Source organism: Euphorbia lathyris, chromosome 1 (assembly GCF_963576675.1).
Source record: "Euphorbia lathyris chromosome 1, ddEupLath1.1, whole genome shotgun sequence".
Classification (NCBI taxonomy): domain Eukaryota; kingdom Viridiplantae; phylum Streptophyta; class Magnoliopsida; order Malpighiales; family Euphorbiaceae; genus Euphorbia; species Euphorbia lathyris.
In genome coordinates this window covers 104513142-104585230 of record NC_088910.1, presented here as the reverse complement: position 1 = coordinate 104585230, position 72089 = coordinate 104513142, and the positions used below count along the sequence as shown (strand labels likewise).

General features: G+C 34.7%; 3 protein-coding genes across 6 annotated transcripts in view; 1 reads left to right on the top strand and 2 right to left on the bottom strand.

The window, feature by feature from the left end:
• Positions 1–19611: 19611 nt before the first annotated feature.
• Positions 19612–22753, top strand: LOC136209866 (phosphatidylglycerophosphate phosphatase PTPMT2-like). The gene is made up of 6 exons (XM_066001477.1): positions 19612–20385; positions 21171–21293; positions 21577–21670; positions 21764–21846; positions 21930–22019; positions 22171–22753. Exons 1-6 carry the CDS (start codon positions 20161–20163, stop codon positions 22552–22554), a joined length of 999 nt encoding a protein of 332 aa, XP_065857549.1. The 5' UTR covers positions 19612–20160; the 3' UTR covers positions 22555–22753.
• A 718-nt stretch (positions 22754–23471) lies between these two features.
• Positions 23472–29710, bottom strand: LOC136209854 (uncharacterized). 2 transcript variants are annotated; one of them, XM_066001465.1, is made up of 12 exons: positions 29662–29710; positions 27501–27585; positions 26961–27012; positions 26842–26862; positions 26696–26749; positions 25747–25797; positions 25454–25516; positions 24801–24866; positions 24635–24673; positions 24310–24432; positions 24139–24231; positions 23472–23986 (listed from the first exon to the last, which is right to left on the bottom strand). In XM_066001465.1, exons 3-12 carry the CDS (start codon positions 26976–26978, stop codon positions 23639–23641), a joined length of 876 nt encoding a protein of 291 aa, XP_065857537.1. In that variant the 5' UTR covers positions 26979–27012; positions 27501–27585; positions 29662–29710; the 3' UTR covers positions 23472–23638. The 2 variants fall into 2 exon arrangements, with proteins under 2 accessions (XP_065857537.1, XP_065857528.1); XM_066001456.1 differs by lacking the exon at positions 29662–29710 and adding an exon at positions 28251–28591.
• Positions 29711–67436: 37726 nt separating this feature from the next.
• Positions 67437–72089, bottom strand: part of LOC136209836 (deSI-like protein At4g17486) — a 5889-nt gene continuing 1236 nt past the window's right edge. For 2 of the 3 annotated variants that reach the window (XM_066001438.1, XM_066001435.1), the window contains 3 exons: positions 68805–69092; positions 68352–68438; positions 67437–67978 (listed from right to left, as the gene is read on the bottom strand). In XM_066001438.1, the coding sequence (XP_065857510.1) occupies positions 67836–67978; positions 68352–68438; positions 68805–69092 (518 nt within the window). In that variant the 3' untranslated portion in view covers positions 67437–67835. The remainder of the gene's footprint in view (positions 67979–68351; positions 68439–68804; positions 69093–72089) is intronic. The other variant, XM_066001446.1, reaches the window with a different exon arrangement.

The window sequence follows — 72089 nt, the reverse complement described above, 5'->3', positions numbered from 1 at the left end:
ATCCCGAGGGCAATTTTGGGAGGCTTCTTTGGATTCAAAAAGAGGGTTGACGGTTTCCACTTTATTTTCAGCTGGATTTGCAGGTTCTAAGTCCGGCATCTCCAACTCTGATTGATCATCAGTAGGTTCAGGGTCTTGATCCCCATCAACAGGAAGAACCCCAAATCTGGAACCAAAACATACCTCCAAAGGGATGTTTGACTCCACTCTTTTTTTAGAACCAGCCAACTCTTTACTACCATGACCATCTTGGAGCAGGACCTGTTTATTATTAATGTCAGGAGGAAGATTATGGGCAACATGAGCACGAGTCCTTCTTCTTCCAAAACGTTTCGCAACCATCCAGGGCCCGAAACTCCTCTCATCTCCTTGGATGCCCTCTTCCCTGGCAATGACAGTTTCAACAACATTCTCCTTGACCATCCTCTTCTTAGGACAATCTTCATAAGTATGTCCAAATATCCCACATTCGTAGCAGATATTATGGATCCCTTCATACTCAATAAAATAAACCGTATGCTGCAAACAGTATTTAGATAGAAGAGGTTTAGCTAAGTCAATGTCTATACAAACCCTAGCAAACTTGCCTCTTTCAGCTCCAATAGTAGTCTTATCCACATGGTGGACTCTACCCACAAGTCCAGCAATTTTCTTTAGAAAAGTTTCATTATAATACTCAATTGGGAGAGCCGGAAATCCAACTCAAGTCAGAATCCTATTCACTGAACAATCCCTAGGGTTAAAATTCGGGACCCAAGGCCTTAAGGCCAGAACATGATTAGATATAATATATGTACCCCCATTAATCATAGCTTGATAATCTTCAGCCTGTGTAAATTTAATCACATAATAATCATTCTCTAAATCAGTAATACTGACTTTTTCTTTTTTCGCCCATTGAGCACAGATTCTCTGAGCAAAATAATTAAACCTAATTTTTTTCCTAGGACAGTTACAATTAGAGATAACTTCCATTTAGAGCGCAATGACCGTTTATCAGCCGATGTCAAACGAATCACCGGACACAGCGGATCATCTTGTTCCTCATCCTCCACATCTGAATCAGACAGAATTTCTTCTAAGTCCTCTTCCCCCATTTCTTCATGAAGGGATGGGTCTTCCTCCACAACCCCCATTACAGTATCCTTCCAAGACAGTTTTGTAAAACCCTAGCGCAAGGAGGAATTAAATGCCTCCGAAAGAGCAGTCATGGCATCCTCCTGACCGTTCCCCAAAATTTCCGCAACCTTCACCCTCATCTCTGACCTAGGCGGGTCCACCGACACACCACCGGCAAGGTCCACCGGACCAGCCTCACACCCTTCCCCTTCCCTAGATCTAACAGAACCGCCCCCTACCTCAAATCTGCCCAAACCATCAACGCCCATCCGCTCACCAATCTTTGCCGGCAACGTCCCTACCACCATAGGCTCCCCGCCCATCACTCCCTCCCGCCCATCGGAACCAGCCGACGCCGCCGCTAGGTGCGGACCGTCGACCGACCGTGGAGACACAGATCGCCACAGATCCCCATCGCACCTCCCTCTTTCCAGAACCCCCGAACCTTCCTCCTCCCTGGCGCCGCGCGCCCCACCCATCGCTAACCCCGCCCGTGCCGACACCGCCTGCGCCGGCCCTCCACCAGACCGCGACCGGTCCCTGCTCTTCATCCGATCGCAAACCTTCAACCGAAGAAAAATGTATCGACCGAGAGAGAGAGAAGAGAGAGAAAGTCGCGTAAGAAGAATATATTTTTGCGTTGGAGAAATACTTTTAATAGAGGGAGAAAGAGTAAAAACTCTAAATAAATGAGAAACATCAGACCTACCATAATAACAGATCAATCTAAAAATTTAATTAAAAAAAAAAAAAAAAAGTAAAAAATGAGTTTATTTTTCGATTTTAATAGAAAGAAAAACCTAAATGAAAAAAGTTAGAAGGTTTTTTAGTGGCTATGGTTTCGCTGTTCCCTAAATTTGTTGATCTCTATTATAATTGTGCATTTGTATATATGTATAAATTTGTGACGCTTAATTCCATTGATCTGCAAAACAGGAGTGAGATTTCATTGCTTATCTATTTAGAAACCCAAGTTTTGAAACATGTATCCTTGTTCCCCGTTAGAGCTTTACATCACAATTCACATGCATTAGTGAATCATTTTAGGCATTAGACTTCTAAATCCTAATCATTCCAACTTTTATTTTAATAAATTAGAACTCTTATCATTTAAACAGGGCTTATCAAATTAGTTAATAAAAAATAAGGTTTTTATAGTCTTTTTTATATTTATATCACATAAAAAAAATTGATTTCCAACTATTAAATATGTAAATTTCAAATACAAATTAAATGAACAACACTTTGTTACTTGAATTTTATGTTCGAAATTGACTTTTCTAATTAATGTGGTTTGTAAGTTCACTTGTAAATCTCCAGTTGGACAGAAAAATATCAAAAGCGGATCGCTGTCCGACTAACTCGCTCCGATGCCTAAGTCAATTTGAAGTAAGACTTGAGGATGAACACAACAGTAAATCAAAGCTAAGATGTAAGCTTATTGAATGAATCAAGTAGAGTACTTTGAATCTTTCTTACTCTATTTTTATTGTGATCGAGTTGTAGAAGACGACTATCAGTTTAGGAGCCGGACATACTATATATCACTTGTTGATAGGTGAACATGTGATCAAATATTGGGGCTGAAATCCCTTAAGCCCACTATCTCCGTTATTTACGGGATCAGACGTGATTTCTGTAATCGGTGGATCCTTGAAATCCCTTAATCCCTTTAGCTCACTCACACGAGTGTTTTCCATTAATTTGTCAAGTTCTTACAAACGAATGGATGTGACTGTTCTAGAATGAATCAAGATCTAGTTCAACAACAAAAGTTGCCTTGCATGAACTATGAAATCGATGTCATTAGAGAGCAAGATGATTAATATACGTTCTTCAAGGCACTGATATACAAAGATTACAAGTAATCTGAATGGAAAAGTTAAAAAGTAACAGAATTTCTTCTGTCTTTATAGCTGAAAGTATTCTCTAAACTGAAGTGGACTAGGATTGGATGTTTGGACACATTGTAACTGATGCTTTCATATGGTATTAGTAGAGGACATGTGCTTCTTTCAAGTGGAAATGATAGAACACCATAACACATGGTTATGTGTATCATGTATGCCTAGTGATCATGCGATGAAAAAAGTAATATCTTAATTTTTCCTAGTATGAGACTTACATTGTAAAACTTTGCTTTTATATATTTATCCATATGTCCCTTAACTTTTTCTGAAAGTATGACCTTATGTGGCCTATCTTGGAAGAACAATCTGAAGGGCCATGAGATGTAGGATATCGACTAGATAAGCGAGTTCACATTTTGGAATTATATTTTTCACTATGTGGGCATTTATGCATGTTAGGTGAATTACGCAAGTGTACGGTCTCGTTTGTAGTAATAAAAGATATTGATCCACAGAAAATGCAATTTGACTGTCAATGTATATTATTAAAAATCATTGATTTGATGATTGATTTAACTTATATTATCTAATCTAAACTAATCATATGATTTATTTCCATGCATAGCTTGGGTTAGTGATTTTTTAAACTAAGTATGCAATTGTTAATACCTTCAATCTCATGTAGTTGTATCAGATGAAAATACTTAACCCAATCTCTCGATCTAGGATAAAGTTACTTAATGTGTTTTTAGATAAACAACTCTAATTCCTTAACCTATCGCAGTGAATTAGGATTATGAATTAAAAATGGGATAAGTTATAGATGTAACACAATTACCTTTTCATAAACTGAATCACTTCTAGGTTTACAAATCAATAAATATTCTTATGTTTTGCTTGTATGAATTTTTGTTGGGAGAATTCCGCAAGTGCACGGTTTCGCTTGGAGTAATAAAAAGATATCGATCCCACAGAGAACGTCTGATAATTTGATTGAAAATTATTGTTTTGATTAAATTTGTTTTCTCGAGGTTTATAGTAAATCGTTAATGGTTTAAAAGGTTTCTAATTCTAATTTTAGTTATACAGTAAAACCTCTATATAGGAATAACCTGTTTATTAAGATGTAACAATTTATCAATTAATTCAATTTAATAGGCATTGAACTGCAATCAATCTTTCCTACTCGGCCTAAGACTGAAAATCTTAATCAAATTCAGAATCTAAACCGACTATTTGGTACTCCCGCAATGATCAAATATAAACCCGAATTTGCTTAAGTGTTCAACAAAGTTTTCATGGAAAATATCAAGTTCTTTTTATAAATACTTTGCATGAAATACCAATTAGATTTATTTAAAGAATATTGTTGGATCCAACTTTAAATAAACAACAGTAAAAATGGAATTGTATTGAAAAGATATTTTATTAGTTTGAATTGAAACGTCACAAGTTAACAGAGAAGAAGAAGTTTGGGTAGCATTTTAACTAACTGAGTTTCGGGTTGTCAATCCTTTCCTCAACTTTGTAGGGTTGTCAGACCCTGGGGCGCCTCCTACACTGGTTCCTCTCGTTGAATCCTCGGAATAGAACCTACTCTACCAAAGTATAAACTCGATTTGAGTAAACTCTAATGAAAAACTATAAAATCTACATTTTGTATCTATATCTATTTGCACAACTTGTAACTTTATAACAGGTTTGTGTAAGTACAACTAACATGAATTAGAACAACCTTGAATTCTGAATTCCTTCCTCTATTTATAATATCCCAAGAGGTGTGTTTAAAAAAACGTGTCCGTTGGTGAAGAGTCGCCTCTATCCGGATGAAAGGACGCGTCGTTTGGAAAATAAAACATGTAAAATGTGCTGAAATTGCTTGCTGTCCTTGTAGAGATTTTCAAGAATCTCTGCCGTGACACAGGGAAGAAGAAGGAAGGAGGGAAATTTCGCTGCTGCTGCTGCCCTTTAGCGTGTTGCGATCGAGATTTTCATAATCTCGGTCGCGACATAGACTTTTCTCTACTTCTTTTATTGTGTGCTGAAAAATCTCTGACGCGGCTTCTGAATCTCGTACGCATCTTTCACTGAAAACTTGATTTCTTACTCGTTTTTGCTCCATTTTAGCTCCTATTTGGATTTTTCCAAATAATTTACACATTGCACATAAGTAACAAATACCAACGTAAAATCTTAACAAAGTAATATGATTAATATATATCTTACATGAAATTGAATACATTTATGCATGCTAATTTAGGTATATTTTGGGCTTATCAATTTCCCTAGAACAAACATAAAGCAATAATGAAGATCACAATGAACATAGAATAATTTTCATTTTATTGATTAATTTCTAGTGAAAATGTACTGACAATATTGAGCATTTAACTAAGAGTAAAGAATACATGAAAAAGACTGTAGCAAGTATAGGGGTTGTGAATCCTTTTACTGTCTCTGTAAGATTTGTCAAGTCTCAGGATCATCTTCTCTAATGTATCTTCTTCTTTGTATCTCGAGAAAGTTTATCTCTCGATCTCACTTCCTTCAATGCTTCGAGTAAAATCTCTAAGTAAGTTAATTCAATATCTCAAATTCAGTGTTGTAATCTCTGATTCTAAAATATTTATGTATCTCTCTATGTGTAGATTGATGTAAAACTTCCTTTATAAAGATGTGGAATAGTCGTGTCTCTTGGAAGGCATCCCTCCATAAAGATATGATGATCGGATGTGGCTAATGGCGAAGAGAAATATTGATTCGGGTGAAGAGACATGCTTTCTGGGTGAAAATACATGTCTTTTACTGAAATATGGTTTGTCACATCTGTGCCTGGTGAGTTGCGAACGTAACAAAAGCTTTTGTCTTCTTTCATGTAATCTTGCATGTCACGTCCATGACTGGTGTGTTACAGTCGTGACAAGAACTTTTTGTCTTTGGGTGGAAAAATCACGTCACATCCGTGGCTAATTTGTCACGATCGTGACAGGTTTTTTTCCCTGAATCATCTTCTTCAGTTCCTTGCTATTTGTGCTCGTTTATGCTCGTTTTATGCCAAATTTCTCGATTGTGATCTTTCATCTGTATTTAATCTATTTCTGCTTAAATCATAAACAAACAAGTGAAATCATTCCAAAACATTAAATAAAGTAAACTAAATGCATGGATATGAACGTGCAAATGCATGCGAAAATAGGTAAATTTTAGACTTATCAATGTACTTGTGTGTAGTTGTGAAAATAGAAAACGATAGAGATTGAAATTATTACAGTGGATGTGATGTGGAATCTAGAATAAAGAATATACAATCCATGTGTTCAACCAAAATTATTATATACGTCTAACGAATGATAGTACTAAGCTTGATACATATCTATCGAGACGCTACTCCAATGAGCATATAGACTTAGAGCTCTCTTTTGTATATTGGTCACACAAACTATTTGTGAAAACGAAGGGAATGAGAGAAACGAGATGGAATATGTTTCATCATGTGCGAGTGAGAGATGTAGGAATTTTACATGGGTCAAATAATCCACCCATGACGGATATGAAGCGTGTGAGGGTTATAGATTTGGGTTGATCCATCCACTTAAGTATATAAGCATACTGAAGTCTAAACCCCAAACAAGAAGAGATATAGTACATAGAAAAGAACTCAACCTCTCTCCCTTTCTAACTCTCTATGCCTCTGCCGCTCTTGCTCCTCTCTTTGTCCTGTTTGTTCGTTCTTAGTCTGTAGATCTTTATGTTTGCTTCTGTGAATTAAATTTATAATTTATTTGTTGATTTTTAATAGGTATAAATATCTGTGAATTAAATGGAAAGAAAATAAAATTCAGAATGTATATCTATTAGAATAATGAAACGATACGAATAGTTACAATAATAAATGAAGGGATAAGGTCCAAATCCTCTAACGTTTTTAGGAAGTGCAGTTACCCCTAACGTATGAAATGGTGCAATTTTACCCCTAACGTTATCAAGCAATTTTACCCCTATCTCCTTTACACATCTCCATGACGGAAGCCACCCGTACTCCGTCGGATGCGTAGTGACCAACCAATAACTCATCCAGAGTCAGCCCGAACAAGTCCATGACGCATGACTGAAGCTCCAACGGACCCTGATCAGCGATCACCATATCCCCATCTACGGGGATATGCAGAATCTGCCACACGTGCAATACGATGATCTGGTATGGCACCTGAGGATGTCGCTCTCCTGCCCGGTCCAGATAGCAGATGCAATATGTCCCAGGAAGCTCAGGATCACAGAACCATCAACTAGACCCCAGGGGATCGGGGCCTTCACCACCCAATCATCCTCTACAGCACTCCTAGAGCGTTTACTGCGACCTGAAATTATATTACACAAATTACATTTAAATCAGAAGTAAATCACATAATAATAACTAAATTAAACTAATACAAGAATAAATATATAATTTAAATTTAAATTTCTTACCAGATGCCGACCCTACAGCAGAAAAACGCCCGTATCGACCGCTCGTCACTACGACATGCGGTATAAGGACAATATCAGCACTCAGGGGGAGACGTAGAGCCATCTACGTCCATCTCTGAATCATCAGCCTCCTGCTGACGTCCAACACGCTGAGCATGTGCATCGTGTGCCCTCTAGACGTCCCCTATCACTCTCTGCTCGGTCCGGATCCTCCGATCGGAGGCAGTAACAGCACGACTGGATGTATGTCGGTGTGTGATATGAACCTAAAAAGATCATATTTTAAGTACATTAATATTGTGTTCTATTAAATAATCCAAGTATTCATTAATAAATTTAAGTATTCTATCTTCATTACGTGTTTTATTTTACCTTTCAGATACTTAAGATAATTTAGGAGAAAATTCCCCCTGTGATTGCAAATGAGCCAAACTTATGAAGAAAGCTGAAAGTCCAGATTGCGCGAGCTTTTGTATAAGTCGCAGATGCTGCACCAAATAATTTCCTTCCCAGATTCTAAAGATCATATCATTCCAGAAAACTTATCTTTTTCCAAAAATAGCATCTTATCATCCTAAAAGACTTGTCCTTCCAGAAAGGTGTCTTGAAAAGACATGTCCCAATGGAGGGGTGCTTTCATTTCCTTATTTAAAGAAGCCAAATGAAGAATCTGAGATACAGAGATTAGATCTGAAAAATATTACAGAAGAACTAGAGAGCAACACACCATTCTACAAGTGAATTTTGGAAACAGAGATATCAAGGAGAAAGAAGAAGACTACATGTAAAGGATAGAGAGATCATCCTTCTCCCTTTAACTTCATTCATTCTTTCTTGAATCTTTACATTTATGTTTAATGTTATGTTCATATTTATGAATTACAATTTTTCAATCAAATCAATATTTAAGTGTTCTTCAGTATTACATAAATTCCATTACAGAGTTTCCTTATATGGATGTTTTCAATCTTTTCATATATTGATATTCTTAAGTTAGGAAACACATTGAGAGATTGATCCTAACTAAGATTATAAGGGATTGATCATTCAGTATTTGCTAGAGAGATCAGGTTTATTAAATGATTGCCGTATGTTAACTTGTATATTTGTAATTTCATATGACAGTGAAATTAATTCTCTATGTGAGAACTAGGAATGAATGCTTTATATGAAATTATAAAGGACTCTGATTTATATCGAGAGAGTAAATTGGAAACAATAATTAACTTAGCCTGTAATGTTAGAATAAATACTTATAAAAACATACTTTAAGCACATCCATTCCATTTCATTTCTATAAAAATAATTAATTTATCAAAGTTGTTCTTAGTTTACTGTAGTTTAGTTTAGATTTTTAGATCAGATAACTTAACTCCATAAAATTCATATTTACTGTAAACAAAAGAAACAGATTAAGTGATAGTGAGTAATAACTCTGTTCCTCATGGGATCGACATCTTTTATTACTACAAGAAAACCGTGCACTTGCGGAAATTCCTCAATAGTGTCCAGAACCACCGTTAATAATCCCAATCTATAAATTAACAAGGGAAGCAATTAACTACATATCCAATCTCTAATAAGTTTTCTATCTGAAATTTACTTTTTACATGAATAATGACAAATTAACAACATATTATTTCCAAGCTTCAATACCACGTTTTCGAAGTTTTTTACTATTTCAGGTCCGCCTATGGGCGTCCCGACACTAAATTTTTAAAAAATAAAAATACCATAAATTAGCCTGGGCAGGTGATTCACACCAACTGAACCAGGCCAAAACGGGTGCGGCGCACCAGTCAGTCCTAGGGCCGACTGGTGCGCCGCAACCGTTTGCTCTTATGGCCGAACGGTTGTGGCGCACCAGTCAGCCTTAGGGCCAAACGGGTGCAGCCCCTGTTCTCTACCTAGGGAAAATGGGTAAAGATTCCCTTTTCCCTAAGGTATAAATGGGTGCGCCATCCCGTTTCCCCTAAGGAAGAAACGGGTGCGCATCACCGTTCTTCCCTAGGGGCCGAACAGGTGGCGAACCTGTTTCTACCTTAGGGGAAACAAGATCTTCACCTGTTTGCCCTAGGTGCCAAACTGAGTCAAACATCACCTGGCTAGTTCGGAAGCGTGCACAAGCAGTGGTAACAGAGAAACGACGGTCCATGTACTATGGGACTGCCCGGTAGCTGTGAGGGCCTGGAACCAATTTCTCCCAAGAGGCGAGCGAGGATGGTTCTATCGGGACACATTACAACGGTGGATTGACAGAAATGTAAGCAGGACAGATCTTATCAGCGGCAGGTCGTGGAACCATAGCTTTCCAATTATCTGCTGGTGGCTGTGGAGATGGAGGTGCCAGCGAGAAATGGACACGGGACGCGTGAATCCTTCGGATAAACACTACTTCCTCTCATCAAGGATCAAGGAAAGCGAGCAAGCGTTTGCAGCGAGCAGGTTAACAATAGTAAAAGAAAAGGTATCCAGAATCATTCGTTGGTGGCCACCGGAATACGGATGGTACAAACTCAACTATGATGGTGCGTGTAAAGGCAACCCGAGCCTTACCTTGGCCGGTGGCTTGTTACGCAACAGGAAAGGGGATTGGATTAGTGGTTTTGCTGCCCGGATGGGCACTAGCACATCGACGGCGGCAGAACTATGGGGAGCTTATCTGGGACCGGAGCTAGCTTGGAGGAAAGGGATCAGAAACTTAATTATGGAGCTCGACTCCCAGTTTCTGGTTCAGATGTTGCAGCACGGGAATAAACCGCTACTTAGACGGCATGGCTTGCTTCGAAAGTGTTGCGAGATTCTTAAAAGGGATTGGCAAGTGAAGGTGGTTCATTCATACAGAGAACGCAATCGGGCGGCCAATTGGATGGCGAACTTCACAGGACAGTTGTCCCCAGGCTATCACGAGTGTGGTATGCCTCCTGCAGGCATCCAGGAAGTTTTGATTGATGATTCTAGATGAGATGGAATGGCTCGACCAGTATGGTTAGAGATAGGTTAGCGGGAGGAAAATTTCGTTTTGTTTGTGTTGTCCTATTTTTAGTTCCATCTCCGATTCCGGAGATGGAACTCATGTTTTCGTGTATATTTTCGTAAATAAAACTTACCGGAATACCCATCATGCCTTTTTCCATCCCGTGTTTTGGTGACATGATGTTTTTAGTTTGGGTTTTGAAAAAACTAAAAAACTTGAGAGGATTTGAGAGGATTCTATTTTTTGGGTGAAAATACAGTAAAACCTCTGTATAAGAATACTCTATATAGGAATAACTTCTATTTTGTTATAAAAAAAAAACTTGGTCCCAACTTGGTAAATAACCTCTATTATCAAACTCTATTTAATAATAACCTCTCAATTGTTATACAAATAGCACAGTCCTAAATGTATTCTTATATAGAGGTTTTACTGTAATAAGAAGGGTATAATTGTCCAAAGAAGCGGTATTTAGCAGTACACAGGAATAAAGGTAGGAAAATGATATTAGTAGCAAGTATCCTAATGGCTAGCATCCCTAATTTTGCCATCATTTTATTATTGAACAATAGGAGAAGAAGATAGAATTGAATTATGGGTGCCACCCACTTATTTCATCACAATATAATCTATAATTCACTTCGTTGATGGTTTCTCAAGGGAAAGGGCGGCTGCCTGCCTACCTTCGCTTTTCTCACTATAATTAGAATGTTATTTTCTATCTATGATTAATTCTATCTTTTGCAAAAAAAATAAACATTTTGCATTTATTTATTTTTTATTATTTTATCATCAATTTCAATTTTAATAATTTCCCTTTTCTTTTCTTTTTTGCTTTTAAGCACCCACTTTTCCTTTCTGTTGCATGATGTGTTTAGGATGAGAAATATGATAGGGACATGTTTTCTTTTTAATTATTAGAGGCCACACATTAATTTAAGTAATACTTTTCTTTTTTTTCCTTTATATTTATTTTATCATGATGAGGTAGGCTAAGTATTTCTTCCATTTTAGATTTTTTAAGATAAGATTTTTTTTTATTATTATTATTATCCAAATCTGTGGTTGGATAATATATTTAATTGTTATTGTATGCATTTAGAAAATGTTGGTCGTATATGTAAAACTATGGGATTAATAACATAACTAGCTAGTGTTGTTTTAAGTTCCATAGATTTTTAAAAAAAAAACATAAGCTCCATATTAATTTAATTGTAAGTGATTGTTATATTATTCTATGTCAAAACTTACCTCAATGATTTTCAAAGGTTTAAGGCATTATTTGTTCATGGTCTTTTAAAAAAAAATTGGGGTTTCCACCTTGATTTATAATTTGAAAATATTTAGATTGAAATCAATAAAATATTTGTGCAATAATTTACAAAATAAATGGGAAATAAAATCCCTATGTGTAATAATTTGCACACGAATACACATTTTTTGTAATTTTCGTTTTCACTATGTATAATCAAAAATCAATTTTGCAGTTATATATTTCAGATAGTTATATTCAAATCGATTCATAATTTATTGATTTTGATAAGTTTTTTTTTTGATAAAAATTACCAAATCATAGGTTAGAGTGCAAACACCAATATTTTTTATAGGTCAATGTTTTAAACCTTTTCAATAACTATATATTTGAAGGTTTGAATAAACATTTAGTTTGATCATTGATTGGATGAAAATAAATTAATTATTTTGATACTTAATGAGTAGACCCCAATAAAGTTTTGGCTTTAATAATACATCTGGATTGACTTCATTTTACACCTTGCATGATTGAAAAAAAATTCATATGAATTACGAGAGATTCACCTGATCAAAGACAAATCTTAGTATGCGAGGTAGGAAACTGGTAAATGAAAGGCTCATCGAGTCAAGCAAATGAGGAGTTTAAAGGACTCCATAGTTTTAACAATCAATCTATGAAAAAGAAATTCTAAATTAAAACAAAATAAAATGGTGCCTTATATTTTAGATCTGTAGAAAAAAAGAGCCAAATCGGTAAAGGGAACTCAACTCGAGACCATAGAAAATCTCCAGGTCTGGTAGAGGAAGCTCCATTACATGATGATAGAAAATTTAATGAGATTTTAACTATAAAAACGGAAATCTATAAACATAATTAATTATGTACATAAGATAACACTTGAATTTATATCTAAGAGTAATCCTTTAAGGAGTGTAATTAATCCAGAAGTTTTTCTCAATTTAGATCGTGAAAAACGCTCATGAAATGGTAGATGAGAGGATTAACATGATAAGGTTTACCATTCAATTTAATAGTTACAGTTTTGATAGCACCTATGATTGTGCAAAGCTTCTTGGGAAATACTAGTTGCTCATATCCCTATGAAAGATAAAATTAAAAAAGAATTACTAACATATGAGTGTTGGCCATGATGGTATATGTTTTAAAGAGAGAGTTCCATGGTTTTTCATTCTCAACAGAGTAATTAGAAAAGCGAACCATTTTTAATAGTATTAATGAAACTACAAATTCGTATCGGAGAAAGAGTCGCCACTTTTATTGAGATTTCTTGCAGGAAATAAGTAGGTTTGGAAAGTTAGGTATTGGACAAAATTAATATTCTATCCGAACAAAATATTAAACACTCTCAAAATGGCCCAGTGTGTACCCTCCGACCCTTACTTAACATTTCTAAATTTAATAACTCTTTTAAATCTTTTAAATTCGTTTTGAATGCTTGTTTTGTTTCGAAAATCATGTTTTATGTCATATTGCATATTAATACACAAAATAAATAAGCAACAAAATATTACAATCTCAAAAGCAATGGAATGAATATAAATTAAATACAATTAGATCTGAGCATTCGCGAGCCTTCAATCTGCACCAAAACAGTAATCTCCCATATTTTTATCAACACAAATAAAATATTGGAAATAAATACAATAGTTATAGAATCAATTACAGTGTAAAAATGGATTAAGAACTAAATTGAATAAGCTAAAAAATTTATTCTGGGATCAAATTGAAAAAAATAGAAAACTTCAAATTAAGTACTAAAATGGATTAAAAAAAATAAAGTTCCAAATTAGGGACTAAAATGAATAAAATAAAAAGTTCAAAATCAAGGACTAAAATGAAAAAAGTTCCAAATTATGAACTAAAATGAATAAAACAGAAAATTATTAATTAGGGATTAAAATGAATAAAACAGAAAGTTATTAAAAAGTATAAATGAATAAAAACAAAAAGAAAAGTTAATTAATACATGAAATATAAATAAAAACGAGAATAAATTCGAGACTCAATCGAATATTATCGTCTCGATTTTTGGGTAAAACTACACCAATTACGAACTCGCCACAACGAAGTTCGACTAATTATTTGAAAATAAATCGAAAGGACTAAACTGAATTAAATTAAAATTTTGATAACTATCAGTATCCAAACCAATATGAAACTCACAATGCAAACCATTGAAGATTTTGACTTTGGGGGATACTGAATGTGCTGTTTATTAGAATCTACTCTCCTAAGGGCATTTAGAGGTACATAATTGCGATCTACATCTTCTTTAAATTTCATATATTCCTTTTTATCCCTGTCGCTCTTCCCCTCCTTCGGCTTCAGTAGTGGGTTCAAATTGATGGCTATCCCATTTAACAAAATCTCTAGCCCTCCTTATCAAATCTGGAAATAGGGGTGTTCAAAATTGGTTGGGTTTTTATAACCCACCAAATTTTAACTCATCAAACTCATGAAATATAGTGTTAAGTGGGTTACGATGGGTTAGATGGGTTGAATGGATTATAAATCTTATATTTGATGGTTTATCATAACTCATCTCAACAACCCGTCTAATCCACTCAACACATATAATTCTATATATTCTCACTTTGTTTTTTTTATTTATCTCATTTAAATTTTTTTAAAAATGTGATTATTCATAATTTGATATTTTTTAAACTGAAAAAATGAAAATTGTAAATCCGGAAAATTGAGAAAACAATAAAAAAAATTTCTAAAATGGAAAAAAGCATACCTAAATCGGACATGACATCCAAATCAATGGTTAACTGGGCGGATCCACCGATTATGCCGATTCATGTACTCTATTAAAAAAATGCTTAAAATTTTAAATGGATAAAAAAACGACGTTGGCTTAATTAAAGGGAGTTTTGAAAAAAACTAGGAGACTCTTTCGATTACATTGCAACTAAAGACTGCAAATTTTATTAAATCCAATTTCTAACTCTTTTTTTAGGTGCTTCTTTCTCTACTTGAGACATTTAACCACTCAAGTCAACTTTAATTGGTTATATATAACAAACTTAGTTATTAAAATTTTAACAAGTTTTTTGTAGTTATGTTTGTAACGCACTATATATCATAGATATAATTAAAGTTTAGAAGGTTCGATGTAACATTTGAATAACAATCAAACCAGGATATTCACATTTTTAGTAATGTAAGAGTAAAATTGATATTGATTAGAATAGTTAGAGATAAATATGTATTATTTCATATATTAAAATCAAATATATACTTTTCTGTAAACGTTAGGGTCAAGTTTAATCTTTATCCCCATATTTTATTATTATTTTTTATTATTTGAGATTTGTGGTTCGATAAAAGTAAAATAAATAAAAATATAGTTTAAACCACATAATACCAATTTAATTTTTTTTTAGTATTTAACCTACACTATTGTTCCAAAAAAAAACCTACACAATTTGAGATAAAAAAAAATAGAAAAAAAATAGTAAAGAAAACAAAATAAATTTCAACCCACTATAACTCATGCAACCCATATAACTCAACCCACCTAACCCATCTAAAAAAAATTATTCCAACCCACATAACTCATCCAACCCATGAAGTAGTTTCCTTATATGGGTTGGGTAAAAATCTAATTATAACCCAGCCAACCCAAATTTGAACACCCATATCTGGAAATGTATGAGGTCTTCTTGTTATCAACTCTGCCTCAACATTCATATTTTTAATTTGAATTGCCACCCTCTGAAACCTTTCCACCCATTCCTTTAATGATTCCCTCAGATCTTGAACCAGATAGTTCAAATATTGCATTGTTTTACTTTCAGTAATGGAAGTGATGAAGTGATCACAAAACTCCTGAGACATTTGCCTAAAAGACCGAATAAACCCATGTAGCAATTGATCAATACCAGTAAGTGGCCGAATCTTGTAATGTTGTTGCAAATAATCTGCACATGACCGCATCCATGGCCGTAGTGGTTTGTAGAGCTTTTTGAATTTTTTTTACATAAAGAGTGGGATCGGTCATCCCGTTGTAATCTTTCAGTACTGAATACTTAAATCTTCTAGGCATGGGCTGGCTCATGATTTCTGCACTTAAAGGGGTTTCAGTCTTAATAGCCACCGAACCCTTAGCCTGAAAACACTCATCTTTCATAGCCTACCGAAGCTCGTCTTTGATGAGATTTAGCATTTCCTCCTTCAGTGAGAGCTCATTTAGTTTTTGCCTCATAGGCTCTGAATCATAATGATTAGGGGACTTAGATGCACCAGAACTTTTCTTATGAGAATCATGATGTCTAACCAATGATTCGGGAGAATCATGATGATCATATCTTCGTCTCTTCGGGGATCTTGAGTTCACCAGAGAAGGTGAGTGATGATACCTCCGATATTGGGGGCTATCAGACCTTTCCCTAGATCTTCCTCTCCCCTTCTCAGGCTGAGACTCTACTGAACGATCCTTCCTCCTAGGACATGTCTTGGTGGTGTGATGCCTTGTAGGACAGGCAACAGAACTGCCCCCTCCTTATTTCTACCACTTCTCCTTGCTTCCAGTAACTCTAAACGCATTGCTTCCATCTGAGAGACATACTCAACCCTCAACATATTCATAGACCCTTGCATGGAGCCCGTGTTGTATATTAACTATTTTGTAAGATTATCCATGGAACACCGCTATTCTGGCTTCAAAGACCCCAGACAAGCCTCAATTTGCTGATCAAGCACTGGCGTAACAAAAGGAGGAGGAATTGACTAATTACAGGAATCTAACAAGCCACGATTGGTAGTAGCTGAAGAACTAGGAATATCTTCCACTCTTTTGAGTGGAACTAGAGAATGAGCAATTGGTTGAACAATTTATGGAGTAACATGTTGGAGAACAGGTTCAATTGTGGGATGTACCATAAAATGACTGAACGTAAACCATCCTGCTACGAAGTAAGCTTCATTCTCACTGCACCAAAATGTTATCGTACATTTGTGTAATGAGTCTCTGAGACTATAATTCCGATCACATGAAAACACAATAACCATCAGAAAAGGGGCCGGAGGCCGGTAAACCCTCTCCGATGCTAAAGTCAGTTGATAATCGAGAGAATATCAAAGACTAGATGAATGAAATATATCAAAGTGATTAAGAAATTAGATACCTGAATTCTGAGAATAGTTCTAATATTTATAGATAATTAAAGTGGTTTCCTTAGACACGTGGCAGCTTATGATACCTATTTTTGCGTGCATGTTTGTGAAAATGAGGAGCGTGTATTTGGAGTCCAGCGTTTTGATTGGTCCACGTGTCTTTCATAAATGCTCCTCTAGAAGCTGCCTTCGGCAATATGAAGATGGCTGAATCATTGACTAAGGTCAAAGCTTCGGCCAAGACTATCACTCTTCTTTCTCTTGCGTTGATTATGGCCCATCTAAATTCCTTAAATCATAGTGGGCTTTCTTGACATAAGCCCAACTGATTTAATCCCATAACATATAGTAAAAAAGAAAATTGAGAGAGAAAAAAACTTACATTTGGTTGGAAAACCAATCAAAGCTCCTAACGCAAGAAAGAATGTAAAAGTCTGGAAACAGAAACTCATCGCCACAAAACCCCCTTTCCACGCATTTATTGAAGAATAGATGAGAAGTCACTATTAATGAAGAGCATGTACTATATGTGCTCATTGAGAATCACAAATCTTTCCATCTACTTTCTCTTAGGCTAAAAGAGCCCAAATACGCATGTCAATCATCTAGTGAAACTCAACACGATCATAACGAGGCCTACTAAAAGAAGGCTACACACGCCTACTAAACGAAGGTCGCACGCTTACTCAAGGCAGTGATGTCACATGACACAATGATACACCCACTCTAGAAAGTAATGGTACACTTGCAATGCAATGTTCCATACTTCACTCTAAATAGGGCATCTGAAGGACTAAACATCTACGGAATGTTGAATCATTCCTCACGTGACAAGACTTCATATATCGAAGCTCTAAAGAACTTCAGGAGTCAAGGGGGGATATTTGATGTCATATGAAATAACATCGATGCACATGTGTCCTCATCCCACACCACTAAGGATATCTGGATCAAACGAGCCGTCAAATCGAACTAAATAAGAATATTTCCATACTCAGACACATGGACCAATAAGAAGATATCCGGGTCCATCTCGGATTATAACTCGCCAACCTGTTTAGAATTAAGGAAATCCAAAACAGGTATAACATAAATACCTATAATACGTTCAACTATCTTTTGAGGAATATAGGGATAACAACATTTGACAGATCTACCATGGACATCCTATAAATACGACCTAAATACTACAATCAAGGTACATACACACATTCATTCCAATTACTTATTATTCTATCATATACTCTCCTAACTTTGACATCAGAATTAAGTTGCACTGCTTTCTGTCTTACCTCATATACTGAAAAGATTATCTCAGTCATTGAAGTATCACCTTACAGAAGCTATCACGCCAATATATATTTATGGCATAAAGCTCATTCTACCCCTTAAACTATACCCTGAAAATCATTTGGATACCCAATCTCTTCAAATCAGCAATTAGATCCCTAAACTTTACTAAACTCTCCAATTGAACACATGTTAACAAAAGGAAGATAAACTGCAGAAATTCTTAGCACAAACTCTGAAAGCATGCTTATGCCTGGAACTCTTGGAACCTATAGAAAGAAAATAGGCTCGAAATACTTGTCTATATATACTTATTTCTCTACTTTAATCTCATTTTTTATTTTTATTCTTCAGATTCTATGTTATATATGTTTAAGATATGATAATGAATTATCAATCTAAACCCTCTGATATTAAAATTTTCCATTCTTCACTCTGTCAGTTCCATTAAGTTTAGAAGCTCACAATACTTTGAGTCTCACTATCTTTGCATCCTCTACTCATTTTCTCTACATCTCATCAATAATTCTGTGAAACTTCTTACCTTTCTCAATCATTTTCCTCAATTTCCTTGTTTTTGTCATATGTATTCTTTTTTCTCTTGGATTTTGATTCAATTCCAATCCAATACTGGGCTCTCATAGTCCTGAGGGTCATGATCTCGCTGACTCAGATGGAGAGTTATCAATAGGAGGAAGAAGATGAAGAAACCCACCGTAGAGCCAAACGGCCCCTCAATCCACTAATTCAATAACAGATAAAGCTTTAGATGAAATTGATACAAAACTCAAATCTCTGAAACTCAGATCAACACGAGATTAAAAGTGAGAAATTGTCAAACAACCGAAACACCACTAGTAGTTGAATACACTTCAAAAAGCTGTAAAAGTTCCCTCCACTGAAGAGAGACGTTTGCAGGTTTTCAATTTCACATAATAGATTTGCCATTAACGTTAATCACTTAATATGTTAATATGTGTCCAATTGGTGAGTTGAATAAAGTTTAGAAATCTAATTGCTAAATTGGGGATCCAATTGATTTTCAGGGTATAGTTTAAGGGGTGCAATCGACTTTATGCCTATATTTATTAACATTATTTTAATTTTCTACATGTAATTTTATACCATATTTAAATTAAAATTATTTTCATATACTGTACTATGTAACAACTCGTTGGATTTATGTTCTTCCTTAAAATAATGAACCTTTTATAAAAAATAAAAATAAATCAAACAATGAACAAAAATAAAAAGCCTAATTTTATAAAAATAATCAATTACCGTAAGAAGAACAAAAAGCAAAAATATTAGCAGTAGATATGTATCTATAAAGAAAAAAAGACGCAAAAGTTAATCCAACCCGACGGTCATGACATAATGTTGGTAATGTCGGATGAGCCTCGAAGTTTTTACCTAAAATTCCTCAACACCATGACAGGTGGCATCTTCTCATCCAATTTCACACCTCCCTTTCAACCCCTCCACGTCATTTGATCTTTCTCTCCCCTCCCACTCCCCACTTCCTTTAATTTCCTTCCTACTCCCTAACCATTTCTCTCTTCTCTTTCTGTTTCAAAGTTTGTTTCCACAAAGTTCTAAGAGTACAATCAAGGCAATCTCTCATTTCTCACAATTCTTACCACTCAAGATTAAGCTTTTCTTCAATTTTCATTTTGGAATTTCTACAATTACTACCCGATCATCATCCTTTCCTTTTGATTCCGATCGCATCACTGCTTGAATTTTTCCGCCCTTTGATTGATCCTCTGTTCACCATCATACCATGGTGGTATCTTCTCGAAACCACGATTCATTATTTTCTAATTTGATCTCGCGTTTTGACCCAGTTCTTGGTGTTTGTCTTCTCTGTAAAGAAATCCACTCTTTATGCATCATGTCCCTTTAGATATTAGGGTTTCTGTTTTTAGTTGTATGAGATTTCATTTCATCTGTGATCCACAATTTGTGTAAGTGCCAAGCGTACATAATCTGTATATAGTGTTATATTTTGAATTCAGGGTTTCTTATTAGTTTATAGCGGGTTGAGTATTGGGGATACTATGATTATTGAGGAATTGGAGGGAGGTGAGGTGGAGATTGGGGAAGTGGAGAAATCGTGTGTGGAAATTGTTAATAAGAGCAATTGTAAGGGCGATGTTGCGTGGGAAGCGAAGAGGGTCTTGGTTGGAGCTGGTGCTCGTGCTTTGTTTTACCCGACTTTGATTTATAATGTTGTGAGAAATAAGATTGAGTCTGAATTTCGCTGGTGGGACAGGGTCGATCAGGTATACTGCTTCTTGCAAATTTCGTGGTTCTTTTTTCTGACAATTTCATATGATTTTCTGATTTTTGTCTTGGAAATTCGCATACATAGATGATATCATATACGTTATATTCACTGTGACAATCAATTCTGAATACTTTTACTTCTGATGAATTATCATACTTCTATTTGCGGATTTAATACAAATTGCTGAGGTGAATCTTGTTTGACTTTGCGGACTAAATCAGCCTTATTTTGCACAGAGAGAGTTTGTTTAGTTTTGAGATGGTGGTTTAGATCAATCAATTTCGAGTTGATCATCCATCTGGGAGCAAACTCTTCCATTTTGCATGAATAATCTGATCCGCAAGGACCAGGACTGGGAATTGCTTGATCCTCTTTCTCCGAGGAAGGGGCGAAACATAAACAACTTGAATTCAGGACAACTGTTGGAAATTTTAGTGAAAGACTGGATTTGTTATCTCATGTTTGCTTTTCGTGAAAAAATACTCACAAAGTGAAGTGGTGTTTTTCTTCAAAAAACAAGGTCAAGCAAATGATATTGAGCACGTTTCCATCACTTCTCAAGAAAGAAGTCGCTATTTCTTTGCACAATTTTGTATTTCAAATTATCAATAACCAAAATACATAAATTTACTATCTTATATATTTTAAGGTCAAGATTTTAGGATGCTTCTCTCTCTCTCTTGTTTTAGCAGTATATTCAGCCTTGAAAGATTTTATGTGATCACCCTTTTTGCTGGGGCAACCGAACTTCTTACTAATCTTTATAGTGTTATCTTGCAGTTTATACTGTTAGGTGCTGTTCCGTTCCCAACTGATGTTCCTCGTCTGAAGGAGCAAGGAGTTTGTGGAGTGGTCACATTGAATGAGTCATATGAAACCTTGGTTCCAACATCTCTATATCTGGTGAGTTCTCAGGACGAAGATTATAGCTGAAAGTGGGCCCGGTGGAGATAGGCTAAGCATAGACCCTAGCTTGGCCCAATCTCATTTGGTCATGTCAGGTTTATTTGATCTGAGCATACCACTAGCCTAACCCAAGACCACTTTCAATTACAAAGTATTTTTGTTTGTTGTAGTAGAATATTAATGAACCAGTAGATTCCTATACCTGTTTTCCTGAACCAGTAAATTCTATACTGTTTTCCTGCATTCTGATATTTTGCTGTGATTTATTTAATATCCATAGGCTCACGACATTGATCATCTGATTATTCCTACAAGAGACTACTGCTTTGCACCGTCCTTGACTGATATTTCCCTTGCTGTTGATTTCATTCATCGTAAGCTTCCATTACTAGTTATTTTAGTATGGACATCTTGATATGAAACAGATGATACTTTGTTTCTGAGATTTCTCATCTTCTCGATTTCAGAGAATGTATTGAAGGGACAGAGTACATATGTTCACTGTAAGGCTGGTCGGGGGCGAAGCACAACTGTTGTTATATGTTATCTGGCAAGTGCTAAAATGGACTCAAATATTGTTCTAGTCTCTCTCCAATTCTCTAATTCTTCTTTTCAACGATTTTTTTTTTGCAGGTGCAACACAGGCAGATGACACCAGATGCTGCATATTCTTATGTCAGGTCAATCAGGCCAAGGGTACTCCTGGCATCTGCTCAGTATCGGGTAATTCTGGAAGCTTTGAATTTCAGTTGGTTTACTATATACAAGCAATTTAAAAATCACGAAGTTACGGATTTATTTTGAGTTCACCCCAGATGATACAAGGTTGAACTCTCTTTGGGTAGCAATGTTATAGCAGGCTGTTTAATTGCAGGCTGTTCAGGAATACTACAACCTTAAGGTGAGAGGTGTCTGTATCGACACAACTGATCTTGTAACTAGAACCCCAAGGCCAGCACGCTCAAGAGATTTTGTGACCTTCGATGATGGTTCTGTAGTAGTTGTTTCAGAAGCAGATCTTGATGGGTACGATCCCGATCTTGGATCAAGTGTTGCTGGTAGAGAGATATGGGCCGATTTAAGTGTGGCATACCGTGTTCGAGTTGCTGGTCAGGCAGCTCTGGAAAGAATCTCGTGTCTCTGGTTCCGCTGCCAGACTCAGCAAAAGATGTTGGAGGAGCAGTTAAGTACAAGCAGCAGCTGTGCAATCGAGGCAAATCGATTGGGAGGTATCAATGTAGACATCCATGTGTATTGAGAGAAGACTGAAATTTGCATCAAGTGGTTTGGCAAGTAGTTTCCTTTGAAATTTTTTTCTTTTGGTATATAAATGAAAATAAGTTGTTAATTAGGCAGTGCCAAAACTTGTATTTCAAAGCCCTTTTTAAATTGAGGTGTCTTGATGCAGTGTAAGAAAAACGATCCTTTCGCTTAATGAATGTTACATTTCATGAGAATCCTGCTATTGCTTTTTGATGTGGTTTGCCACGTAGCCTGTTATCAGGTTAAAGACAATTTAATCTGCTAACCATCTTCTTCATAACAGGCCATTTGGCTTAAAGTTGAACAGCTTGAGTTGGTGGAGAAAAAAGTTAGATTGATGAATTTATAGGGTTATATGCACTGACAATTACTGAATTTTGGTTAACATTTCACTGAAATGTGACAATTCTCATTGTTAGGATTCCGAACTGGATGACTGCAGAAGAAAAATTAAAGTCACTAAAATGAGGCTGAGGCTTTCAGATTTATTTATATTAGGGATAAGGCGTCAAAATATTCTTAAGAAGTGATTTGACCTCTAACATTTAAAGTCATGTAATTTTATCCCTAAAGTGATTTTACCTTTTTTAATGTAATTTTATCCCTAACTTTGCAATATTTTGTTTCTATTAATATTTTTAAATACAATAAAATATTTGGATTTTTTGTCCAACTTATACAAAATATTAGTATAATTTTTTAATTTTTTTCACTCTACTTGTATTTTGTTATTAATAAATGATAAAATGACGTAAATAACAAAATTCATAATTGAAAAGACAATTTGATAAATTATTTTCAAATTGATATAATTTATCAATGTTAGGAGTAAAATTGCTCTTAATTGCCAATATTAGAAGTAAAATTGTACCATTTTAAAATAGTCATTTAGATGTTCAGACTTGGCAGCAATTTTTGTAACATCAATTTGTATTAGGTGAAAACACCTATGATTAATACCAAATCCTCAATAGACAAAGTTATAACATTTTTTCTATAGAGTTTAATATAACTTGTCTTTAAGACTTTTTACATATCCATAGCCGTAGGGTCGTAAATGCTTGAGCTTTTTGAGATGCTTAATCTGAAATGTTGTCCTCCGGGAGGTCAACTAGTTCTCTGAAAAAGGAAGTGACTGATGATGGCCACTTATAAGATGAATATCCTTCTAATACCCTTTCATTTTCATATTCAGATGCTTCTATCTCTTCTTTCTGCTTGTTTGGACCAATTCTCCGGCTTAATACCACAGTTTTGCTCTCTCTTTTTACTGATACTGATGCTTCATCCACCAAGAAAGGCACTACATGCTTTTTCATATCGCCTCTCGAGATTCCAAGATGGTTGCCTGACACATTTACAAACTGAACTCTTCCTGTTGTGTGTAGTGCCTTCAGCCCGATCCAGTCCTCTGTATACAGCTTAGTCTGCATCCATCATATCGAAATACAAATGAAGAAACATAAGGTAGAGAAGAAGGAAGTTACCAATTTTAGAGACAATATATCAAAACAATTTCTGAAACTCATGATTATGCAAATTCGAATTTAATGAATTAGTTTCGAAGTAAAGACTCTACCTGTTCTACTGATGTGACTGTCTTGAAAGATCCATCAGGATAATAACCGAACCAAGAGGTTTCCTTTGGTATCAAAACGTTGTCATTCTCAAACTGTTGAAAGTTTTAATGAATAATAATTGGTCAGTAATCCAAATTTAGGCCATTGCAATACGGAAATATTATCCTCACCATGATAAGAACCAAATTATGCAAACTTGTGAACCTTTCTTTGTATGTTTGGTTTCTCTCAGCAGGGCGTTCATTGTTGAGCCTTGGAAGAAACTTGCATTTTTCCAAGTAGTCATCAATGTCCTAGCAATATGCAAACAATTTGTATTACAAAATGGACACACAATTACAAACCAAAGTGAAGGCTTTGACCGGTTTTTACTGGAACCAATGACCTGGAAACGAAGCGAAAGGTTTTCTGTACAGTTTCATGGTAGTAAAGGCTTTGGAACAAATTGATACAGATAAGGCAAAAATAGAATCTTTTAAAGGGCTCATTACTCACATTAGGTAATTTGAGATAGCCAGCAGGAGCCAGGTGATCCTGCAATTCCACATACCACAGTTCATTAGTTAAGGCCTTGGCCGAGAACATTATTAATACAGTGGAAAATTCCTTCTCGGGACTCTGGAAATGCACAAAAAGAAAAGGGCGATCGGAAAAGAAATACCTGGACATAGTCACTATATATCTCTTTCTTGATAAGGTTGTTTGCAATTATGCAGAAAATACCGGACTGCAAAAGAGAATGACTGCAGAAGTTAAGAGCTCTCAATAGAAAAGAAGAAAATTCACATGCGACATTTCTCTTTCGGAACTTTGAGACGAAGCTGTTTCCTAGTTACCAAGCTTCACATGCGACATTTCTCTTTCGGAACTTTGAGACGAAGCTGTTTCCTAGTTACCAAGCCTCCCTGTAACGGTCATTATAGCAGGAAGGCTTTGTTCTAAGGATTTAAGCCTCTATTCTAATGTTCGAGTCACATAACAGTTCTATGGACTCCATTGTTACGGAAATTTAAGTAAATCTAGGATACTGATCAAGAAATCTTAATGAAAATATCATAGCAACCAGCGCAGAGAATATGAATCAAGGGATCTTTTCTTCAGACCCAGGAGTTCCAAAACTCCAGAAGAATGCATACCACCAATCAGATAATATATGAAATGGTGGTTTCCCAAACTAGTTAGTTCGTAAAATGCGGAGCTATTCCTTTGTAAGACAGTAAAGTCATTTCTGCTAAGCATTTGCTTTTAGTCGTTTGAAAACTAAAGCAGGAATTACCCAAATGAAGCTTAGAGAAAAGTCGTGATGGTACTTACACCACAAAGAGGGACAGAAGCAGTACCAGCATGAGGTCCTCCCAAAGATATGTAATTTTTAACCTGTAGTATTTGGGAAAACAGAACGAATTTTTTATTGTACTTGCTCTGTGAATCCAAGGTTATGAATATATTTAGTAATAGTATGTTACACTGTTATAGAAACTATGCAACAAAAGGAGAACCTATCAAAAGGTTTATGAACTTGATATGAAAAATTAGCACTGGATTCATAAAGGGATATCATAAAATGGGAAAAAATTCAAACCGAAGTTAATGCAGAGCTATCTTACAGGAGGTGCTCCCTCACAAAACTCTATCACACCGCGACCAATTAAGTTGCCCTGTAAGCCAAAGAGAGAGAACAATAAAGAATCAGAACCATTCAAGACATATTTTCCGAGTGTTATACTCAAAACAATAGCAGAAAAAAGAAAACAAATGTTTTAGTAGCAAGTTACAAGTAATTAAATTCAAAAACAACAAAGGAAAAGGTTTTAGACATAACGTCTGCTAATGGTTATATTTCTAATTTTGTGAACTAAACATTAAGCTGCATATTAGACAAAATTCTTCTTGATTTCTTCAATTAGTAACATATCATCTTATAGCGATGAAACACGTTTACTAAAGGTCAGAACTCAGAACTATAAAAAATGCACATTTAAACCTTAAACAAGAAAGGATGTTGTTTTGTTTAAATAGAAACTTATGAATATAATTGATACAAAATATCCAAAAGGATTGAAAAGGCTCTTGGATGTGAAATACTGAATAGGCGAGTGAGAAAGGTGCAGCTACGAAAATGATCTAACTGAAGCAGGGAGACAGGTGAGAATAAGAGAAGGGCGGTGTTATAGGCCCCTGAAAAAACATCTTCCCTATACCAAAAGAAAAGTTGGGGAAAAAGAAACAGGGAAGACCCAACATCACATATTTAAACAGAGGTCACATGTGACGCTTTTGGAGCAGCCTAAGAATAAGTTAATTGATAATCATTAACAATTCTCATTAACCAACATTTTAGAGGAGACTACACCTGTTAGAACTGTTCAATCTTTCTGTCTATAGATGAGCTATAAGTGTGTAACTACGTAATTTCGTTGAACTAAAGGCATTTGAAATGCTAAAATATAATCTATCAAGGCACCTTTCGAGTAAGTAACTAGAATAAAAATCATAGAAATCATGCTCCAAAAAAGGTACGGGAAATGTGGAAACAAAACAAGCAAGAGAAGATACCTGAGAGAGACCAACTATGTTGTAACCTTCACTCAATTCTTTCATTTCCTTCACCTGTATGTATGATGGTTATTAATGGGCAAAACCAAATTTCGAGAATAAAACTGGATATACATAGCCAACAATTAGCCCTAGAACTTTCCCACCTTGTCACAAATAGCTTCAACCTGCAAACATATAATATGACTAACATCACAAGGGGCATTGGCAGAAGTTGTTTGAGAAAAAACAAAAAACAAGACAGTAGAATTCTAGTCCCTTTTACCTGTTCCTCGATAGACATAAACCATGAATCCCATGTTCCATCCCCAACTTCTCTGCACATAAGTCAAGGATCAAAACAATGCCAATCACTTTGAGAAAAAATGTATCAGGGCGAATTCACTTATGAGTTCCACTTAACTGTCCAGTGATGTTCAATAGAACCGAAATTGTGAATTGGAAAAATGCTTAGTGATTTCTAAGACCTTGAACTCATATTTTAGTATCAAATGACATTGTAATAAGTATTTTTTTCTTTGAATAAGCATTAAATAAACATGTTAAAGTTAATTTATGAAACACTTCAACATAAATCCAGTGCAGATAAAAAAGAGAGTTATCCAGACCACAAAGATACTTCAAAGTAAGGGTGTCAAAACGGGCTGTCCTTTCATAATCGTATTATATGATATATATATCCCACGTGATTATATACTATATAAATGCACCAAAAATAATAATCGTGTCAAATGGATTGTATTTCTAAATTGTGTTATCATTTCAAAAATTGGAAGTCCTACTTAAAAGAAAACAAATTACACACAGGCAATATCCTGGAGAACCGGAATAGTTTCTGAGCAACTCTGTGAACTGATTTACTCCTTTATTCTTGCATTGATCTCCAATTCCTGCCACAGAGGAAGAATTACAAGAATTATTTAAAAGAACAGGAAAAAAAACAAAATAAAAAGATGCAACTTAAAATAAATAGATTTCACAAACTTAAGATCAGTGGCATATCTCATAGATGCATCCTTTTTTACAAGAAACCCTTCCTCATGTGAAACTTCATTCTATTCTATTGCCCTTTCCCTCATATTCATTCAACAACAAATTCTGATGCAATATAATGATTCTTCATGTTATGCACATTAAGGATAACCCATATACCAAAATATACAACAACAGAACAGAAGTCTACAAAGTTTGTATCGTTATAATAGAAAAACCCTCCTCATAAGCTGCAGCTTAGAGAGGACAACACTAAAATCGACATTCAAATCAAAACATTAGCTTATTCAACAATAGAAGTTCTATGAATCAGTTAATTGTTATAATATTAGAACCATAAACTTTTAATTGAATTCGATGAACTAAAAGCAGTAACATTTGACAGAATCAGACTCCATAATCATTAACGATCATCATCGGTTATTTGCTCCCCATAACCGATAATGACCAAAATCAACATACCCAGAAAAAGAATAACATCCGTATTGAGTAAAAGATGGAGTAATTAAAAAATAGAAGTCAGTTCATGAAAATAAACAAAGATGGAAAGATAATTGATTACCATGAAGAACTACAAAGGGTATAGAACGAGCAACTGGAACAGCACATAAAATTAAAACAATGAAGACGGAGTAAAAAGCCATGAATTGTGGGTTTTTTTTTTTAAGAATTCAGAAGTTCCAAGAACTTTTGAGAGGAGCAGAGAAAGTGTGAATGGTGAGGAAGAGGAAGACGAACTTCTGAAAGCAATTGATGATGAAATAATGAATTCTTCCTTGAAGAAGTAACCAAACCAATTGATCGAAGAATTTGATTTCACATAGCAGAAAGGGAAAATCAGCCAGTGATGGGTCCTTCTAACTGGCAGTGGCAGGTTTGTCAATACTCAACTGCATTACATTACATACTTTTAACGCAATTCTTTTATTTTAATGAAAAACAAACAAACGTCACAAGCATTAATTAGATGAGCAAATAATAATTATATATACTAACAAAAAAATTATATTAATACATAAAAAATAATATAATTAATGGGACACGAGAAAAAGAAAAATAATTAATTTTGTGATTTGGTTCGGTTTTGTAATGCTTTTTCTACTGGTAATATTTAATTTACCAATTGGCTCTGTTTGGTAAAGAGCGTTTTGGGATATAAAAAGCGGTTTTGACCAACTTTAGAGGTTTGACCACTGAAACCGCTAATTAGAGTGTTTGGTAGAGAGAGGTTTGGGATGAAAACGCTAATTTAGAAAAAGCTCTTAAAAGGAGCTTTTTCAATTAGCGTTTTGCAATATTAAAATTAATGGACTTCTTTAACCCTAATAGATAGACTCCCTCTTCTCCTGCGCCAAAATTAATGCCCTTATTCGTCTTTTTGCACAAACCGTTATTATCAATCAGCTAATTTTTACCAAACAGATCTACACAAACAGCTAATCAAATCAGCTAGTCAAATCAGCTAACAGCTAACAGCTAATGTAATCAGCTAACAGCTAATTCCCAAGCAGGGCCATTATCGGCGATGTTTAGAATTGAAAGGGCTTTCTTTCAAAAAAAAAAAAAAAGAAAAAAAAAAGAAAAGAAGAATTGAAAGGGGTTTCCTTACATTAATTAGAATGGGTGAGGAATATGGAAAATAATATGAAAAGAAATAAATGCCAAATCTGTAACTGGAATGGATGATTGGTAGGTACAGTCAGATTGATTGAGATAAGATTATTATTCAGTAAATTAATATGAGATCACATACACTATAGATTATTATTGACTGATATACACACTCTTTAATTATTCATATCATATTTATAAAAAAACTTAACTGCAAACATCAAATTTAGTAAAAGATATTACTCATTTTATGTGTTTAAATTTTCTTTTTTCTAGGATTAGAATGAGATTTTTAGGGTATTACAGTAATGAAAATAGAGAAAGCTTTTGATAAGAAGGAGAAGATGAAGTTCAGTGTTTACCGAAGATGGAACACGAAATGAAGGAGAAGAAGATGAGACCTTTAGCTTTCCTTTGGATCTTCTCGATAAGTAAAAGATCAATCAAGTACAAACTGTTTCCAACACTTAATAATTGTCCAAGGGTTCTTTTAATCTTTGTACAAAGACTCAAGGGCAATTTCGTCTTATCACCACAATAGTAGATTCTAGAAGAGCTCCACCTGCCCATTATAGGATCAACCACATTTAAGCATTCCTATACACCATCACCACCATTCATCACAATGATCATGATGAATGGCTATGATTAGGCTACTTGTCCTAATTTTTTGCTCACTAAGTTTACTTGAATAGCACACCTAGTATTAGAGTATAAATGTAATAGTTAGTATTATCTTTTCCTTTAATGAGAAATACAAGAATTTATATTTCTTACCTCATTCATTTCAACATGGTATCAGAGCAAATATCTCTCTAAAGGTTCCACCTTTAAACCACCATGACTGCACCTTTGATAACCTCTAGCAGCCCCTATCATCTGCCCCAAAATGAGACCCCCTCTTTGGCCTTAGTGTCACAAGTCCTCACCGGACCAAATTACCACCAATGGTCAAGAGCAGTTAAGGTGGCCCTGATGTCGAAGAACAAGTTTTCTTTCGTCGACGGCACCATCAAAGCTCTGGCACTTGAAGACGCAATGTATAACCAATGGGAAAGGTGTAATAACATGGTTATGTCGTGGATCCATCACGCGTTGTCACCGTCCATTGCTTGGAGCATTATGTGGCTCGATAAAGCAGATCAAGTCTGGGCAGACTTGAAGGAACGTTTCTACAAATGGATTCAATCAGAATATTAGAGTTGCGTAGAGAAATACACAATCTTAAGCAAGGAAACGGAAATGTTTCAGACTACTATACCTGTTTGAAGATTCTATATGACGAGCTCGTGAATCTCAGACCAATGCCCAAGTGCACTTGCAGGCAGGCGTGCAGCTGCGATGCCTTCAAAACCCTCCGTGACCAGCAAGACACGGACCAAGTTATCACTTTCCTCCAAGGGCTGAATGACTCCTATTCAACTATTTGTTCGCAGATCTTGTTGATCGAGCCTTTGTCCTCTCCTAACAAGGATTTTGCCTTGGCAACTCAACATGAATGACAAATAGGTCTTGCACCTGTCAAAAACAATAAAGGAGATGAAAGCAGTATATTCGCAGGGTTCACTAACACCTAGAACAGGCAAAACAGTAAGCAGGGCAACTCAAGGTATAACAATCGAAAAACAAATAGCAAAAATTCATCATTGTGTACATATTGTGGTAACACAGGTCATATGGAGGAAATATGTTTCAAGAAGCATGGGTACCCGCCGAATTATGGCAATAGAAACAAAGGAGGTCCTTTCAGAACAAATCAACCGAAAGCCAATGCTGTAATGAATCAGAACAAGGATTGTGGTGACTCAGGAGAGGAGGATAATAGGCAAATGAGCACAGAACCATTCTCCCTCACCAAAGAACAGTACAACACGCTGGTTGCCCTATTGCCACAGAAGCTCCCAGGGAAAGCTCCGTCCTCGGGTAGCAATGTCAACACCTTCGTCAATGTAAAGCCCTAAATCCTAACTCTATTTCATCATGTTGGATAATAGACACCGGGGCCACAGATCACATCATTTGTGACACTAAATCATACAGCTCATATACAGAGATAGACAAATGTTGGGTAAAGTTGCCAAATGGGGAAAGGGTCAAATCTCAGTATATAGGCACAATGATTCTTAGCCCACAACTCATTCTGCATAATGTATTATGCATACATGCTTTCGATTATAACTTAATCTCAACCAGCAAACTATTGGATACAGGGAAACTGTGCATAGTAATAACGGGTTCAGTATGTGCAATACAAGACACAACAAGTTGGAAGAGGATTGGCTTGGCTAGAGAGCATATGAAGGCCTATATTACTTGGAGTACCCATTCCCTAGTTTTCATTCTGTTTTTTCAATCAAAGCTGATGTATGGCATTTACGTTTTGGTCATCCCTCTTACAAGCGATTAAAAGGCCTTAACCTATCTTGTAATGATTTTGATTCCTTCAAGACAATACCATGTGATATTTGTCAAAGACCCAAACAGAAAAAACAACCATTTTCATTAAGTCACAGCATGGCAAAGAAGTGTTTTGATCTAATTCATGCTGACATTTGGGGTCCAGTAAAAGAGTCACACTCTAACAAGCATTACTTCTTAACCATACTTGATGACTATAGCAGGTATACATGGATCACACTAATGCAAAACAAGAGTGAAGCAAGCACTGCACTACAGCTTTTTTGCAAGTATATCAGCACCCAATTTGGCAATAATGTGAAATCAATCAGAACAGATAACGGGCCCGAGTTCATCATGAAGGAGTTCTATACCACAAACGGTATTACCCATCAAACATCTTGCCCCGAGACATCACAACAGAACGGCAGGGTTGAGAGAAAACACCTTGACATCATGAACACTACGAGAGCGTTCATGTTTCAAAGTGGTTTACCCAAAGAATACTGGTCAGAAGCAGTCAGTCATGATGTTTATCTTATAAACAGATTACCCTCGACACCCATTCAGGGACAGACACCTTATGAATGCATATACGGTAAAAAAAGCAGCCTAGAAGATCTCAAAGTTTTTAGTTGTTTGGCTTACACCTTGTCACTTAACCGACATAAGACCAAATTCACAGACAGGGCAATCAAATTCATCTTCCTAGGCTACAAACATGGCACCAAAGGCTTCAAATTATTAAACTTAACAACTAACATTGTTTTCTTTTCCAGGAATGTCAAGTTTTTTGAATAACATTTTCCTTTCAACAATCAAACAGCAATCACATCATACTGCAGTGAGGAAGAATTAGACACCTTGCACTTGGCATCTATGCAAGACGATGAGATTGACACAGAGGAAGATCAGACATTGCAAGACACAATACAACAAGTAGATATCACACAAGCAAATGAGAATCAGGGCACAGAAGATATCGCAACAGGCATCACAACAGATATCACAACCGAGCAAACACAAAATGCAACAGGCAGGCCTCGACGGGCAAGGCAGCCCCCATCTTATTTAAAGGATTATCACCTGGCCTTGATAAAAGGCCCCGCTTTGCCTTGTCTCACACATTCACCACATGTCCTCTCAAAATATCTTTCTTATGAAAGGTTGTCCCCTACCAAGCGCATCTTTTCCATAAATCTCACATGCCACAGAGAACCTGCGAGCTACACAGAAGCCAAGTCAGATGAGAACTGGCAACAAGCCATGAAAAGGGAACTTAATGCCTTAGAAGAAAATCACACATGAGATCTAACAACTTTACCTGCAAGAAAGAGGCCTATCGGGTGCCGATGGGTGTACAAGGTCAAACACAAAGCCGATGGGAGCATTACCCGATTCAAAGCCTGCCTAGTAGCCAAGGGTTATTCGCAGCAAGAAGGAGTGGACTTTAATGCTACCTTTGCACCTGTAGCAAAGTTCACAACTATTAGAGCAATACTGGCAATTGCAATCTCAAAAGAATGGTACATACATCAGCTGGACATAGATAACACATACTTACATGGGGAACTCAACGAAGACGTGTACATGCAGTTGCCTCCGGGGATGACTTCTAACAATTCACAGCAAGTTTGCAAACTCAACAAGTCCTTTTATGGCCTCCGGCAAGCGGGCCGCCAATGGAATGCCAAACTTACGGCCACCGTCCGGCATATGGGATTCATTCAATCGGTTGCCGACCCATCTCTATTCACCAAGCATGAAGGTGATCACATTACAGTCTTACTAATTTATGTCGATGGTGTTATTTTGACAGGGAGCAACATGCAAACAATCAATATGGCAAAACAACATCTCGAAGAGTCTTTCAGCATCAAAGACCTCAGAAATCTCCATTACTTCCTCGGTTTCGAGTTCGCTCGCAACAAACAGGGAATCCACATGTCACAAAGAAAGTATGTGTTAGAACTTTTACAAGAAATGGAGTTCCTAGACTGTAAACTAGCACCCTCACCGGCACTACCAAACCACAAAACACCCCCAAACACAAATCCCATCACAGATATCACATCCTACAAGAAAATAATAGGCAAACTATTATACCTCACGTATACAAGGCCAGACATCTCATACATCTTAAATCAACTCTCACAACACCTCACCCAGCCAAATACCGATGACCAAAGCAAAGTTCATAGGATATTATGATGCCTTAAGAGGACGGTCGGTTTGGGTCTCTTTTTCCCTGCATGCAATGATTTACAGCTCTAAGCCTTCACTGACTCCGATTGGGCCACCTGCCCGGAGACCCGCAAGTCTATTACCGGCTACGCCGTCTTCCTCGACACTTCTCTTATCTCATGGAGATCTAAGAAACAGAACACTGTTTCCCGTTCATCCTCCGAAGCCGAGTATCGAGCCATGGCATCTACCTCTTATGAGATTCATTGGATCCGGAATCTCCTCAAAAATCTCCACCTTCCTCCGACCACGGCTTCTCTCCTCTTCTGCGATAACACCTCTGCCATGCACATCGCACAAAATCCCATTTTCCACGAACGTATAAAGCACATCGACTGCCATATGATCCGTGAACGTGTTCAGGCCTCATCCGTCTCATACCGATCTCCTCAGCTCTATAACTCGCAGACCTTTTCACAAAGGCCCAGCACTCACCGCATCTCCGTTTTCTCCTTGACAAACTCGACTTGAAGAATCCCTATCAAGTCTAGTTTGAGGGAGGCTATTACAGTAATGAAAATAGAGAAAGCTTTTGATAAGAAGGAGAAGATGAAGTTCAGTGTTTACAGAAGATGGAACACGAAATGAAGGAGAAGAAGAGGAGACCTTTGGCATTCCTTTGGATCTTCTCGATAAATAAAAGATCAATCAAGTACAAAATGTTTCCAACACTTAATAATTGTCCAAGGGTTCTTTTAGTCTTTGTAGAAAGACTCAAGGGCAATTTCATCTTATCACCATAATAGTAGATTCTAGAAGAGCTCCACCTGCCCATCATAGGATCAACCACACTTAAGCATTCCTCTACATCATCACCACCATTCATCACAATGATCATGATGAATGGCTATGATTAGGCCACTTGTCCTAATTCCTTGCTCACTAAGTTTACTTGAATAACACACCTAGCATTAGAGTATAAATGTAATAGTTAGTATTATCTTTTCCTTTAATGAGAAATACAAGAATTTATATTTCTTACCTTATTCATTTCAATAGTAATCTATAGCAATATAAGACGCATAAAATACTACTCTTTGAACTCTTAAAAATACAATTTTAGACTATATAAAATAAATAATGTTATTTTAATCATGTCCGAGGCTAACTTTTTTTGTTATTAGAGATTTGGAGTGGTTTGTTTCACTTGTTTCTGTTTGTTGTTTGTTGATTGCTATTATTGATAGGTAGTAGATATTAGTTGATTTTTTTATGTTAAAAGCAGTTGTTTCAGGTTTATCAAAAACTTTTTTTGTCTCATGTTTAGACTTAAAAGACAAAAGACAGTTTCGAAAAATGAAAACAAATAGACACGTAATATGTGAAATTATAATTAATTGAGGCCTCATGTGTTAAAGAGGCGCCTAAATAATGTTTTTATCTTGAAACTATATAATCTAAAAGGTTAAGCTGATTGATAATATTTAATAATAGCTTTTGTTATTGTTATTTTTGACATACTTTGATATGTGAATATCTTTTTAATTTGAAACATGTATAACAGATGATTATCTTACAATATATCGAAATTCCATTAACAAACAAAATTACTAATTAAACTCCCGACTACTTAGTTTTAGAAGTTTTAATACTACATCAAAAAAATTTTATTTAATCTCAAAAATTTAAATTGATAGATTATCTCTAAAAATAAATTTTTTTATCAATGCTTTAACCTGGAACTAATTAAATGGATATGTTAAAAAAAATTGCTAGTTCATCTATAGTAAATAATGGCAAGATTTCCTCTTTTAGAAGAAACAAATATTTAAAATCAAGAAATATTTATATTGATGAATCTAATAAGAGGATTCTTGTGCCTAAAAAAAGACTAGCATTTAAATCGAGTTGTTCTAGTGAGATTATTAGCAACACGATTAGCTTGATGCGACCCATAAAAGACAAGTTAAAATCAACACATTGTGTAACAATGATTCTAAAACTATGAATGATACTCTCAAACTTACAGATATCAATATATTATATCTGCTTCAAGTAAGAGAGATCATCATTCGCACAAATTGCTTCAGCCATCTTAACATAAAAAAGGCTCGAGCAACAAATAACAACCTTCCCTAACAATTAGGGATAACAAAACAAAACTCTACTTACCAAGCTCGAGACACAATGTAGCAATGTTTAACTTGAGGAATAGCTTATGAGTTTTTTTCTAATGAATGACAATAGGGGAAAGATTGGTACTGTTGCTGCAAGATGGTTGTAAGAGATGAGCCGTTTAAATTGACGAAGAAAATCAAAAGATTAGAATAATAATAACGGAAGCATGGACATGATTGTTGTGCCAAACACAATTATTCCAATGCTGCCAAATTGACTGGAGAACCAAACAAGCTTCTTTAATAATTGAATTATCTTGAATCTAAAAAAAAGCTCAAACGAATTATGGATGGAGTCCATAGGAGGGAGAAACATAGGCAAATTCTACATTGACCAACTCCCAATATCATAAGGGAAATCGATGAAAACATGGAGTTAGTGTTCACCAAAACTATTGCAAACATCACAACAATGTCCAACCCTTCAGTGACAAGCGCTTTCTGAAAGGAAGATAATTAGCACAAAGCTTTCTTAAGAAGGTTTTGACACTCGGGGGGATGTGTAAAGACCAAAGATGGACCCCACCAACTTGTTGCCAATCTTCATTAAAACATTTGTAGTGGTCTAATTCAAGGACTATTCTGTAAATTTATAAATTTATAAAACACCTTCCAACCATTAGAATACAAAAAGTGGACAATGTTTAATTTTAGATAATGTCCAACCATGGACAATGTTCTGAGATTAAGAGAGGTTGGTGTGGTAAGTTGTTGTTGGTCCATGCAACAACGAACTTCTCCTTGTGAATTAACCACGTCCCCTTAACATAAGAGACAACCTGAGGGTATCGTCTCTTTGTATCCCTCGTCAACATCACAATTTTCTCGTCGATTTTGTCCGCGGGACTAAGTCCGCTCATCTGTCGATATCCTTCTCGATAAACAACCAATGAATGATTGTGCATATCCTTAATCCCTTCTAAAACCATGACTCCCAACTGGTATAGCCTTGCAATTGCATGACTTTTAACTGGAATTCACACTTGTACGATTTTGTTTTAGTATTCCCTCGTAAAGCTGCATCCAAACTATTCAAAACTCCTCTATATTGTTTACCATGAGAAAATCTCAAAAGCTTCTACTTTCCCCCGTGTTTATGTGAAGCAATAATCAGCTCAAAACCATGTTTAATGGAAACTTTTTTGGCCCACTCGATCACTTCTGAACTTGTCTGAAAAATCTCGATAGTACAGAAATGGCTACTATAATCGATCCCGTCGTCACCAAAATTGATGTGATATTGATTATGAAAAAGAATTAATAATCAAATCAACAAGTTTTCCCAATCTATCTTAAGGAATTAACACAATCAAATAACAAACATAAATTGGTGATAACAAACCAATCCCAAAGAATTAAAGACAATGAAAGGAGATCTAATCTTACACATTCGAATAATTAAAATGGAACCTGAGTGTTTGGCGATTCACAAGTACCTTACCAAAATACTTGTTCACGATCAAGATAATATTGCAAGAATGATAACTCGGTCTTTCAAGCTCACAATAAAGAATTCAATCTCGGATTGAAAATAATTCCCAAAGGAAAAGAAGAACTTTTGTTCATAAAAATATTGATGGAAAATAATGAAGAAATAAAAGCCTTTTGTATAGGCTACAAAAGAAACCTAAACCTAAATTGAAAAGGAAGTTGAATCCTAGTCCACCAAGCTAAAAGAAATCCTAATTAGACAAGGAAAATCATGAAATTCGTTTTTGTCCTTTATACCCCAATTTCATCTCACTAATTAATATTATTTGGACCTTTTAATTAGCTAGAAATAAGCCCAATCAAACCTATAAGGCTAGAGCATTAATTTTAATGAGTCCCAATGGGTTTTGCACATGTCAAACACATGCAAGTCCAAAGCTTCTCTTAAAACATGATCAACCTTGAGAGATCGAGTTATCATTCTTGCAATATAATCTTGATCGTGACTTCGTTAGAATCCATTCCTTGCAGGTTTGGCGATTCACAAGTACCTTACCAAAATACTTGTTCACAATCAAGATAATATTGCAAGAATGATAACTCGGTCTCTCAAGCTCACAATAAAGAATGATAACTCGGTCTTTCAAGTTATGGGCTTGGGTTGGAATACAACACAACAATACACCACTCTAATGACTTCGTTAGAATCCATTCCTTGCTTAAAGAAGCTCAAGATGAGTCCATTAAGCATTTGCTGGTCTTTCTTTGCACGATTCTTCGTCATAGGTCCAATTGACAGCTCCAATGGATCCCTCATACTTCTACTAGGCTCCTTAACTCCAAGCTCTTTTGTTCCATGCTCTTCTGATTTTGATATCAAATCAAAAATCTTCTAATGGCACCTGAACATAAATGAAAATCATAATAATTGTTAAAACTTTATTTAAAACGAGTGTAAAAGTCAAATAATCAGCAATATTGTACATTGGCATGTCCATATGCTCAGGCGCTCAGAAAAAATATCGGGCCATTGGCCAGGTGGTCAGGGAAAACGCCTGGCCATTGGCCAGGCGGTCAGAGAAAATGTTTGGCCATTGGCCAAACGTTTTTCCTGACCGCCTGTGGGAAATAAGATATATTTTCTCGAAACTTGTACATCGTCCAATATATCCGACTCGTAATCATCCATTTTCGGGGTTCTCGGATTGTAACTTGTCAATTATTTTCAATTTTGATAAGAGAAACAATTCAAAGTTTTTAAAAGAAAAATATGAAAAGGACAAAAAAAAAAATTAATATGAGAGCGGTAAATAGTAATTAGGGAGCAATAAACAGCAATACACTTTAAAAAATTAAATAATGATATCAAACATGGATAATTATAAGGTTTTGAGTTTGAGTCTTGTTTGCGGCTATGGACCAACGGTAATAATTATTAGTTATCATAATAATAATCATAATTTTTCTTTTTTGAAGAAAAAATAATAAAAATAATAAAAATAAAGTACTACTAACTAATAATAATTAAAAATAAATAAATAATTGTTGTTCAATCTCAAACACCTCGCTTTTAACAAAGTTGTGGCCCTATTCAAATGGAAGATTGAAGATATTATCTATACATGTAAAATTGAAAGGTTGGAACAGTACCAATTTCAAATTTGTTCCAAAATTTTCCAATATTGCCCTTTTAAAGACTTTCCAATCTCATCCTTATAACGCAGATTACAATCTTACCCCTCCAAATCACTCAAAAAACCTCAGCCACTTAGCAGCAAAACGGCGTCGTTCTCTACCTTCTACACTTTCCTACTTTATGCGTTCCAATCACTCCAAAATACAATGCTGCCTTTCATTTTCTGGTCCAAATTCATCCAAATCTCGTGCCTTCGATTATTCCGGCAGGTTTTTCCTCGGTTGCTGGCCTTCAATTTATGAGCTTCAGATTCAATCACTCCAAAATACAATGATGCCCTTCATTTTGTGGTCCAAATTTGGTTAATGATTTCTGATCGTCTATGGATACGAAGGGGCTTCAGTTTGCTTCCTTTGTCTCTGGTGATTTCGTTCGCCTATGGATTCCAAAGATACTAAAATTTTAGGCTTCAAACATTATTTGGTTTCAATAGAGGTTCTTTGTTTTCTTCTTCTACTAGAAAAGGCAATTAATTCAATTTGTATTTCTTCTCTTCCATTTGGGGATAATAACAGGAATTGAACAATTTGATCAACGGAACTGAGAAATAGAAAGAAAAAGGAATTGCTTATCAGTAATTCTTCCGTTGTGAGCAACAAAGAACATGAAGGCATGTTTTCCCATATATTGTTCTTGGTTTGCTTATTCTGTATTTGTTTTTCTCCATTTTTCTGATTTGCTGCACCATATTTTCATCAATTTTTTTAATAAAAAGATAAAACCTTCAAAACTAAGGCATTTGTAGGTATATTTTTCATGATTTTGTTTACCATTCATGAATAATCCCAATTTTTGGGCCACTTTTGTTTTTCTTTTTTAATTGTTTCACAGATTACATAAGTGTGGATTAGTAATTTTTAAATTCCAACATTGTTATTTGTGATTGTTTCAATAAATTTGTTGCTGTTTGTTTAGTGTGTAACAATTAATTTAGCTTCGAAATTCTAAAAGGTACAATGGGAAAACACATACGTTAGAAGTCTTGCTTATCTTCCTCATCTTCTCTACCAACCAGTAATGATATTTTTTTTTTCAAAAATCTAGGAATTGTTACTTCATTCTATTAAGTCAATATGGTTTTTTGAGTGATTATATATAAATAGATTTTTTTTCATAAGCCAGTTTAGGTTTCTGCCACTCTTTTTTTTAACACTTTTCTTCTTCCTCTTTACTTTTGTTTTGCACTTTAAACTTTGTCTCAGTCTTTGTTCTTCTATTACTTTCATTTTCTTTCATGGACACTAATTTCTATTGAACTTCATGTTTAAAGATGGGTAATATTATGTAGTAATTTTTATTCTAAATGTGTTCTTTTAGTGAGTTTAATTTTCTTACATACTGATTTTTTTGGGTCTGTTGTATTTTAATGGTCTCAGATGTTCACTTTGATTGTACCATTCAATCTTTCTATTTTCTGTATGGATGAGTCGGTGAATTATGATGTACGAGTTTTTAGAGGAAGGAGCACCGACCATTGTTTGGGAGTTAAGAATTATGCTTCTCTAGCTTTGCTTCATCATCTGATGGCAGTGCATATGACACAAATCACAAAGCATTAACTGAATTGAAGTCTTCTGTGGTGACCTACCCAAAACACTTGACTCCCATTACCTACAAATGAAGATTTAGACATAGACTTTGTTTTTGCTGACATTAAGGAGTTAGGCTGTCTTTCTCCTGTTGATCTTAGCCCACAAGTTTGGCTTCCTACGAAGCTTTAGAAGCACGACATCAGGAAATGGTGAAAGAATTATTACATAAAGAATTATGTTATAATGTTTCAACATTAAAACAACAATATGATCAAATGGTTAAACCACTTAATACTGAGCAAAAAAATAATTTATGACATTGTTTATTATCTATAGATAAAAGCGAAGGAAAACTTTTATTTTTATATGGTCATGATGGTACTGAAAGAACCTATTTATATGAAACAATTATTGCAAAACTAAGATCCAAATCTAAAATTGTTTTAGTAATGGCTTCTTCTGGAATCGATGCACTACTACTTCCCGACGGTAAAACTACTCATTCAAGGTTCAAAATTCCAATTGAATTAACATCTTTCTCTACATGCAATATTAAAAAGGGATCCAAACTTGTCGAATTAATACAAAAATCTTCTCTCATTATTTAGGATGAAGCTCCAATGAATCATAGATAATGCTTTGAAGCTGTAGATAGAACTTTAAAAGATATTTTATCCACCACCAAAATAAATAGAAAAGAAATTTCGTTCGGTGGGAAGACTATTATGTTAGGAGGTTATTTCAGACAAATTTTGCCGGTTATACCTAATATTTCAAAAGACAACATTTTGAACGCATCAATAACAAACTCTTATTTATGGAAGAGCTTTCATATATTCACATTACAAAAAAAAATATGAGATTACAAAACAACAACTTTTCCCATGAAAACTTCACAATGTTTGCCGAATGGCTTCTAGCACTAGGTAATGGTGAACTTAAAAGCGTAAAAATGGAAACAATCGGCAACAAAAACAATTGGATCAATATACCAACATTTTTCTTAATTCCTAAGAACGAAAACCCAATATTAACTATTATAAATGAGACATACTCAAATTTCTCAACTCTATATAAATATACTATTTTTAAAAGAAAGAGCGATTATTACACCAAAAATGACATAACAAACAAAATCAATGATATCATATTAGAGTTCGTACCTGGACAAAAACAAACTTACTACAGCAACGGCTCCATATGCAAAACTGCTGCAAATCTTGATGAACTACAAACATTATATCCAATTGATTTTTTAAACTCCATTAATCCTAATAATTTCACACAACATGATCTCTCTAAAAGTAAACACTCCTATAATGCTTTTATGTAACCTTAATCCAACCATAGGCCTTTGTAATGTACACGATTAGTTATTGTTTAATTAGGAATGAAGTTATTGAAGCACAAATTTTAACGGACTCTTTTACTGGTGAAAGAGTTTTCATACCGAGAATAACACTTAATTACACATAACATAAATTTCCATTTACTTTACAACGACGACAATATCTAATTAAAATATGATATTGTATGACAATTAACAAAAGTCAAGGACAAACTCTTAAACATAATGGTTTATTTTTATATGAACCAATTTTTATACATGGTCAATTATACGTCACTTTGTCTAGAGCAATAAGCGACTCAAGCATTCATGTTGTAATTGAAATAGGCTTATTATATACGCAGCCCCCTGAACTTGTCCCTTTTTTTCATTTTACCCCCTAAATTTAAGGGACAACCTATTGACCCCTTAAACTTTCAAAAAACCACCCAATTTACCCATTCTCTCCGACGTGGCGCTGACATGGCAAAATATAAAGTTACAATAATCCAAGCGCCACGTCGGAGAGGAGGGGTAAATTGGGTGGCTTTTTGGAAGTTTAAGGGGTCAATGGATTGTCCCTTAAGTTTATGGGGTAAAATGAAAAAAAAGGACAAGTTCAGAGGGCTGCGTATATATTAAGCCAATTGAAATACATTCATTACCAAAAATGAAAACTTAATATACTTTACCTAAAATGTCGTATATCTAGAAATATTTGAAAACCTAATTAATTCATAGCTTCAGCACCTTAAAAATATTAAAAAAAATTCATTACTAAAAATGTCGTATACCCATAAATATTTTAAAGCATAATTAATTCATAGTTTCAACATTTTAAAAATATACTTCAAATTAATTCATAATTAATTATTTATACTTCAAATTCATTATATTGTTCACACTAAATATAGTACCCAATATATAGTTTCAATTTTCATATTCCAAAAACCATTAATTAGTAAATTAAAATAATAAAATTTAAACCATTTTATTTATAAAACTCAGTGGCTTAGTTCAAACATATTAATTATTTTCAATATATTACATATTTTAAATTTTAAATATCTTTTTTCCTATTCCAATATTTTTAAAACCACTTTATATTAATCAAATGAAAACCAAAACACTTAAAATTTTAGTTTTATTACTTACAATCTCAGTCGCTTAGTTCAAATATATTAATTATTTTCACTATATTACATATTTTAAATTTTAAACATCTTTTTTCCTATTCCAATATTTTTAAAACCCCTTTATATTAATCAAATGAAAAACTAAACACCTAAAATTTGGGAGAAAATCTGTTGTCACCAATTCAGCGTCCCCTTCCATATCCCTCTCATATAAAATATCAATATTACACATAAAAATATTGATATTTTATGTGAGAGGGACATGGAAGGGGACACCAAATTGGGAACAATATATTTTCTCCCCTAAAATTTTAGTTTTATTACTACTGTCCATTTATTTTATATGATAAAAACTAAATAAATTTTATTTGGTACTTTAATTACTCTTTTCTATTTACAGCTTCAAAAATGTCGTATATCCCTATTTCAAGCATCAATAAAGACAGTAGAAACATTCAGATCAAGGTTCGGGTAGCTAGAAGTTGGGACTTCATCAATCCAAGGAAAAAAATCATATATATGCCTTCAATCTACTATTCATTGACGAACATGCACACGAATATTTCACATTTCATGTTATGTTCACATACATAAATACTTGCCTTATTTTTTCTCGCTACTTTCGCAGGGTGAAACTATTCAAGCTACAATACCCAATGATATTTCTGAAAATTTTCGTGCTATGCTCCTTGAGGAAAATATATACCACATATATGGATTCAAAATCATTCCGCCTCAAAAAAATTACAAAGCCAGCAACCATCCTTTTCTATTACAACTTCCATACAACACATATGTTAAAAAATTAGAAGAACAGAATTCAGAAATCCCTTATGATAAATTCAATTTCTTGAGCTTCAATTCAATCAAAGAACGAGTTGGCCTTATTGATTACTTATGTGGTAACTCACTTTCAAAAATCCAAAATATAACTCAATTTCCACTTCCTAATTACTCTCTATTAATCATGTGCAGATACATTTGGCATCCTCACTGATATTGGAAATCCTGAACAAGTACGAGCTTAAGATCAACTGAAAAAGAAGCGAACCCTATGTCTAAAAAATAATGGGTACGCAGAAATATTGCTCTTCATTTATACAATTTAAAAATCAATTACAACTGCTTCCTTTTATAATACTTTTCCTCATTAGTGATGAAGAACTCACCATCACATTATAGGAACAAACTGCCGTGGACTTTCCTGAAGATCACATACTCTCAAATTCCAAAAACAAACCCATTGTCATTGCTTTTGTCGGAATGCTTCCAAAGCCTTTTAATGGTATAAATTATTTTTCCCATCAATGCAATATACTTGAAGAATAAATTAAATATATAGAAACTCATGTTCCATACATATTGCAGATGGATATACACTGAATAGTACTACAACGACCAAACTATATGTCAATCCTGAAATTCCAGAAATCACTGCATTATCCAAAAGGTATTCTCCTTTATTTTTTTTGTTCTACGTTTCTTATAACATTATTATAAGCAATAAATATTAACTTTTACCTTCTCATTGCACAGATTACATGCACCATATCCTCTATTGAAGAAAAACGAGAACAAACCACTACGAATCGTTGATATCGAAACAGAAAAAGAAACAAACAGGAAAATTGTCACACCCGACCCGTAAACGACTTCAATCGGCATCGGGCGTGAAAATAGAAAGATCACAATCAATACCTAATAGTCTCCAAATTATCCAAATATAATAACAATCATACTTTTCAAGAATTCCTTTTAGATATATTATGAAATAAACCCATATTTCTACTACATTAGTCATTTAAGAGCCTCAACATATTTACCAACTCCTTGATTACAATTGATATACTAAAGCTTTAGTGACAATTCTAACAATAAGCAACAACTTCCAATTCTCGCCTAATCAGTCGGTAATCTTCTCTATACCTTGTACTTTGTCACCTAAAAACATTAAAACATTTTAAAAACGTGAGATAGAAATCCCAGTAAGCAATTATCAACTACATAAAGTAATTATACTCAAAATAACTATATATATATATATATATATTAAATTTTCAAAATGCATCATATAAAATTCATATACTTCAAAATGAACATTTTATGGATTAAACCATACTAAAATACTCAAAATAGTATTTTTAACCAATTATGCAATTCAAAATGTCATAAGCTTGTTATAAACATTATTTCTCAAATTATCACACATTGTCAAAATGTAAATCACTATAATACCAAAACTTGTGTTCAAAATAGCTATATATATTTATTTGTTTAAAATCCCAACTAAACAAAGCCAATAGGTTTGCAATTAACCGTTTATTCAAATCAATCGTAAATCAATGGTTACTTCATAAATCGTATGTCAATCAGTACTTCGCAAACCATATATCAATAAATACCTCGTAAATCGTATATCATTAAATACTTTATAGACTGTCAAGACCCAACCCAGGCCTTGACCGGCGCATAAATTAAATTAACTTTAATCTATGCTAGCCTAAATTCTGAACTAATAGAAATTCCAAAATTTACTAACAGAATATCAAACTCGTCTCAATTACATGAATAAACCTTAAAAGAATCAAATGTGCAAGTCTAAACCTCAAAAATCAAAATTCTCTAAAGATAATATAAAGCTAATTTATTAGGCAATCTCCTTCAACATCAATCCAAGGGTTACCTCACGAACAGGGACCTTAATCTGAAAAAGAAAGATTCAACGTGGTATGAGATTTTCGTCTATACGAGCGAAAACCTCAGTGAGTAGTAGCTACAGCACACAACAGAAAGGGAACAGGCAGGCAAGCTGACACTTCTAAATCATGACAAATATAGTTCAAAATATAGTATTTCAAAATCAGTTAAACTAAAGGGGCAATATAAGATAATCAATTCCAAAATGCTGACAATCAATTGTCAAACATAACACTGAAACCTTTCAAAATATCAAATATTAGTATAATCAGAAAATAAGACAAAAGCTTTAAAACACATGGTACAGTGTAACAGAGTGGTGATACTGCACACCACCAGGGCCAGATAAATGGTAAGCGCTACTAATAACAGATACAGATAACAGATAATTGTCTTCACCGATCTTATGCATGATTCTAATGTTGATACGACTGACGACAAAACTGACAACTAACATCATGACTCGAAGACAAATGCAAAATCCTAATGTTATGAAGATCGGTGAGAGGCCAGATAATAGATACAGATATACTGAGCACTTGTACCAGTTTGAAAACATATAGTATATCTATATAAATCAGAAAATCATAACTGATTGAACAAATTATCAGATTTCAAAAATAAAAGTAATAACTGCGATGAATCGCGTATCAGAAAGTACAGATCATATCAAATCAAATTTTAATAACTTCTTTGGAACTGAGAGTAAAACAAATCAACTATAAAGGCCTGTTCCTAGAATATACGCTCTAATACTAAGGATATTTAGTAAACATAAAGGTTCAAATACACGCTTTTATAAAGGAAAACATACGATCAAATGCCAATTTTTGATAAACGGTTTCCATTCTGATATCTCAATCAAATCGTGTCATGTACTGTAATTACCACTCACCTGGAACTTAAGCAGAAATCCAACCCCGACAGCTCGTCTCTCAATCAACGGGAGGAATATCAGAATTTCCTATTGGTTCAGTAACAATTGAGAATGAGTAAACTAATCTTAATCATGTCTAAACTAACGGGGACAATTATCGCTTTAGGGGATGAATAATAGACATTCAAAATTCTACAAAAAAATTCAAGTAATCTGGAAACTTGACTAAAGACTATAAAAATATTATATGTTGAGAAACCAATTTGATCGGAATTAATTTGGAAGAAAAATTACCAATGGAATAATCACTCATTTAAATATGTAAGGCATAGCATTTGTAAAATATGGAAGGCTTTAAAAAGGAAGTTAATCATTTGTAGGTAATAGGATAATTGATACAAACAATACCAACTCCCCTAATTTAAGATTAATTTATAAAAAAAGAAATTGTGCAGAGAAGTAACCAAACCTAGCAAAACAAACAATTACATGAACCAAACTACTATATATAATAAACAAAAAATGGATGGGTTCAAAGACATTTACAATTTTATATTTTTTTTAAAATAACATAATGAATTACTAAGCACAAACCTAGAGAATGTGGGTCTATGGGAAAAAATAGGGTTGAAGCTAGTAAATTTAATACCCATTCTTTTTTATATGTCGTTTAAGGTTTTTCATCAAGACCAATGCAATATTAATGAGACTATTAAAATGACTAATGTACCGTTAATACTTTTCTCATGGATCTCTACTTTCTATGCAAAATTTCTCTCTCTTATTAATTTTTATGACTTAATTAAGATAATTTGCATTAATAACTATATCTCTCTCTTACAATAAATAGGGGCAAATTAGAGAAAGTATTATAAAAAGTGCATTGGTAATACAAAATGACATATAAAAATGAACAAATTCAAAAGTACAAAACGTCATATAATAAAAAACGGAGGGAGTAGTTCCATAAAGAAGAAAAGAAAAAAAAAAATCAATTTGGGTACAGTTTTCAAAATCTCAGAGTTTTTAGAAAAGACATGTCTCTGAAAAGATGGGATTTGAGGAACAATTTACAAAGAAAAAGACAACATTGAATACATATAATATTGTAGAGAATAATTAGACTTACCTATATAGATTTTGATAGCCTTGGCTTAGCACATAGAATGTCCAAAAAAATGCAGCAGAACTTGAGGTTTTAGTTTTTCCTTTAAAAAACAAACGTAAAGGGGAACAAGAGAGTGGCGGCGGCTTTCTTGAAAGAGAAAGAGGAAACAGTTTTTTTTTTTTCTTTTTGACACAGGCTAGGTTTTCAAAAGTAGTGGTTAAAGTTTAGGAATAAGATAAAATTTTAAATAATAATATATTATATCCAATTAATAATTTTTTTGAAATCTAATTTTATTTTACTCATAATACTATTATTTTATATATACATACCCAAAATTAAGGTTATTACATAGATCGTATCCATCCGAGAGATAATCCCCATATGTATCAATCCCCACAATATAATAGAATCGAGATATCTCATAATTTGCCTAGCCCGCATGGTCTTACTCAACACTTCTTTCCCATACCCGATAGGTCTTTCAACTGTGTAAACAGGCCGTATTTCTCACTAAATACGGACTTTAATTAAAGCCACATATCCGGATTACTCTTGATGGATACTAAAAATATTATAATTTCATAATATAATTTAAAATCATATATATATCCCTCATAAATCAACATCATAAAGTTTCATAAGTACCTTTCTTAATCAATTTCCAAAATATTCAACCATAAATCATTATTGAACTAAAATCATCAATAATTAATTTAAAAATATACTTATCAATAACTTCAATTTCTTAAAAACACACATAAATCATCATATATAAACTTTATTTCAATAAATCATAAATTCATCAAAATTACTATTTTAATAATCTTTAATTAAAACTAAAATTTACTTTGAGAAATAAATTTATTGAAAATCACTTAATATATAGACATATACTTTTGTATATAAAGCAATTTCAATAAAGTTTCTCAAAACTCTTTTCTTTAAATTCTACTCTTCAAAATATCAAATCTTACACAAATATTAATCAAATATACCAAGTTCATCAAAACAAAAGTCAAATCATGTATACATTAATATATATTATAGGTTAAAATTAACATGCAAATACATATATAATTACTTTGAACTTAACTTTAAGCTCATGTTAAAAACTAAATCATAAAAACTTAAATTAATCAAATGCATGTCAAAAATCACCACAAAAATTCAATTTTTTAGAAAATATAGAGTTATATATACATATATATACATAAAAACTCAAAAGGGTAGTTGATAATTACTTACTTTAGCACTAATTGAGAAAATTAGCACATTAAACCCCAAATTTGTCTCTCTAATCTGTCTAGGTCGAACCCAATCTAGAAGTCTCCAAATCCAAATCACACCGACCACAATGTGTATTAGGATGTCTAGAACCTATTGTAAAAAAATGAGCTCGATCCGACGGTGCAATCTCCGGATATCTTAAGATCATTGAAACTGGGTAATTTAGGTGTTTTAATGGAAAAGAATGGGAAAAATGAATAAGATGGAGATCAATTTGATTTTTTATTTGTTGGGGAAGATGTGCACGAAAATAGTGTCTTAAAGTGTGAGATTTATATTCCCAATAAGGGAAAATCTCCATTTTGACCCCTTTAAAATTTAACTTCTTTTAAAACTTACCCTAAACTTTTAATTTTACACTTAAAGCATGAAATTAACCAACAAACTATATCCATATATCCAATTAACTCTCCAATCAATAAATAACTATAATGTAACCAAATATTAGGGTATAATAACTAAAATTAGGGACACGGATGTGACAATTCTCCCCACCTTAAAGAATTTCGTCCTCGAAATTCACGTTCTCTAATCTAAATTTTCTTCCTCAAATAATCTCCAAGATCACAAAGTTATTTCAAATTACCAAGATTTCTCATAATAATTATCGAATCATAAACTCTAATATTTGATCTCATTACCTTTATCATTCATCATCATTGACATCTCTATATCAATCATTTATATATAACTCCAAATAACTCTAAACTTCAACCTAGGTAATTCCATCACCACAATATATCTACAATAAAATTTCAAATATCATATATTCAATTTTATATAATATGATACGCTTTATGTTCATATCCTCATAGCATTAAACCAAATCTCACTTTAATAAATTTAAATCATAATTGATTTCATCCATTGCATATATATCAAATATATTTCACATATCTCAAAGTTCTATAGACTTCAAAAGGATCACTTTTGAACCACTAATATGTACAATATTATATTTTTTTCCTAAACTTCAAATAATTCGAATCAATAAACATCATCAACATATAATCAATGTTATCAGGCTCGGACCGGACCGGCCGGTCCGAGCCTGTCCGGTTATTTGGAAGTTGAAATAACCGGAACGACCCGGGGTTGGCCCGGGGCCCGGGACCCGGTGTGACCCCGGGTCGTAGAGAAAAAAAATTTTAAGCGCTGTAAGTTTATTTTGGCGGGCGGGTTTGGAAAATTGAAGGCGGGCTGGAAATGGATTTTTGGCGGGCGGGTTTGAAAATTGAATTTTGTAGGGCGAATGAAATTAAAAAAAAAAGGCAGAGTTAACACAATGAAATTAAGAACAAAAGGTGTGTTAAGTCATGGGACCTAATTTTGGTGCGGCATTCGCGTCGCCCACGTCGTGCGGGTGCGCCCCTAACCTGATGGTTAATCGATTGCACCCCCCTGCGCGTGAGAGAGCATTTTCCCTAGTAATTGGTTAAAGGCTTGTAAATCCCATTTACTTATAAACTAGTTAAGTTTCTCCTTTCTTTCCTATGTGGGATGTAAATGTTTAATTTCATTTTATCTTCTTCCAAACCATTTCAAATGGTTCACTTTGAGCATCAATTTCTCATTTATCATTTGTCCGTTTTGAGTTCATAATATATTTTTAAAAAGATCTTATGACATAGAATACGTTGATATATTTCAATTTATTCTGAATTTAATTTATTCGTTAGATATTTAAGATTCAAATTAACAAAAAATAACAAACCAAAATTGTTTATAATTTATTTTGGATATATATAATGTATAAAAATAATTTAAAAATAATTATATATATTTAATGTATATAAATATTATTTATTTATTTATTACGTCATCCGGTTCGACCAATCCGAGCCATCCGGTCCGACCAAGTGACCCGTGACCCAGTCATCAATCCGGTTTGATGTCCGGTCCGGTTCTGATAACATTGCATATAATCATATTTTATCATAGTAATAATAAATACTTAAATCTAAATTTTTTCACTCCAATCATGAGTAATGTGAACTCCAAGTCATCATCATCAATCAAATATAAACTTTATATTTATAACATATTTACTCTATGAATATCACTTTGACTTATTTATTTTCGTAAAATCTCTATAATCAAATCCTTACAATAAGAAAAATCAATATATATCATTCTTATACCCCTCATCATACATCCCATTAATAACTCCAAATAAATTTAAGTTTCTCATCAAACTATATGGATAACACAATATGATTTACTTAAATCACAATGTGAAAGTTTTTGAAATCTCCAAGCAATATCCTCAAACACAATAAAAGCCTAGAAATTTTATAATGTCATTCAATTTCCTTATTTGACCTATAAATACTCAATTTGACCCTTATATAAACTTAGACTATAATCACTCAAACTTCAACTAAAAAAAATAACTTACCATTCACAATAAAGGTACTATCCAAATTCAATTGCCAATATATGTATCCTCGACTATTTATGCTAAACTCAAAATTAGTTCCTATTATAATCTTCAAAAATATTAATCAAACTCCAAAATTTCCATATTATAATTTCCTCAAGTTTATATCTAATATCTCCAATTCATCGAGTTATCATTTCCTCGATTACTTATACTCTTAAGAACATAAACTCGTCATGTTATTTAAAATCCTCTAGCCTTATTTCTCATCTAATACATGTAGTTATGAACTAACTATTAAGCTCCCAAATAACAATTTCAAGTCATACTTAATATCATGTATGTAACTTATGTCACCAAATATCAAATAATTTACAAATTTTCAAACACCCAATATATTACTAACCATCAAATCTCATTTTTACATCTCATTAGCTATTTACTCAATCCTCGAAAATTTTCAAATTATTTCTTAGCTATCACTAAATATCCATATTCCTCGATTACTATCAACTATTTCATAACTATCACCAAATATTCATGTTCCTCAATTGCTATCAACTATTTCTTAGCTATCACCAAATATCCATATTCCTCAATTGCTATCAACCTTAGGTCCGAAGAATTTAACCTATGCTCTGATACCAAACTGTCACACCCGACCCGTAAACGACCTCAATCGGCATCGGGCGTGAAAATAGAAAGATCACAATCAACACCTAATAGTCTTCAAATTATCCAAATATAATAACAATCATATTTTTCAAGAATTCCTTTTAGATATATTATGAAATAAACTCATATTTCTACTACATTAGTCATTTAAGAGCCTCAACATATTTACCAACTCCTTGATATTACAATTGATATACTAAAGCTTTAGTGACAATTCTAACAATAAGCAACAACTTCCAATTCTCGCCTAATCAGTCGGTAATCTTCTCTATACCTTGTACTTTGTCACCTAAAAATATTAAAACATTTTAAAAACGTGAGATAGAAATCCCAGTAAGCAATTATCAACTACATAAAGTAATTATACTCAAAATAACTATATATATATATATATATATTAAATTTTCAAAATGCATCATATAAAATTCATATACTTCAAAATGAACATTTTATGGATTAAACCATACTAAAATACTCAAAATAGTATTTTTTAACCAATTATGCAATTCAAAATGTCATAAGCTTGTTATAAACATTATTTCTCAAATTATCACACATTGTCAAAACGTAAATCACTATAATACCAAAACTTGTGTTCAAAATAGCTATATATATTTATTTATTTAAAATCCCAACTAAACAAAGCCAATAGGTTTGCAATTAACCATTTATTCAAATCAACCGTAAATCAATAGTTACTTCATAAATCGTATGTCAATCAGTACTTCGCAAACCATATATCAATAAATACCTCGTAAATCGTATATCATTAAATACTTTATAGACCGTATCCATCCGAGAGATAATCCCCATATGTATCAATCCCCACAATATAATAGAATCGAGATATCTCATAATTTGCCTAGCCCGCATGGTCTTACTTAACACTTCTTTGCCATACCCGATAGGTCTTTCAACTGTGTACACAGGCCGTATTTCTCACTAAATACGGACTTTAATTAAAGCCACCTATCCGGATTACTCTTGATGGATACTAAAAATATTATAATTTCATAATATAATTTAAAATCATATATATATATATCCCGCATAAATCAACATCATAAAGTTTCATAAGTACCTTTCTTAATCAATTTCCAAAATATTCAACCATAAATCATTATTAAACTAAAATCATCAATAATTAATTTAAAAATATACTTATCAATAACTTCAATTTCTTAAAAATACATATAAATCATCATATATAAACTTTATTTCAATAAATCATAAATTCATCAAAATTACTATTTTAATAATCTTTAATTAAAACTAAAATTTACTTTGAGAAATAAATTTATTGAAAATCACTTAATATATAGACATATACTTTTGTACATAAAGCCATTTCAATAAAGTTTCTCAAAACTCTTTTCTTTAAATTCTACTCTTCAAAATATCAAATCTTACACAAATATTAATCAAATATACCAAGTTCATCAAAACAAAACCCAAATCATGTATACATTAATATATATTATAGGTTAAAATTAACATGCAAATACATATATAATTACTTTGAACTTAACTTTAAGCTCATGTTAAAAACTAAATCATAAAAACTTAAATTAATCAAATGCATGTCAAAAATCACCACAAAAATTCAATTTTCTAGAAAATATAGAGTTATATATACATATATATACATAAAAACTCAAAAGGGTAGTTGATAATTACTTACTTTAGCACTAATTGAAAAAATTAGCACATTAAACCCCAAATTTGTCCCTCTAATCTGTCTAGGTCGAACCCAAGCTAGAAGTCTCCAAATCTAAATCACACCGACCACAATGTGTATTAGGATGTCTAGAACCTACTGTAAACAAATGAGCTCGATCCGACGGTGCAATCTCCGGATATCTTAAGATCATTGAAACTGGGTAATTTAGGTGTTTTAATGGAAAAGAATGGGAAAAATGAATAAGATGGAGATCAATTTGATTTTTTATTTGTTGGGGAAGATGTGCACGAAAACAGTGTCTTTAAAGTGTGAGATTTATATTCCCAATAAGGGAAATCTCCATTTTGACCCCTTTAAAATTTAACTTCTTTTAAAACTTACCATAAACTTTTAATTTTACACTTAAAGCATGAAATTAACCTCCAAATTGTATCCATATATCCAATTAACTCTCCAATCAATAAATAACTATAATGTAACCAAATATTAGGGTATAATAACTAAATTAGGGACACGGATGTGACAAAAACTATTTCAGAACTCTTGCAAATTGATATATACACAGACAATGTATGCTTACTTGCTTCAAAAAAATTCAATACATTTTCGTCACAATAAATCCTTCCAACAAGTAACAAATGCTAACAACAAACACTTCAGAACATAAAATTTGCATGCAAAGTAACAATCAAGGAAATTGATGCAACTGAAGGTTGGTGGTACCAAGCATGTCCAAGATGTAAAAGCAGTTTACAAAACTTTAAAGAGAAGCTTTAGTGCAAAAAATGCAGATTTATTGACGATCTACCTCTAACATGGTAACATATTTTTCCAAATACATAATTGAAAACTTAGTAAAACAATATTATAACTCACTTTAACTTTTAGGTACAGACTCAAAGTGATTGTTGAAGATAGCACACGTACAACAACTTTTATCATACTTAGACACATGGCAGTAGATCTTATTAGCATACCTGCAAACACCATAGCATCAACTTTCAAAGAAAGACACAAAATTCCATCTTCAATGAAAAAATATACGACACCGAAAAGGTTTTCCAAACCCAACTCATCAACATTGTTCAAGATGTATCCAACATTACATTTAAAGTTATCTATATTTTCGAAGACAACGTCACAACAATAAAGAAAGAAATCTCAAGTCCTATTTCAGTAACTGACACTCATTTGACATCACCGACACCTACTCATTCAACAACACTGCCAGTTAAACGATCATTACAATTCATAGAAGCGATATAAGATGTCACTGAATCAGCGACTACTCGACAAGAGAAAAAAAATGAACAGAGTAAGAAAAAATCATAATAAAAGAAAATCACATTGCACATCTACTATCACATTCACCAATTTTATCAATTAAATTTTTCTTAATTACAGAGCAACGTCCTCTTCAAGTAAATGATCATAAAAATCATCTGAACAAGGTAATGTCCAAGGTCAGTCTTGCCTCTTTTTAATTACAATATTCTATTAACTTTTTCCACCGTAACATTATCTACCCACTACATCACAATTCAAATCTTCTCTTTTTTCTGCAGCTCTAACAAAAAAAAAACTAACATCACCACTTACCAATCTGCACCACTCTATTAATTATATAGTCTTATTGCATACTGTATAAAAATATCCATGTTTTATTATTCTATATACTTAACATTATCATGTATAATTAATGTATAATTAATGATGCGTGTAACTTTTATAATTATATAGCCTTATCATGTACAAAAATATGTATGTTTTATTATCATGTATACTTAACATTATCATATATATTTAATGATGTGTCCTTTATAAATACCATGAACAGGGCCGGTCCTAACATTTTAGGGGCCCCAGGCGAAATAAGAGATAATGGGCCCTTAATAAAAAAAAAAAATTGTACTAAAAAATCTAAAAATAGAAATTTCTGCTCATTTTAGTCCTAAAATATCATATTATTTGATCAATTTTTAGACCTAATGCGTATTATAACTAAATTTACAACAAAAAAATAATATATATTCAATAAAATTAAAAAATTTGGATCCCTTTTAGCCTTGGGTCCTAGGCGGCCGCACCCCGGACCTATGCCCAGGGCCGGCCCTCCATGAAACATATTCTCTTCCTACTACTATATATGGCCTTATTCAGTACTGTATGAAATCATTTCTTTTTTCAAAGTAAATATCTCAAATACAGAATATATCAACCAAACAAAAAATATATTTATTTTCTCTCGAAGCGAAGCAAGGGGTATTTTCTAGTTCATCTATAAAACATGATATTTTATAGTTCATCTATCATGTAATAAAACAAAGTTGTTCCGCTTTTTTATTTGTACATTCATTAAATTAACAATACCAATTTCACTTTTAGAGATATTTTACTAATATGCTAATTTCAATCTTGTCATGTGTGGTTTGGATGCAAGCTAGAGAAATTAATTCCCAATTAAGGTATACCGTTAAGTTTATGGATTTGCGCGTCTAAACTTGAAATCTAATTGAAGCGGTTGGCGAAGGATGTAAGGATTGAAAAAAATCCATCTTGGGTCTCTAGCACCATTATGAAACTTTGCTAGATAATTGATTTTTTAAGCTATTGTGGATGAATTAAAAGACGAGTAAATAAAGGAAAATAAAAGTGCTAAATTGACACGAGATTTAGTAAAAAAATGATATTTTATTGATATAAATGAGTCAGATACAGAGTTTCAAGGCAAAATAATTACAATTGAATTAATTTCTATATCAAGTATAGCTAAACCAATTGAAGATTGAATATAAACAAATCTATCAGCGGAAATTGAATTGAAATAATTACAATGAAGGAAATGAAGTGAAAAATTCAAACGACAAACTCGGAGCCACAATTGGTTATCTCGGTTAGACGTTGAATTGGCACCGGCTTTAGATCCACAAGCATTGCGAGCACTTCGAGCGATCGACACGGAGTGGGACTGACTTCATCTTCGGGTATTTAACTCGAACAATATCGAAGGAATTAACAATGGGATGAGTAATTATAATTGAACAGATTCGGGTCAGAACTTAGTCTGACTTCGGATGGCTCGTACATGAGTTTTCGGACACGGAATGAGGCAAAACGAAAGGCTAAAGTCAACTTTAGGATGTCAGAAATGAGTGTATATAAGATTCGAGGACAGAAACAGAAGTTAAAGGCTTGGAAACGTAAAAACGAAATAGGTGGGTAGATTATATAAAAGTTGGGCAGTTTGTTTAAAATAATTTGGGGTCGGAAGAATAAATTGTAAAATGAGTTTCTGGATACGGAATTGGAGAAAACAAAAGACTAAAGTGAAATTTAGAACATCAGAAATGAATGTTTATGAGAGATCGAGAGCAAAAACAAACTTTAAATGGTCTGAAACGGGAACGGAAAAATATTAGATAGAAACTATAAAATTTGACACATAATGATTTCAGTGAACTTCTAACTAAAGAATTAGTAACTTTTGGACTAGGAATTGACAAATAAAGGTAAGGAACTTGAAAATAGGTTGCTTAAGAATTGAATTAAGGTTAAAATGAACTTGAAAAGTGAAATTAAAGCTACGAAGTACGAATAATAAAGCCTAAAGCTCTAGGAAGAATTTGACATAGTATAGGTGTCTTTTTGGGTTGATTGGTTGGGGTTGGAATGGTTGCTTTGGGGTCTATTTACAGTTTTTTGGGATGGTTTTCTGGCTGAATGTGTTGCCCACTTCCCTTAAATTTCTCTCATCTTTTACCCACTATTTAGTTTCATTCCTCAATACTTAATTTTGCTTCATGTTTGTGCCATTCATCCCACTTCTCCTTAGTGTATGGTAAGTAGTGGATGACCTTTTGCATATGTGATAAAGATGTATTAAGCTGGAGTGGTTAGTCTTTGATTCGATTGCTGGCTCGCTGCGGTGCGTCTCGCGGTCCAAACTCATCGAACCATATGTAGATAGGCTGTTGGAAATTCTCGCAACACGGCGCGTGGAATAGACCACACAGGGTGTGGCTCTCTTTTACGCACTTCTTTTGTGGCGTTCTATGCTTCATACGTCGTGTGGGTTATGTCACACGACGTGTGAATTAGTAAATTTTGGATAGAGACTTCAAATTCTCACCCACAAGCCGTGTGGTTGTTCCACACATTGTGTGAATGGTTTCGTCTGCTTGGTGGTAAGCTCGCATGGTTCACACGGCGTGTGAAACAGTTTTCCTTGCACTATATTTTAAAATTTATTATATATTTTTTATTTATATATACTTGAAAAATAAAATTTTATTTTAAAGGCCAATACACTCATAAATTTGGCTTACATTATAAATTTGGCCTTTTAAATTAGTATATTTTTGTCAAATTAGTCAAATATTAAAAAGTCTAACATAAAATTAACGAAATCATGTGTTATTTTGAACCGATTTGATTCAAAATGATAAGCTAAAAGATAAATTGATTGTTAAAGTTCACCTTCGACTTACAAATCAAGTTGAAGTGCCAAACTCGCCCCTTTTTTTTTAATAATCATTGCTTTTTAGTAGCTTCTAAGATGAGTTAAAATTAATCTATTCGTAAATTGAATTGGACCGGACTAACAGGTTTTATACCTAATTAGTTGTACTATTTAGTAGCTTTGTTTCGCTTTTTTTTCCGTTTCCTTTCTCTTTTCTGTTCTCTAGGCCTTGAGCCTTCTTCGTTGAAAATAAAATAATAATGATAATAGTATTTGTAACTTAATTAAAATGATAAGTTTTATGTGTGAAATATCATACAAGTTTGTTTTTATTTTATAAATGGAATCCACAAAAGTGAAATTAAAACAATCAGTTATGATAACTGCAAATAAAAAAAAATTTAAGCGATAAATTTCAAAATAAGATTTGAAATAATAGTAAGATGTTTATAGTACATGATTTTCTGTAATTATTTACTTTGTCCCAAACCAACATGTATTATATTTATATTGGACTTGGATCGAGTTGAACTGTATTAGACTAAAAACGTAATTTTCAAATCTGCCCCAATCCAACTTACCTAATATATTTATATTTTTTTTTGAATACCAAAGCAAACACTTCATTATAATAACCGGGTAGAAAGGTTTGATACATCAGCAGCCACCAAGTGGCTAATAAAACTAGGGCCCTGTGGCCAGAACGACGGACAAGCATGAGATCGTGCCGCTCGGGCTAACGCGTGAGCTGCAAGATTGGCTTGCCTCCTGATGTGCACAACTGTGAGGGTTGGTAGAGCCTCTGCCAACTGCCTGTAGTAGCTAATCAAATTCCCAAAGTCACTAAAGTCCTCTTTTGGGGTGTTAAACACCTGCTCCACCAGCAGGGAGTCAGTTTCGAGCGTGATGTGCTGTAATTGCCAGGTGAGCAACCATGAAAGGGCCTCTTTGACACAAAAAGCTTCCGCGACATGGACATCTAGATCACCACTGAACACATTCGACCAGCAGACATGAGGTTCACCCCGGTAGTCCCTCAATATGAAGACACAGCCCACTGAATTTGAGTCCCTAAAGATAGCGGCGTCGACATTCAATTTCCAGGCGTTCGTTGCAGGCCGGCACCACCTATACGTGTTTGTGATCGTCTGCTGCGGTGCTGAGGGCGGTAATTGGCGAGCGCGGGCTGCCTGAAACTCAGTCAACATAAGAAGATTCTGCCATATTGCTACAGACGCCGGCCGCCTTGGGTTCCCCCACATCGTGTCATTTCTATTTTGCCAGATACTCCACAAGATCAGGCATCCTTTCTCAGCGGTCTAAGAATCCGTGAGCTTTATCAAAACGGTCACCCAGTCCGCAAACTCTTCCACAGGGCCAGGGAAGAAATTCAAATCCGCAATTCTCCAAAAGTCCTGTGCAACCTGGCAGTCAACAAAGAGATGGAGTAGATGTTCACCAATTTCATCACATACTGGGCACCTGTTGCTAACCTCCAAACCTTTCAGAAACAATCTATCTCTCAGAGGGAGGATATTATTAGCAAGCTTCCATAGAAAGAGTTTTACCTTGGGCGGGGTATTAATGGCCTAAAGCCCCTGCCACGGAAAGCCTACCTCTTCCGGTGCTAGAGGACCCAAGACACTATCCGCCACCAACCGATACCCAGAGCGGACCTGGTATCTCCCTCTCCTGTCATAGGACCAACTCCACCTATCAATTCACGTAGCAGTACCTCTTGGGAGCTGCATTGCAGCAAGGGCGTCATCTTCGCCCAGTATCTCACGCACGGAGGTCACGTCCCAACGGTATGTGCCTTCAACCCACAATCGATTAACGGTTATCTCCTCCATTCCGGTAGGCGCTGTCCCCATCACACGACCAAGACGAGTCGGCAGCCAAGGGTCCTTCCAGACCTTAGTGTGCTCTCCATTCCCAATTCATCTACGGAAGCCTGACTGAGTATGTGATATTGCCATCCAGATGCTCCTCCATGTCTGGCTCGAGTTGGACCCTAGGCGAGCCGAGAGAAAATCCCCACTAGGGAAGTATTTGGCTTTGAGTAGCTTATTTATTGGAGCATCAGGTTTTGAGGCAAGATTCCATACATGTTTGCCCAGTAGAGCGATGTTAAAAGAGTAGAGGTGTCGGAAGCCCATTCCTCTCTGGTCTTTCCTAAGACACAACCTGTCCCAAGATCTCCAGTGGATTCTTCGTTTGCCATTTGCATTAAGACCCCACCAAAATCAGTTCAATGTGATTTGTAATTCCTCGCACAGGGTTTTTGGGAGGAGGAACGTAGTAATGCAAAAGGTAGGTATCGCTTGTAACACAAACTTGGTCATGATTTCCTTCCCTGCTTGGGACAGCGGCCTTATATGCCAGCTATTCACTTTTTTCCATAGTCCGTCCCTGAGGAATCCAAAGACACTTCGGTTACTCAAACCAATGAGAGAGGGCAAGCCCAGATATCTTTCGGTATTAATTGGGTTGTGAACTTGGAGAGCTGACCTGATATCATCCTGTTGGGCCTCTCCCACATTCGAACTGAAAAGAACCCCGGACTTCTGAAGGTTTACACTCTGGCATGAGTCTCTCGCATATCTAGATAGGAGGTTTTGGACCACGGAGCACTCATCAATAGATGCCCGGAAGAATAGTATGATGTCATCAGCAAAGAGGAGATGGGAGTTAATTGGAGCTCTAGGGCATACCTTGATTCCGTGAAGTTGTCTGCTCCCCACAACATGTTTAATTAAGCCCGATAGGCCTTCGGCACAGAGAATGAAAAGGTAAGGGGAGAGTGGGCATCGCTGTCTCAGCCCCCTCATTGGGGAGATTGGTCCGACACCCGTTCCATTGACCATGATCCTGTAGCTGACTGTAGTGACACACTGCATTACCCAGTTTATCCACACAGCCGGGAAACCCATTCTGTCTAATACCGCTCTAAGGTAGCTCCATCGCACACTATCATATGCTTTACGAATATCGATCTTGAGAGCCACATTACCCATCTTTCCTCTGGTTCTGCGCTTCATATAGTGAATTGTCTCAAAGGCCAGTAGGACATTGTCTGTGATAGATCTACCTGCTACAAAAGCTGATTGCTCAGGACCCACCAGGGATGGTAAAAAAGCCTTCAGTCTGTTTACAAGGACTTTAGCGATTAATTTGTACAAGACATTGCAGAGGGAAATGGGTCTGTAATCGCCCACTGATTCCGGATTATCCTTTTTGGGGATAAGAACAATATTCGTTTCATTTAAAGATGGTGGGAGAAATACTAACCATGTATTACAGGCTTGGAAGACATCATTGCCGATCAGGTGCCAGAACTTCTGAAAAAACAAAGGATTTAAGCCATCCGGCCCTAGTGACTTGTCCGGATTCATGTCAAAAGCCGCTCTCCTGAATTCCTCGATATTGAAAGGCCTTACTAGCCTCTCGCGCCCCTGATCAGGGACTACAGCATCAATATACTCTACCGCCCCCTCCCGTCAGGCTCTGGGTCTTCAAAGAGCTGCTGGTAGTATTTTAGGAACATGTCTTCAATATCACCCTTGGTCGTTAGTTCCTCTACCTCATCTGAGGTGATACTGCGGATGCAATTCCTCCTCCTACGAGCGCTAGCAGCCCTGTGGAACAGCTTGCTATTCATATCACCATCCTTCATCCACTCAAGCTTGGCTCGCTACTGCTAGTACGCCTGTTCCTGACTGTAGAGTAAGTTCAGCTGGTCCCTTAACTCCACCGTTCTCACTGTTTCGGCACTCTCCGGGTTCTGCATAGCTGCCAACAGATCCGACTTGCAGGCAACAATTTTTTGCCTAAAGTTGAGAGCAAAATCACGTCCCCAAACTTCCATAACTCGCATGCATTGGTTAATTTTTTGCATTAAAGGCTGACCCTCCAGCTGCAGCCAGCAGTTAGTGACCGTCTGATGAAAATGGGCCTCTTTAACCCATGCATTCTCAAAACGAAACTTCCATCCCTTTTTTTCATGGACCCATGGGGTCGTAATCAGCTTTATTGGGTGGTGATCCGAGACAGAAGACACGAGGCACGACAGGCTAGTTTGGGGGAACAGATCCAACCAATCTCCATTGACCATGCATCGATCAAGACGTTCTTCCACAAAATGCGATGTACCTCTTCCTCTCTCCCATGTGAAGCCATAACCCTGTAGACTCAAATCAGACAGACCACAGTCAGAAGTAGCATCCCTGAATCCCCTGAAGAGCCATTCTGGGTGAGGGTGAGCACCATTCTTGTCTTCGGGGCTCAGCAAATCATTAAAATCCCCCATGACACACCACGGGAGGTTCGATTGGGACTTTAAAAGCCGAAGTAGGTCCCAAGTCTCATGCCAGCTCGCCCTATCAGGCGAACCATAGAAGCCCGTAAGCCTCTAGGGAGCTGAACTCTCGCAGCTGAGGAGCATATCAATATGGTTCTTGGAAAAACTCAAAAGGGAAATTGCCACTGGGTTCTTCCAAAGGACAGCTAGCCCCCTACTTCTTCCCACACTATCTACTACAAAACAACCATCATAGCCAATGTTACATTTTATTTCATGAATATGATTCGAAAGAACAAGAGTTTCAATCAAAAAAATTACATCCGGCCTACAACTACGCACTAAATCCTTTAGTGCCAATATTGCACGTGGATTGCCAAGCCCACGACAATTCCAGCTAACGCCTATCAAGGTGCCCGGCGGGGCTGTTCTAGGAGCCCGACCGATAAGAAGGGGTCACTGCCTTCAGAGGGAGCGAGATGAACTTTGTCAAAGTTCGATGATCCTACAGAGTCTTTATTCAGGTCTGAGAGGGGTGGCTGAACCTCCAATCTCTTCCTCTTCCTTTCCTCTAGAACTGCTAGCGTCTCATTTTCTGCATCCTTAACATCCATACCCTGATGCATCGCCTCAGCTACGTGGGGTTCAGTGAGCACCTGATTACTTCTAATGCGCATAACAATATTCGTCCCCTCCTTATGGTTCCCACCTGGTGCAACATTCTATTTATTACTATCAGACTGAGTTCCTCTTGCTGGCTGTTTGGAGGCAGATGCGAAATCCTTAGGGCTACGCAACCAGCGTTCAGCCCCGGTAATGGCAGCATCTTGGCTAGGAGCTTTTATCCACGGTCCCCATTCCCTTGGTAGTGAAGACTTGTCCATCTCCCCAAACGCAGTACAGTACCGCTCAGTATGATCCAGCCGACCACATAGGACACAAAAGTAGCTAATCTTCTCATACTTGAACTGTACGATGCTATTGTCCCCTCCAGGGACTTTGATCTTCTTCCAGCGTTTCAGTGGGAGGCGGATATCAATTTTCACTCTTATCCTCATATAGGTATTCCAAACAGCAGCATTATTCGACGGGTCATAAGCAACAAATTCTCCCACGAAGTTTCCCAGTTGCTTACCAACATTCTCGGACATAAAACCTACAGGGAGCTCATATAGATATAGGCATGATTCAAAGGAACCTGGGACGGGATTGCTCCACGTACCAGTCGCTGGAGGATAATGAGTTTATTCTCAAAAAACCAAGGGCCTGTGTCATATACCTGTCGCAGATCATCTTCGTGGAAGAACTGGATGATGAAACGGTGGGAAGCCAGTTCCTTAAAGCAGATACCATTTTTGGGGTGCCACAAGGTCGCGAGCCGTCGCTTCATCGCCAAGAAATTCGGTGGATTTTCATGCACGGTACGTCCAACAACGCTTAACTCAACAAAGGATTCAGAGTCGTTTGCCACCAGGGGGTCGAGGACGATTTCATCCTCTTCATCATCATGTAGGGACAACTCAGCCAATGGTATGGCCATGATGAGGATCAGCGAGGAGAGGGAAGAGATCAAAAAACTCAAAGTTTCAACCTAGGCGGCTGAGGGAGCAAGGGTTTCAACCTAGGCGGCTGAGATATGGAAATGTAACAACAATTATTTATAAAGTGTAAATAAATAACTGCTTGGAAGATACAACGAAAATATTTTATATATACGTTGTAATTTTATTTTTGAGCAATATATATGCACATAATTTGAAAACTAACGGCCAATAAATTGAGTTATTTGAAAATAAGTGTTTATCTACTTTTCACTTCTTGTTTGTCTGTTTATTTTAAAAGGCAGCGTTTTAGGTGTTTGGTTAAACACATCCTGTTTCCGTTTTACCGCTGAAAAGTAGTTTTTTACAAAAGCAGAAAATCTATACTTTTTGAAAAAACAGTTTTTTCCCAAAGGCAACCAGCAAACAGGAACAACAAGTAGCCAAACGGGCCATAAAGCTTTATTTGGTTTTTTGGTGTCTAAAATTTTATCATTTGCTCGTTATGGTATCATTTGGTAACATTTCTCCATGAGATATTCCAACAGGTGGTATTTGATCCATTTTGGATAAAAATTATTCAATTTATTAAATTTTCCGCATGACACAATTTTTAACACATGGTATGTATATGTGTCAGATTGTTTTAATTATTTTTTCATATAGACTTAATATGTGGATAAATAATATTTTTTCTTATTTATCCACATCAAGTCTATATTGAAAAAAAATAATTAAAACAATTATCATATGTACAGGTCAAAAATTATATTCATGTAAGAAAAATTAATAAATCGAATAAATTTTCATAAAAAATGGTTAAATATCACCTATGAAAATACTAGGTAGACAAATGTTAACAAATAAACCACATGGACCAAATAAGTTTTTATATCCATAATAATTAAAAGCAACATTTTAAATATGGAAAGTGAAATGGTAAATATAATTAAATAATATATAATATTTTTTATGGCAGCCAGATCAGGTTGGATTTAGGTTTTGAAACAAATTTCAAAACCAAATCCATTTTATGTTGGGCTTTTATGAGTTCGGATTGCACGAAATTAAATGTTAAAGGGAAAATTACACAGAAATTCATATTCTAAAAACTATTTACAACTATATCAAGTCATAATTTTGAATTATATCAAACTATTAAAATCAGTACTTTTAATATATTTGAAGGATTAGAATTTATGAATTAGAAGTCTAAACTATATTTTTTAGGATTTAGGATTTATGAATTGGAGTCTATATTTTTTAAATTATAGTGTAAAATTATAATATATAAAAAATAAGGACATATTAAGAATTAAATTTGGTGATATGACTTAGTTGTAATTTTATACTTAATTATGATATTCATGTATTTGACCCAATGTTAAATATGTATGTTTCAGTTCAATCCATAAAAAGATTGGGTAGACCGATAAATTCATGAACATTTTAAGTCAAAATTATATTAGAGATTGGGTTCCTTTTATCAAATAGAGAATTTTCAATAATATATATTTTTACATGTGTATCAAATTAATAAGAAGAATTAGTAATTATTGACGCAAATAATTATTTAATATATATATTATAATAGGACATTACTAGTATTGGTCCGGTCCACACCATTCAGATAATGCCATCTATTCTCAATAACATTATCTAAGGGGAGAACGAGTACTAGATCTGATCCACATTAAAATTTCTCATTTAGAGAATTTAACATGGATGATTCCATCTCTGTAATAATTTTCCAAAATTAAGACTAAGTTTTCGAACATGGTATTCAAGAGCTACACCTAATCCGATATTGGATCACTCATGTCTAGAGTTGTATATGCTATGACCAAGTTAGGAAGTTTTATTTTTGGTCTTCTCTTTTACTGTTCAAAGTCAATGATAATTTATCCATAAAAAAGAAAAAAATAATAAGAAGAAGTCAATGTCAATGTCAATATAGCAAACATGATAATACACATACATTTTGATTTAATATACATTTCTTTGCTTAGAAAGGTTGGTAAGTGTTAACATCCCAATTCATTTCATCTAATTACATCTAATTGATCATATGATGTTGCTAATTCATCAAATTGTGTTACATAGAAACAAAAACAGATGTATGGATAGTGAAACGTAAACCGAAACCGGACAATAAAAATATGGGGAAACTTGTAAATAGTAAAAGTATGTAGATATATTGGAAATGTGACCTGAAACGTTTAGTACATCTTTTCAAGAGTTTCGGTTTCCAAAACGGGAACCGGAACCTGAAAACGCTATAAAATCAAAATTTCGGTGCAACATAGGCAAGAAGAAATTTAAGAAAATGGAAATTACCTTTGTTCTTCAGTTCATTCCCAGGAAGGCTCCAAGTTAAAGCAAGGCCAAAACTATTATCAGAAATATAAGGACTATATGAAAATGGGATAGCAACAGTTTTAATTTCCCTGCAAGAACCTGGAACACCCAAAGAAGATTCAACAGTATAAACATGGTGCCTAGACCCACTTAAACATGGAATCTGCACAAAAGAAGGTGAAGAAATCCTAGTTGAACAATTAAGGTATGTGTAGTTTTTGACAACATAGTAATATTTGAAGGGAGTCAAGGAGAGGTTGAGATTAAGAAAGACTTCGTGAACACAAGAATTCGGATCCGTGAGTTTGAGCTTTCTGTCACTGTAAGAGATTGATTTCACAATTAAATCTCCAGAAGTTGGAAAGTGAATCATGGTGGTTGTGTTCTTACAGTAAAGTTTGAAACTTGAAGAGTTACTGCAATTTTTGGGTACCCAGGAAGGGAAATGGATAAGAGGAGAACCATTGCTGCAATTTAGGGATGGAGAGTCAGTTTCAGAAGCAAAAATGGTGGAGAAGAAAAGAATATGGAAGAAGAAGAAGAAAGAAGCAATATCCATTGCCTGCAATTGTAAAATAGTACATGTGTGCTTCTGTTTCCTACTGTATGCTATATATGCTATGAAAAAGTAAAGGAAAAAACACCATGAGGCTCTTAATGTGTATAAAAATAAAGTCTAAGTTGGTGTACTCTCTAGCTTATTGGTTAGAATAGAAGTTTTGTCATTTAATGCTATTCTTCTACTCAGATAAGACTAAACAAAATGTAAAAGTTGAGGCAGATAGCATCTCATCTCATGACTTTTACTTTTCAAAGTAGAATCCAATTGACCAGGAAACTTCCTTGGCAAACAAAGAATGTATACATAGGATACAGAACCAAAACATAAAATGAAAGCTTCAACACAAAGGTGTATAACACAGCAGTTTCCATGCCGGCTCGACCGAATTTAACAAGTAAAATTCTCTTACATTCACACTTAAAAGAAAAAAAGAGTACCAATTTAACAAGTAAAATTCTCTGAATTTGACAGCATCTACCAATCAACAAGCCAAAAAGATTATATACTACAGGCTTGTTTATACAAATATTAGATACAAGTTGAAACAATATCATACATGTAGAGTGGAAAAAAATGTAGGCACCACAAATTGCCGGCGAGATGATCACTGTTCCGTGAACCAATTACAGCTATCAAATAATTTGTGCTCACTGATATTGTGATACATTTGAAGATCATACGCTAAAATACAACCTGAGATGGAAAGATAGGGGAAGTGCAGGAAAATTCTACATGTGTTCCTTTGCTAGCTTTAATGGTTTTTCCTTTACAATTGCAACATCACCATTGGATGTAGTTAGCAGATGATGCCCTGAATCCTCTTCACTCTCCATTGACATTGATGATACCAAAGATCCCGATCCGTCATCATCTGCATAAGTATTACATTAGGGTAAGAAATATGTATACTGTCCATTGATGCATCAATGAAGGATGCTTGTTCTTAAAAAGCAAGTGCAAGGTTAATTTCATCTGTAATCACCAAATGAATCATTAAATTATATGAAGATTGGTGAACTTTAATTCGATCTGAATCAAAGCATGATTAACTCGATGATGAAACTAAACTTTTCCACATACAAAACTGAAGTTTGGTCAGAATGTTCAAAGTTTAGTTCAGTGATAATGAGAGTACTAAGCCTCAACCTGGAACAAGTTCTACACAAAAATAAGTAAAATTTTGACAAAAAAGTGAAGCAGAGGACCAGGAAATCTCAGAAATAAGATTTGAAGTACGAACTAACCAGAGTATCCAGGACGATCAGGGAGATGTCTAACTGCAGTTATCTGAATGCTTTCTGGCAGAAGACAATTACAGAAGGAACCTGAAACTTGAAATAAAAGCCCATTTATAAGAGAAAAAAGCCAATATCAAGTGTACTGAAAGCACGATGACACATCTTTAGCAGCTACGGAGCCATCGTGCCACGGCATTTAACAACATCAAATAGCCCATTTCCACAATCCCAAACTACTAACAGTCATTGGTTTTCTAAAGATCTGAAACAGCAGATATATGGAAAACCAATCACAGAAATAAATTATTATCCTGGAGCCAGGCAAACCCGGATCTGTGGTTAATAATTTAACAATGAGAAATATTGAAGTAGGTGGTAAATAGGATGAGATCTGCTTCTTCTTGATTTTATATAGATATTCTACCATAGCTTCTTTTGTAGCATAAATATGCAACTCACCTACTCGAGCCAGTCGATTCACCCATCCAGGAATAGGCTTCCCAGTCAGTTCCATACAGACGTCATCAGTAAAATGGTTACAGTTCTTGGCTATCAAGTGATAAGTATCCCCATGATATTTTGCAGAAAGACGCTCCATGAATGACCGGACATCAGCACTTGACATGTTGGTGGTGCCCAGTGGAACAGATCGTCGATAGATGAAGCCTGGACAACTTTTTGGTTCCACCTCGAAAACCCCACTGCTGGAGTAGTCATGGGCTCCAAAACCGAACTCCATACCGTGCACTGAGCATATTCAGGTATAGACCATGTAAATCCTCAATTAAAGGTGAAAATAGAACAGGAAATAATATGAGCTATATCGCAGATTTAATTTCAGTTATTTTAGAACTGACATCAGTTTGTGGACTTAATCAATAGCATGTATCTGAGGATGTTTTCAACACATTGGCGGAGTTGAGCCTTTCCTAAATAAAAAAAAGATACAAATAATCTCTGCAGTTTGGCAACCCGCAAATAACAAACTAATGCTACAATGTTGATAGCTTTCAGGGGAAAACAAATGAACCATTGAAGTATTATTACTTGATTACCATTTGGGTTTATGTCATATCTATTAGAAGGCTTGTTCATTACCTCATTTGGAAATTTTCTCACTTGGAAGAATTAGTCATAGATAATCCTGATAATTGAAAAGACAAAAAAAGGGCTGATAAGCCTCTCTTTTTTTTTTTTTTTTTTTGAAAATAAACTGATAAGCCTCTCTAATACTGCAAAACGGAGACATTTGGTGCCTGATCAATAACTTCAATGTTATTGATTGTCATCTTAACACATTTTTAGTATTAAGAAGGAAAAAGACAGAATCTGATAAAGAACCAAGGATATAAGAGCAACAATCAACAGTCTGAACATATAGAACTAGCAAATCAATAAGTATCAATAGTTACACAGATGAAATATCGAAGTATTACTTGTATTCATAGCTGAACGAAATGGAGCAAAATGCACAGAACACAAGGCAAACGTTCACACAAGACATGAGACAGTCAAGCAATCAGCAGACAATCCCAGGGACACAGCCCCACTCAGTCACTACCAGAAACCGCACTAGATTAGATAGTACCCAGAATCATCAGAATTCCTTATTCCGCATGTTATTCACATAGGTCCATATCTGGTTTGTTCCATTGAATCCTATCACTTTTGCTCAAGCATGTTAAACATTCTAGATACTCCCAGAATGATGAACAGCCATACAATATGTAAATATGAATATAAAATGGTAAAAAACATCATGAGATCCCTGATCTTTCATTTTTTGGTTCATTAAGCCCTTGATCTTTTATTTGGACACATTAAGAGCCCCCCCTTCTTTTTGTTCCATTAAGCCCCTGCTTGCCAAATTAATTAGCTGTGAACATCTAATTCAAATAAAAAGATGATATTCCTTTCATTTGTGTTTGAAATTATATTTTTTTTACAGTTTGAATTAAGGTTTTACAGTTTTCCTCTATAATTTTTTTACAGTTTGAATTAAGGTTTTACAGTTTTCCTATAGCCACATTCACATATCAAAAACTGCTTTCAAAGTGTGAAAAACAAATTTCGAACGCAGGTGAAATGAACAACAATCCATTAACCAAGTTTTATGTCCAAAGGGGGCTTAATGTGACCAAAAGTAAAAGATCGGGGGCTTAATGTATCTAAATAAAAGATCAAGGGCTTAATGAACCAAAAAATGAAAGATCAGGGGCCTCATGATGCTTTTTGCCACATAAAACTACAAATAATACCCCATTTATATGCCAAGAACCCCAGATGTAACAGCTTGCAGGAGAGACCTTCAAATATGAAAGAAGTGAAATTCTTGCAATAGGCTGTCTGTGAAATTCAAAACAACTTAAATGCATATAAAATCTGTTGAAGCAATGAGTAATTGTTTGTCCTAGCTGCATTGCCCAGCTGCCATAATATTAGGATGAAGTTCAGAGTTAAAAGGCTATTGAAATGACAGTTCCCTCCAAAAGGTTTGCAAATGTTATCCTTAAAGCTAATGGATTCCTTAACCTATACTTTCTACTGATTTGCTAAGATTAAGAGGATCTCATACTATGCAATTACAATTTTCATAATCACATAAAATTGTTAAGTAAAACTTTATATTCAATAAGTTCAGGTCACATAATTGTTAAATCCTTTTCAATGTCAATCATAAAAATGTATTTACCTCTACACCTGATTCACATAAACTTTCAGAATCTTAGGGTAGAAGGTTTGCAATGTTATCCTTCTCAATAAAAAAAGGGCGGCCCGGTTGCACTACGCGTCCCCGCTGAGCGAGGGTCCGGGGAGGGGTCCCACCACAAGGGTGTCCTGGGGGCAAGCCTTCCCCTGCCAATTTATTTGGCAAGAGGCCGCTCCTAAGACTCGAACCCGTGACCTCTTGGTCACACGACAACAACGTTTACCATTGCCAATGTTATCCTTCTCAATAAAGTTAATAAATTTCTTACCTATGTCTTTTACTAATATGCTAAGACTAAGAGTGCTTGATATATTGCATTGAAAACACTTAGCATAATTACAAAAAATTGTTAACTAAAATTTTATATTTAATAAGCTCATGTCACATAATTGTTAAGTTCTTGTCACTGTCAATCATAAACCATTATTCACCTTCACACCTGGATTCACATAAATGTTAAGATCTTAGGATAGGAAGTAAAGTACCTAAATAAGTTAATTACCATGATAGAGAACGGAAAAAATCACACTGGCAGATAACAAAATGGTTTGTAAGCTAATCATAGCATAGATTAATCAACTTGCTTCTAGAGATTCTGACATGGATGATACTCTCCCAAATTTCCGAACATAAAAAAGAAAGGCAAACTTATTTAAGCTCAAATATCAACCATCAAGCAAAAGCAATTATGCTTCTTGAGATTCTGATGAGAATGATACTCTCCCAAAATTTCCAAACATAAAAATGAAAGGCAAACTTATTTCTGCTCAAACATCCATGCAAAAGCAATTGAAATTTTCTCGTTTGCTTCTCATTCATCAAGTCCATAGAACTCTTTGGATGGAGTAATTTTATTCATATTAAGCAATCTATGGCGGATTTCAGACATAAAGTTTAGTAACCCTTAATGATCCTATAAGTTTTATAGGGGCTTAAGTACAACTAGTCTATCATGCAGAAAGCTGTCTGTTGTCATTAGTTTGCACTAAACTAGGAGACCAACCTCCTAGGGAGGATGGAGAATCCGACAGAAT

Excerpts from the sequence above, each read along its gene's own strand:
- LOC136209866 (XM_066001477.1), top strand. The coding sequence starts at position 20,161 with ATGATTATTGAGGAATTGGAGGGAGGTGAGGTGGAGATTGGGGAAGTG. Across the intron at positions 20,386-21,170 it reads GGTGGGACAGGGTCGATCAG|TTTATACTGTTAGGTGCTGT; the intron begins GTATACTGCTTC and ends GTTATCTTGCAG. Across the intron at positions 22,020-22,170 it reads TGGCATCTGCTCAGTATCGG|GCTGTTCAGGAATACTACAA; the intron begins GTAATTCTGGAA and ends GTTTAATTGCAG.
- LOC136209854 (XM_066001456.1), bottom strand. The coding sequence starts at position 28,332 with ATGGCTTTTTACTCCGTCTTCATTGTTTTAATTTTATGTGCTGTTCCA. Across the intron at positions 25,798-26,695 it reads ACATAGTTGGTCTCTCTCAG|GGCAACTTAATTGGTCGCGG; the intron begins GTATCTTCTCTT and ends TTTGGCTTACAG. Across the intron at positions 24,433-24,634 it reads GCTATCTCAAATTACCTAAT|GACATTGATGACTACTTGGA; the intron begins GTGAGTAATGAG and ends GCATATTGCTAG.